This window comes from Moschus berezovskii, chromosome 16, assembly GCF_049115385.1.
Source record: "Moschus berezovskii isolate FMDL1 chromosome 16, NW_MosBer_1.0, whole genome shotgun sequence".
Taxonomy (NCBI): domain Eukaryota; kingdom Metazoa; phylum Chordata; class Mammalia; order Artiodactyla; family Moschidae; genus Moschus; species Moschus berezovskii.
In genome coordinates this window covers 52,286,077-52,357,308 of record NC_142475.1, presented here as the reverse complement: position 1 = coordinate 52,357,308, position 71,232 = coordinate 52,286,077, and the positions used below count along the sequence as shown (strand labels likewise).

The 71,232-nt window shown below is 42.9% G+C and overlaps 3 protein-coding genes across 8 annotated transcripts in view; 1 reads left to right on the top strand and 2 right to left on the bottom strand.

Moving 5' to 3' along the window:
- TBC1D31 (TBC1 domain family member 31) overlaps window positions 1-20,796 on the bottom strand; it is a 70,667-nt gene extending 49,871 nt beyond the window's left edge. For 2 of the 5 annotated variants that reach the window (XM_055431910.2, XM_088844812.1), the window contains exons 1-4: window positions 20,553-20,794; window positions 14,414-14,560; window positions 9,267-9,382; window positions 5,657-5,835 (exon numbers count right to left, since the gene is read on the bottom strand). In XM_055431910.2, the coding sequence (XP_055287885.1) occupies window positions 5,657-5,835; window positions 9,267-9,382; window positions 14,414-14,560; window positions 20,553-20,629 (519 nt within the window). In that variant the 5' untranslated portion in view covers window positions 20,630-20,794. Of the gene's footprint in view, window positions 1-5,656; window positions 5,836-9,266; window positions 9,383-14,413; window positions 14,561-20,552 lie in introns of all 5 variants that reach the window. The other 3 variants (XR_016039352.1, XM_088844813.1, XM_055431911.2) reach the window with 3 other exon arrangements.
- A 17,353-nt stretch (window positions 20,797-38,149) lies between these two features.
- Window positions 38,150-44,073, bottom strand: LOC148775252 (uncharacterized). The gene is made up of 2 exons (XM_088844811.1): window positions 43,731-44,073; window positions 38,150-43,382 (listed from the first exon to the last, which is right to left on the bottom strand). The coding sequence occupies exons 1-2, from the start codon at window positions 44,071-44,073 to the stop codon at window positions 43,291-43,293; spliced, it is 435 nt and encodes a 144-aa protein (XP_088700937.1). The 3' UTR covers window positions 38,150-43,290.
- An 89-nt stretch (window positions 44,074-44,162) lies between these two features.
- On the top strand, window positions 44,163-70,969 carry DERL1 (derlin 1). 2 transcript variants are annotated; one of them, XM_055431752.2, is made up of 8 exons: window positions 44,163-44,315; window positions 54,767-54,878; window positions 60,013-60,077; window positions 61,114-61,140; window positions 61,710-61,805; window positions 63,294-63,346; window positions 64,774-64,884; window positions 68,682-70,969. In XM_055431752.2, the coding sequence occupies exons 1-8, from the start codon at window positions 44,163-44,165 to the stop codon at window positions 68,818-68,820; spliced, it is 756 nt and encodes a 251-aa protein (XP_055287727.1). In that variant the 3' UTR covers window positions 68,821-70,969. The 2 variants fall into 2 exon arrangements, with proteins under 2 accessions (XP_055287727.1, XP_088700936.1); XM_088844810.1 differs by lacking the exon at window positions 44,163-44,315 and adding an exon at window positions 44,506-44,637.
- Window positions 70,970-71,232: the final 263 nt, after the last annotated feature.

Below are 71,232 nucleotides of genomic sequence, written 5' to 3'. Positions count from 1 at the left end.
GTGCCCATTTGTATACAGAGACTAAGCTTAGTGAGACACTATTAAGTGTTCTCTGATGCCATCATCACAAAACCTTGTCTGATACATACTGAACTACAGTAATCAGAAATCTCAGGATTTATTCCAAAATCACTAGCTAAAAGAGCTAAATGTCCTACCTCCTAGTATCAACAAAAGAATGAAAATTTTCTAATTTGAAGAAATGTAATTGGTTCACCTGAGAGCATTATGGAGCCACTTCAGAGTAAACCAAGCTTCAACTCAGAACTGCACCTCTTTCATAAGCTACGTGACACTGGGCAAGTTACTTAATATTTCTGAAGTGCAATTTCCCCAACTGTAAAATGTGGATAATTATATCTACCTTTCAGGATTATTTAAGCTTAAAAATAACAAAGTGTTAAGTACATAATAAGGACTCAACAATTGCTATCTATTACTGCTGCTGTTTAGTTGTTGTGTTGGACTCTGCGACCCTATGGACCATAGCCTACCAGGCTCCTCTGTCCACTCTTGGACAAGAATACTGGAGTGGATTGCCATTTCCTCCTCCAGGGGATCTTCCTGACCCAGGGATTGAACCCAAGTCTCCCTGCGTCTCCTGCATTGCAGGTGGATTCATTACCACTGAGCCACCTGTGGTGTTACTATCTATTACTATCAAGGTTAAAGCGTCTGCATCCAATGTGGGAGACCCGGGGTCAGGAAGATCCCCTGGAGAAGGAAATGGTAACCCACTACAGTATTCTTGCCTGGAGAATCCCATGGATGGAGAAGCCTGGTAGGCTACAGTCCACGGGGTCGCAAAGAGTCAGACACGACTGAGCAACTTCACTTTCACTATCAATTACAGCTACTGCTAGGTACAAAAATCAGTGGAAAATGGATGGAGTGGTAAATTCTTTAAAAACATTTTGAAGTCAAACTATCGACTGATAGTTTCTAATCCGAAACCTTTAGGGAAGATGTGAACCAGAATTCAGAACTACTTATGATCTGACAAAGGGATCAAACCTGGGTCTCCTGCATTGCAAGCAGATTCTTTACCATCTGAACCACCAGGGAAGCCCAATACAATGCATACTCTATAATATTATGTAGAACTCTCAGTGACTTGGAGCAACATCCCATACTCAAATATATTAATATTTCAGCCTCATGTCAACTTAGTTTAGATTTTGCTGCCATATGAATTCCAATCAGATTCTGCCACCAAATGAGTTATTAAAAAACACCTGGATTTTTGAGTTGCTAATAAGGGATTATGCATTTATTTAATATAGTTCAAAAGAAAAAGAATACAGTTAGCTTATAGCTTTTTAAAAGATACCTAATTGCACTGAAGTCATCCTATAAAGCTGGATAATAGATAACAAAAATAACAGCAATATAGAAACAGCAGCAGCTGCAGCTAACTTGTGAAGTGAAGTCGCTCAGTCGTGTCCAACTCTTTGCGACCCCATGGACTGTAGCCCAACAGTCTCCTACATCCATGGGATTCTCCAGGCAAGAATACTGGAGTGGGTTGCCATTTCCTTCTCCAGGGTATCTTCCTGACTCAGGGATCGAACCCAGGTCTCCCACATTGCAGGCAGACGCTTTAACCTCTGAGCCACCAGGGAAGCCCAAGCACTTAATATGCACAAGCTTCGTGCTAAGCGCTTTGCACAGATTATCATATTCAATTCTGAAACCAACCCTGACGTAAGCACTATTACTATTTCCATCTTACACACAAGGTGAACAGCTTGCCAAAAATGTTTAATGTGAATCTACTCAAGACTTTAGACTTAAATTCAAGTTTACAAGAAATCAGTAGCATCAGCTGCTACTTTGCAATAAAGGTTCGTTAGACAAAGCTATGGTTTTTCCAGTACTCATCTATGGATGTGAGAGTTGGACCATAAAGAAATCTAAGCACCAAAGAATTGATGTTTTTGAATCATGGTGTTGGAGAAGACCCTCGAGAGTCCCTCGGATGGCAAGGAGATCAAACCAATCAATCCTAAAGGAAATCAGCCCTGAATATTCATTGGAAGGACTGATGATGAAGTTGAAACTCCAATACTTTGGCCACCTGATGTGAAGAACTGACTCATTTGAAAAGACCCTGATGCTGGGAAAGATTCAACGCAGGAGAAGAAGGGGATGACAGAGGATGAGATGGCTGGATGGCATCACCAACTTGATGGACGTGAGTTTGAGCAAGCTCCAGGAGGAGCTGGTAATGGACAGTGAAGCCTGGTGTGCTGCAGTCCATGGGGTCACAAAGAGTCAGACACAACTGAGTGACTGAACTGAACGTACAAGATATCAGGTGAGAAAACAAGTTAAATGATGCAATGAGGAGATAGTAACACAAATCCAGAATGTGTGGCATTTTCCAACACAACTAACTGGCCTGGTTTCTTAAAAAAAAAAAAAATAATGTTATAGGAATAAAAGAGAAAAGGTGGGAGACCATTTTAGATTAAAAGAGACATCATAAATGAAACCCATATCATCATGTGTTACCATGTGTCATCAACGGGAAAAAAAAAAATCACAAAAAAGACAAATATCATCACTTAAATGTAGAATCTAAAAAAAAATGGTACAAATGAACTTAGTTATAAAACAGAAGTAGAGTCACAGATGTAGAAAACAAACTTATGGTTCAGTTCACTTTGGTTCAGTTGCTCAGTTGTGTTGGACTCTGCGACCCCATGGACTGCAGAATACCAGGCTTCCCTGTCCATTACCAACTCCCAGAGTTTACTCAAACTCATGTCCATTGAGTCAGTGATGCCATCCAACCATCTCATCCTCTGCTGTCCCTTTCTCCTCCCGCCTTCAATCTTTCTCAGCATCAGGGTCTTTTCCAATGAGTCAGTTCTTCGCATCAGGTGGCCAAAGTAGTGGAGTTTCAGCTTCAGCATCAGTCCTTCCAATGAATATTCAGGACTGATTTCCTTTAGGATGGACTGCTTGGATCTCCTTGCAGTCGAAGGGACTCTCCCGAGTCTTCTCCAGCACCACAGTTCAAAAGCATCAATTTTTCAGCGCTCAGCTTTACCAGGGGATAAAAGGGAGGAGGGATAAACTGAGAGACTGAAACTGACATATATACACTGCTGCAGGTAAAACAGGTATCTAGTAAGAATCTACCGTATAGCACAGGGAGCTCTATTCAATACTCTAATGGCTTATATGGCAAAAGAATCTATCAAGGGATTTCTTTGCTGTCCCAGTGGTTAAGAATCTGCCTTGCAACATGGGACGAAGGTTCAATCCCTAGTCAAGGAACTAAAATCCCGCATGCCTCGGGGAAACTAAGCCCGCACACGATTACTGAGCCCATGTGCCACAAACTAGAGTCCGTGTGCCACAGTGAAGATTCTGTGTACCTCAACTAAGACCTGAGGCAGACAAATAAATAAATAAATGAACATTAAAAAAAAACAATAATCTAAATAAAGAGTGGACATATGTATATGTATAACTAATTGACTTTACTATACATCTGAAAGTGACACAACACTGTAAATCAAATATACCCCAATAAAAATTTAAAAATAAAAAACTGCAGTAAAAATATGTTTAATACAAACTTGATAGGAAATAAAGTTTTGCTTTAAGTTTAGTTTACAATTACTGTTTCCAACAGAGTAAGCCAGGAGTGACAACCATCTGACTCATCTCCAGTTCTTATATGCCCCAGGAGAGAGAATGATGTTTACGTTTTAAAATTATGTCATTTCAGATACACACATATCCTCAGGGTTGCTCTTTGCCAGCAAAGCCAAAACTGTTTACTATCTAGTCTTCTGAGGAAAAGTTTGCTGGTAACTTATAGACTATGATATTCTATTATTTTAGAACAATATGAAAGTGAAGTCACTCAGTCGTATCCAACTCCTTGTGATCCCATGGACTGTAGCCCACCAGGCTCCTCCGTCCATGGGACTTCCCAGGCAAGAATACTGGAGTGGGTTGTCATTTCCTTCTCCAGGAGATCTTCCTAACCCAGGGATTGAACTTGGGTCTCCTGCATTGTAGGCAGACACTTTAACCTCTGAGCCACCAGGGAAGTCCAACAGAACAATATACTTACATGTATATTGCATATTGTATTTACATTTACTACATATAATTTTATTTTATCACTAAGATTTGGAATCCTATTTTTTTAAACTAAAATGTCTGAACAACCAAGCCAAGGTTAATTTTGGCAGCTGTTCAGTGTATACTATTCTAGTTTCACGGTAAAAATAACAGATGGTTTTTGTGTCATTGTTTCATGACTGTTTCCATTGGGTTCAACTCTCAGTGTTCTCTTTCTTAGACTTTAAAATAATTTAAGTATTAAAGCAATGGAAGAAAAAAACCTACTAAGGCATTTGACCTAAATACCTGATGAGCAAGCTGGCTATAACTTATATCTTTTTTTAAATGATTAAGAACCCTGGGATTTTTGTGGAGACTATAAAATAAGATTTTGGTTGACATGAACTGCTCGTTGTTCACACTAATAACCAAGAAATTAAAATCAATACTGCATGCATAATATAACCTGAAGTAAAATAAATGGGAGATGCAATCCTGAAAACAGCATTTAGCTAATCAAATAGCATACAAAAACAAACCTTAAAAACAAAAGAAATGGATTTTTAAAAAGTGACACATGTGTCCAATGGAATACTGATGAGCAATACAAAGGTGCAAACTACTGATACATAAAACAGCAAGGATGAATCTCAAAAATATGCTGCTGAACATGATACACACACCATGACTGAAAAGCTCTACTTCTGTGAAATTTTAGAACTGATAAAACTAACCCACGGTAGAAAAACATCAGAGGAGTGCTTATCTGGGAAAGAATATGATGGAACTTTCTGGGATGGTGGTAACAATAGGTTTGTACATTACAAATGTATATGCATTTATCAAAATTTAACAAATGAATGCTTAAGACATGCATTAGAAACAAAGTTTACATCAACAAATACTAAATACAATTAAATGCAGTTAATTAAATGCAGGCTGAAGCACTGATGAGCAAGTAAACTGATGTCTGCAATTTACTTAAAAAAAAAAGTGAGTTAATAAACTAAGGGATAGATGGACAGATCCATAATATAGTTTACTAATATGTAAGTATTGTATGTGCTTCCCAGGTGGCTTACCAGTAAAGCATTCCAATGCAGGAGACACAGGTTAGATCCCCAGACACAGGAAGATCCCCTGAAGAAGGAAATGGCAACCCACTCCAGTATTCCTGCCTGGAGAATCCCATGGACAGAGGAGCCTGGTGGGCTACAATCCATAGGGTCGCAAAGTGTTGGACACAACTTAGCAACTAAAGAGCAACAAAGTACGGTGTGGTACAGAAGGATCTAGCTGGTAGACATACATGTGTTCATTGTGAAATTCTTACAAATCTTCTATACATTTAGACTTTTTCATAATTGGGTTAACAAAACAAAATCAACCAGCTAAGTAAAAACCATCTCCTAACTAAAGCTGAAGTTACATAGGATCAACAATAAAACAGTTTTGCTTGTTGCTGACAAAACTGAGACAAAGGGAAACATTACTTATAACATCTGTATCCGGTTGATCCAGAAACTAGCCTGAGAAGCACTACAGACCAAGATGTGCTCCGTCCACTGACCTTCTGTATTCCCACAGACTGGAGAATATTCAGCTTTCTTTTTCTCTGGAAGGTATCCAAGTCCCAGAGCTGTGCTGTATCAGAGGAGGTGGTAATGGCATATCTCCCTGATCCGTGCACAGAGATCGAAAACACTGATGATTCATGCCCTCTCATCCAGCTAACCAGCTCCTTGGTGACTGAGGGAAAAAGGCAAAGTCATACAGGTCAAACCCGGTATTTCATCCAAGAACAGATTCAACTGATGGCCAGGGATCACATGAAGTCCCTTCAACTCCATTAACATCTAAAAAGAATGGAAGCCTGTGACTGGCTGATGAAGTGCACTGGGGGACCTGGTAGTTACGTGGATTATCAGGGAGGTAGGAGGAGATGAGGCTGAAAAGGGGTTTAAGAACAGTCTTGAACATGACATGACAGAAGTCTGGGCTTTCTCTTGAAATAGTTTTATATGTAAGAATACCATATCTGGGCTGTTTCAGAAAGAGCACTTTGAAGCCATGGTGAATATACTGGAGAGGAGGAAGAGATTACAAAATGACTAGTTAATCTGTTGCTGTAATAATCCAGGCAGGAGATGAGGGGGGGTCTCTGCTAAGCATGTGGCAATGGGGAAAGGAACAAACGCAAGAGCTACAAAGGAAAACAATCAAAGGACTTGGTGATTCAGTGGATCCAGTGGCTCCAGTTTAGTTACGTAAACAGGTGATTCTACTACGTGACATGAATACACGAGGGGGATCAGACTTAGCAGGGTGAGAAGAGATAACAGATTTGATTTTTAAAAACTGATTCTGTGTGTGTCTGCATGTGTGACACATAGGCACAGAAAAAAGTCTGAAAACATCAAAAACTCTCCACGATAATTATCAGTGGGTAGTAAAACTGTAGTGATTTTTATTTTCTCTTTACATTTTTCTGTGTTTCCAAGTTTCCTATGACAGGCATGTTACAGTTTTATGGTCAGATTTGGTTTGTTCCTCCAGAAAGATGCACCTGGGGAGAAGAGCCAGAAAGCCAGATGTAAATCTGGGAAACATTAAGATATAAAGTAGGTCAAACCGAAGACTGAGGAACAGATAAACTTGGGAAGGGAGGACTGGCTTCCAAACACCAGTCTGAAGTCTGGCGTCACTTAACGGGCAATTTTTCACTGGCCTTCAGTGAGAAAAGAAAAATAAGGATAACATGATGAGTTTCCACAAAACTAAATTTGAAATACTACTTTTAAATCTATTATATCCTTCTAAGTTTGTTAAAAACAAACTCCATTTCATGAAGTTATATTGTTTTTCCCAATGTCAATTAGCAAAATTAAAAGTTGACAACCTATGTGGGTTCCTCTATTTTTTCTTTTTAATTGGGACAAATACCCAACTGGAGTGGGTTGCCATTTCCTTCTCCATGGGGAACTTCTCAACCCAGGGATTGAACGTCGGTCTTTTGCCTTCCAGGCAGATTCCTTACCATCTGAGCCACCAGGGAAGCTCCATCCAAGTCTAGGAATCACAAAAGAACCCAGAAAAGAAGTCAGAAAAGTAGACCTAACAGAGGTTAACAGCAGAAAACTAAGACTCCTGAAGTAAGCTCAAGTGTTAAAAGCTATGGAGAAACAAAACAGAAAGTATAAAGAGGATTTATATGATCAGAGGTTACTAAAGACCTTGGAGATAGAAGTCTCAGAAGCCCGGAGTGGGGGTTGCAGGGGGGAAGAGGCAAGAGTCAGAATCCATGCATGGACATGGTGAAGAAGCAGGATTTGGCAGTGAAGAAAGGGAGGTAGTTGGAGGTGGACACAACATCTAAAGAAAGGGCTTAGTTACAAGGGGTTTCGATAAGACAGGAGAGGGTATAAAAGATACAATTAAGATGAGAGGAGAAGAGACTGATGGGATCCAAGGAAAGCAGTCACAGATGAGTTTAAAGAGTGCATCAGAACTTCTGTATCAGCAGCGTTTGTAATACCCAAAATTGAAAACAGTTTCAAATCCACTGAATGGTAACAGGTTAAACACTGATAATCATGGTATAAGGAATTCCCTGGTGGCCCAGGGGTTAAGACTCCATGCTTCCACTGCAGGGGGCACAGGTTCAATTTCCTGATTGGGGAACTAAGATCCCACAGGCCTGCAGGGTGAGGCCAAACAATAATAGTAATTATGGTATTGCAAACATTTCTAGAGTAGAATTATTAAGTATTGATCTTAAACACATAAATTTTTCACAAGGGAAGGAAGTGATTCTACCAAATGACATAGATAGGATGATCATACATGTTAAAATATAAAAAAGGTATATGCAGAGAAAACAGATTGGAAAGATGGGCCCCTGATATAAAAGCACTGAATGTCTCTGGGCATGACTGCCTTTCCTTCCTGCAGGTGCCGTGAGAGGGTGGTAGTGACTGGGAGTAGGGGTCTGCAGCGAGACTGCCAGATTAGAAATCCTGGCTCCGCTGCTTACCAAGCTGTGGAAACCTGATTAATTTATTTCTGTGCCTCAGTTTCCTCATCTGAAAACTGGGCATAATGACAGTAACCATCTCCGTGGGTTACTATGATTATTATAATTAATAATATGTATAAAATCATAGAACAGTACCTGGCAAGGAGTGAACACTATTTAAGTGTTAGCCAACACTATCATTACTATTCTTATTGTTTACAATCTTTCTAAATGTTGTATCTGATACATTAATAACAAGAAAAAACAATGCAGTTGAGATTTTTTTTCTTAATAATAAGTTCAGTTTATAGAACTCTTGAGTTCTCTATTAAAAAATGTAACGTGGGAAAAAATATCAATACACATGTAAAATTTAAAAAGTATTCTTGTACATGTGCAGTAAGGAATTTGGCCTTCAAAGAGAGATATGCATGGCCTTTGTCCAGCAAGCTCTAAACCCTTGGAATTTCCCCAGTGGTGGGAGTGTCTCTGCTATCTGTGGTAGGTCCCTGGACAAAACAGATGGTTTGTGCTACGGAGAGAACCTCAGAGTGGGGACTGGCCACACCATAATGACCAACCATGTGAGTGATTAGAAGGCTGAGGCTTTGGGTCTCATACTATTAGCCCAACCTCCAGAGAGGAGGAGGCTGGAAATGGAGTTCAACCAAGTTGGCAACCAAATGCCGATGTAATGCAGTCCCAATAAAAACTCAAGAGCTTGGTCAATTTCCTGGAGTGGCAGTACTAGGTGAAGATGCCCACATGTGGATGCTAGGAAGGTAATGTGTCCCTGGGGATGATGGAAGCACCTCTTTTGGGAGCCTTCCAGAACCCACCCTATGTGTCTCTTCCTTTGGCTGGTTTTAATTTATATCCTTTTGCTATGTTATTTTTAAAAAACTGTAATCATAAGCATAGTGAATTCTGTGAGTCATTCCACTGAATTCTCAAACCTGGGGCTAGCTATGGGGAACCCTGAATTTGCAGCCTGTTATCTGATGTAAGGATGGCCCTGGGACCCCCGAGCTTGTGGCCAGTGTCTGAAGTGAGGGCTGTCTTGTGGGGTCTGCTCCCTCCCTTCAGACTGTATAGACTGGCCAACTCCCTGCAGTATTTCCACCTACATGTCACTCTGCTTCAAAAAATAAATAGGACTTCTTACCTGTATCGAAACATTTAATAGAATAATCAGCTAATGCCACAAGGAATTCAGACTTCCTATGAAGATTAAAGGCCAGAGCTGTGCAAGCTTGCGCTGTTCGCTGAACAAGATTAAACCTAGTAAGAGATTACTGTGTTAGTATCAGAATTTCTTCCAATAATCATAAAACTTCACGTCAGCGGAGTCCTTAGAGAAGAAGAAAATGAAACCCAGGAAAATGAACTCCCATTTTGGCAGAACAAAAGCAGATGACGAAGAGTGCTACCTGCCATGGAAAGGAGTATGGATCTTACTTACACGGGAAGGGAAGCCATCGAGAACTTTTGAGCAGACCAGAATCACGGCCAGGCATGTCTTTTAGGAAGAGGATTCTGGGTGTAAAATGGAAAGGAAGAGTAGAAGAGGTGTCAGAAGTCAAGGGGAGAAAGATCTGGTGATGCATCAAACAGGGGTGAAGAGGGAGGAATTGGGAATCCCTCACATGTGAAGTGGAGACAAAAGATGTCTCGTAAGGTTGTCGTGATGGTTAAATGGAATACATGATGATGAAGTGAAATAATGTATGTTTAAGCGCTTAGCAGAGTACTTGGCACCTAGCTAGAGTTTCATTAACCAAAAAAATGAAGTTTTCAAACTTAGGCAAAAGAGGAACAAGTGTGGCAGTAGGAAATAGTCATTCTGGTTTTAAACATGTAGCATTAAGGACAGGGAGGCCTGGCCATCGGGTCGCAGAGAGTCCGAACGACTGAGCGACTGAACTGAACTGATTAAGGCCTTTGAAAAGCATTTAGAGCTGTGCTGTCCAAAAGAAATGGAATATAGTCCATGTGTGTTACCAAAAATTTTTTAGAAGAAATATTAAAAGTTAAAAACATATAAAATTAATCTTAACATATTAAACTTAATTCGTTGTGTATCTAAAATATTATCATTTCAACATTTAATAAAAAATTATCAGAGATATTGTACATTTTTTTTCTCACAGTGATGTATTTTATACCATCCCATCAGTGCATCACAACTTGGCCAAGCCACCTCTCAAGGGCTGAGGGCAGTTAGTGGCTACCGCATTAGACAGTGCTATCTACAAGCTCCCCAGCGGGTGGGAGAAGCAGGTCTGAGTTAACAAGGCTCTGTGGCAGCTGAAGCCTGAGGCTTGGTGGTAATGAGCTGGTTAAAAAGAATACCGAGAATATGGAAAGAAGCATGCTGGGGACAAATGCCCCAGTAGCAGGACAATAAGGGCAAAGACCTTGGAAAAAGTCAGCAGAGCAAGGGGAAAACCAACCTCAGAGGCAGAAAAGTTAGGAAACAGCTGTACCTTGAAGCAAAGGAAAATTTCATAAAGGATGGAAGACAAGAGTATTTAGTAAGATGAGAACTGAAACGAGAACACTGGATTAAGCAATTAGGAAGATTATGAGTGAGCCCAAGGTAGTAGCCTTTAGGATTAGACAGGCCTAATCTCATGTCTCAAACTACTGCACAATTGCACTCATCTCGCACGCTAGTAAAGTCATGCTCAAAATTCTCCAAGCCAGGCTTCAGCAATATGTGAACTGTGAACTCCCAGATGTTCAAGCAGGTTTTAGAAAAGGCAGAGGAACCAGAGATCAAATTGCCAACATTCGCTGGATTATGGAAAAAGCAAGAGAGTTCCAGAAAAACATATATTTCTGCTTCATTGACTATGCCAAAGCCTTTGACTGTATGGATCACAACAAACTGTGGAAAATTCTGAAAGAGATGGGAATACCAGACCACCTGACCTGCCTCTTGAGAAACCTGTATGCAGGTCAGGAAGCAACAGTCAGAACTGGACATGGAACCACAGACTGGTTCCAAATAGAAAAAGGAGTACATCAAGGTTGTATATTGTCACCCTGCTTATTTAACTTATATGCAGAGTACATCATGAGGAACGCTGGGCTGGAAGAAGCATAAGCTGGAATTAAGACTGCTGGGAGAAATATCAATAACCTCAGATATGCAGGTGACACCACCCTTATGGCAGAAAGTGAAGAGGAACTCAAAAGTCTCTTGATGAAAGTGAAAGAGGAGAGTGAAAAGGTTGGCTTGAAGCTCAACATTCAGAAAACTAAGATCATGGCATCTGGTCCCATCACTTCATGGGAAGTAGATGGGGAAACAGTGGAAACAGTGTCAGACTTTATTTTCTAGGGCTCCAAAATCACTAAGGATGCTGACTGCAGCCATGAAATTAAAAGACGCTTACTCCTTGGAAGCAAAGTTATGACCAACCTAGACAGCATATTAAAAAGCAGAGACATTCCTTTGCCAACAAAGGTCTGTCTAGTCAAGGCTATGGTTTTTCCAGTGGTCATGTATGGATGTGAGAGTCGGACTGTGAAGAAAGCTGATCGCCGAAGAATTGATGCTTTTAAACTGTGGTGCTGGAGAAGACTCTTGAGAGTCCCTTGGGCTGCAAGGAGATCCAACCAGTCTATTCTAAAGGAGATCAATCCTGGGTGTTCGTTGGAAGGACTGATGCTGAGGCTGAAGCTCCAATACTGTGGCCACCTCATGCGAAGAGTTGACTCACTGGAAAAGACTCTGATGCTGGGAGGGACTGGGGGCAGGAGGAGAAGGGGACAACAAAGAATGAGATGGCTGGATGGCATCACCGACTCGATGGACATGAGTTTGAGTGAACTCTGAGAGTTGGTGATGGACAGGGAAGCCTGGCATGCTGTGATTCATGGGGTCGCAAAGAGTTGGACATGACTGAGCGACTGAACTGAACTGATCTCATGTCACAGCTACGCCACATGTACCTCTACTCGGATGTGAGTATTTACAGAGGGAAAAGGAACAGTGGACAGAATAAAAGAGAGGAACATTAAGGGTGCAAAGTCCCATGGGCAGCCATAGAAGATAGAGATTAGCAGTGTTAGAAATGAGGACCATCTAGTTTTACAAACTAGTTTTGCAAACGGTTGGACTTACAGATATATTTGAGGTTGTGGTGGGAAGAAGGAAAGGAAGCTTGAGGGTGTCTATTTTCCCATGAATTAGGAGGCTAGGCAGTCAGAATAAGAGTAGAGTCTGAACACAAGGAACCACAGAAATTGGTTAAGGTTTGGAAAACTCAGAGAAGAATGGAAAGAGTAAAGGACAACAGAGATAAGCAAATGGAGTACCAGCATCACTGATGCAGAAGTTCACTGCTCTATAATGGAGTCAATCACCAATTATTTTTATTTTATTTAGTTTGGGATTTTTATTTTATTTTGTTTAGTGGGAGCAAAGATACAGGTATATTGATTTAAGATTGGTAACTGGCTGCGTAGGTTACGCAAGAGTAATGGTTGGGAGAATTATGACCATTAGGTAAGGAGTGGAAACAATGATTAACATATTTCTACCCAGTCTATCACAGACAGATAAATCACTTATGAGCTCTTCTTTCCCTGAACTATTTGAGAACAGGTTACCGAAATCACGTTTCCTATGAACAAGGAAATTTTCCTATATAATCACAATAAAATCATCAAAATCCAAAAATTACATTATATATTACTACTGTCTAATCCCCAAACCTCAAGTTTTGTCCATTGTTCTAAAAACGTCCTTTACAGCAAAGGGATCATTCCAGATCCAAGCCTTGACTTGTCATGTGTCTAGGCTCCCTCCGTCTGCAACAGTCTTCAGACTGTCTGCATCTTTCATGTCCTTGACCCTTGTGAAGGTCACAAGCCAGTCTTGCTATCCAATGCCCTTAATTTAGCTTTGCCAGCTGGTTCTACTGATTAGACTCAGGTCACCTGTCTTTGGCAGGAATATGACAGAAGTGACACTATGTTCTTACCATTGCACCCTATCAGGTGGCGCACACACTTTGATTTGCCCCACTACTGGTTATTTTAACTTTAGTCCTTTGATAAGGTGGTATTTGCCAGGCTTCTTCACTGTAAAATTACTGCTTTTTTTCCTCTTTAATAAGTATTTTGGGGGGAGATACTCTGTGACTGCAAACATCCATTCTCATTAAACTGTTGACGACAGCATGAATTCACAGATTTCCATTTTATTCAGTGGGTTACGAGCCACCACTATCATTTATTTTGAAACTCACTGTTTCCAATCTGCCCAGAAAGAGCTCCTTCAAGGTGACATTTCTGTCCTTTGGACACATCCTCATCCTTCTTTGACCGAGTCCTTCTTTCTGGCTACAAAGAGTTGCAGGCTTATCTTGTACTTTCCCTGCCTCCATCCTAAAACTGGCTGTTTCTCCAAGGACCCCCAATTCCTTGAAGCAGAATGATATTTACAAAAGAACTGGGCACTGGGTATATTCATTACTACCTGGGTGTTATTGCTTCCAGGCCCTATAAGTGAACAAAGCTAGGAAATTTATGTCCATATAATTCATTCACTTTCTCATACATATACCTGTATTTTTCTGTCTATATATATTTAAAACCAAGGATTCATATAGACAGAACCAAATCCAATCCAGGTCCACAGGGTTTAGTCTAGTTTTCTCCTTTTCCATATTTGCAACTCTGCTTTCCAATAGTCAGGAACCTGGCCCCCACTAGCCTCAGTACACTCATTCAACGAAAGCCCCCGTCTTTTCCATGACTGCCCCCATCCCCACACAGACACTTTCTGACTTTCTGGCTGGGCCAGCACAGTTTTCCCTCCCACCTACCCCCACTGCAGCGATGACTACCTCGATCAATTCCCACCTAATTGCATTCTCACTAAATCGTTTGGTAAAGGAAAAGAAGGAGGAAGAGTGATGATCAAACCTGTGAAGATTCCTAGATCTAGTTCACTCTGACAATAATGCATTACATAAAGGCCACTGTGCTTTTTCTAAACAGGCACCAGACATTAACTGATAAACTAGAAATAATGAAGGTTGAAATTTAAGAAAAAACAAGCTACTAGAGATGCTGTTAAAACGATAACTTTAATTCTCTTAAAAAAAAAACAAACACCCAACCATTTTGTCTTTCTATTCTTTCTCTCTGTATTCCACCAGCACTAATGGCAGAATTTTACAAAGTGTCTGAAATATAGTAAGTACTTAATAAATCTTTCTGAATGAATAATCAATAGTAGGTACTAAAATAGTCAAGAAAGTAATCACTTGGTAAATATCCAAAGTATTTGCTCACCTGTTTCCACACAAGTCAAAAACATAGATATTTCCGTGATGGTCCCCAGCAATTAAACAATCACCTGAGCTATCAAAAGCCACGTTCAAGAATCTTAGAACTTTGGGAAGGTAATCCGAAGTGTTGTGAATGATGTTCACTATAATTCTGCCCAAAAAACAAACAAAACAAAAAATCATTAAACTCTATGTCAAGCATTACTTGTTATTATGAAGACTATGCATTGTGGAGTACACCTCACTAATTTTGAAGTTTTTTGCCTACCCCTTCTTCCTTCTTCTACTGTTCCTCCTCCTTTCCTAGAAGCAGCCATACAGTGACTTCTGAAAACTGCATAGGATGTTATTATCAGAGTTTCTATTGTTCATTTATGCATCAAACACCTAAAAACTCACAAAGCATCGGACACTGCATAAGCCAGGAGGTAAGGGTAGCTGACAGACAGCGGACCCGCCCTTAGGAAGCTTTCAGCATCGTAGTAGAGACAGACACTAAAAAAACAGTTTCCCTGGTGGCTCAGTGGTAATGAATCTGTCTGCCAATGCAGGGAACTGGTTCCATCCCTGGTCCCGAACGATTCCACAGAACAACATGCTGGAGAACAACTAAGCTGGTGCACCAGAGCTATTGAGCCTGTACTCTGGAGTCCAGGAACTGCAACTACTGGGCCTTTCCCCTGCAACCACTGAAGGCTGCGCACCCTCGAGCCCGTGCTCTGCGACAAAAGAAACCTGCACACCACATCTAGAGAGCAGCCCCTGCTCGCCAGAGCTGCAGGAAAGCCTGTGCGGCAACGAAGACCCAGCACAGCCAATAAACACATTACTTTAAAAAAATTATTTAAAAAGATAAACACACACAGGAGCAGATTTATAAGCTGTGATTAAGTGATAGACAACAGGATATGATAAGAAAATGTCTTTTTAACAGAGTAGTTGGATTGTTACAGCAAGCAACAGACATAAACAATGAAGTAATTAAAGTAGTTTTATATAAATCACAAACTACCATATGTAAGAAAAATTCCAATTCAATATCCTAATTTTAAGATACCCTGATGAGATTTTGTTTTTGTGGCTCAGGGTGTTCCAAGTGTACATGAATTTTATTTTCAAGTATATCTGTTGCTGTTCAGTCGTTCAGTCATGTCCGACTTTTTGCAACCCTATGATCTGTAGCACTCCAGGCTTCCCTGTCCTTCATTACCTCCGGGAATTTGCTCAAACTCATGTCTACTGAGTCAGTGATGTCATCCAACCATCTCATCCTCTGTCACCCCCTTCTCCTCCTGCCCACAATCTTTCCCAGCATCAGGGTCTTTTCCAATGAGTCGGCTCTTCGCATCAGGTGGCCAAAGTATTGCAGCTTTAGCTTCAATCTAAAAATATGATTATATCTGTCTAAAGGTATTATTTTTTGAGAGGAAGATCAAGCACCATATATCTGCTGAAAAGAAAACTTATAAAACTGCAGAACCAATTAACTCCTTAAAATAATACATGTGTGTATGTCCGGGTCATGAAGACCCCACTCTCTCCTGCATGCATGCATGTTAAGACGCTTCAGTCACATCTGACTTTTCAAGACTCCATGGACTGTAGCCTGCCAGGCTCTTCTGTCCATGGGGCTCTCTAGACAAGAACACTGAAGTGTGTTGCTGTGCCCTCCTCCAGGGGATCTTCCCAACCCAGGGACTGAACTCGCGTCTCTTATGTCTTCTGCATTGGCAGCCAGGTTCTTTACCAGTAGTGCCACCTGGGAAGCCCACTCTCTCCTGCAACAAGTTTTCAAATCATGAAATTTCTTAATTGACTTTTAATGAATTTGAATTTTTTTTTCCCACTGTTGTCCTTAGCCCACTGCTTTCATCCTGTGCTAGTTTCTCCCTGCATGATCTCATTCATTCTCAAGTTACTAACTCCTCTTTCAGTTGGAGAAAAAAAGAACCCTCACTCAAATTATCCTCACTGGCGGAGTTTTGATTTGAGGCTGCACACAGACTGCGATGGGAACTCTATCAGGTAGTGAATCCGCTGCATGAATGCGCTTGAAGCTGCTGTAAGTCCTTCCATCTTTTTCTCGGGCCATAGGCTCACTTTGTGTCTCTCTGTTTGTAACCTTTTCACCAGTGTCCACCCCATTCTTCTCTTTCTATTGCTCAACATCCTCTATTTAACCATTGTTTTCATCTCCTTGTCACCTGAGCTTCAAATGGCTTCAGCTTGTCATATCCCAATTTCCTACAATCTTCCAGCTTGAACTTCCAGTATTAACTGGCCTGGAGAACTATAAAGGTGGCATAGAAATAAAAGAAACCATTCTTAAGTAATCTTTTAAAACTTTGAACAGAGTTACAGATTTTACAAACTGGTATATATAATTTAACCAGAACCAAAAGAAAATTAGTATTGTGTGAATTCTGAGGCACTTTCGACATGTTGTAGGAATAATGTGGACTTTCTTGAGTTTTACACATTCATAAGTGAATGGTCTGTGTCTCGTGCCTTTGTTGGCTTTCTGTGAGCTGTAGTTTCTGGGAAGTGAGCAGCTCTCATTCCTGTAACTCTTGTAATTCAGTCATTCGTGTGCCTCCTTCATGAGGATTCAGTACGGCTGTGGGGCTGTTATCCCTCTGATAGGAACTCTAAGTCTGCTTAAAGCACCAAAGGTCTGTTACTTATTTTTATTTTATATCGTACTATATTTCATTTACAGTGTTGTTTGTTTCAGGTATATAGCAAAGTGACACAGTCATATATATATATATATATATATGAATTAACAAAAGCAGTTCCCGTCTTTTGATGGGGTGCTCATAACATAAATGGCATTATTTTGAGAGAGGGATAACTTAGGTATGGCATTGGGTTTTTTTTCTTTTTGCAGCCTGAGGCAGTTGTAAAATAACTTAATGTAGCTTTTTACAACTGTGTATTCTATAGTATTTTTTCATTTGGTGAAATTTTAACTGTTAATGTTTTTGGCATTGTGCTTTGTACCATTTATTAAAGAAAAATTTAAAAAAAAAAGATAAACTGGGATAATTAGAATCCCTCCCTAAGGATTTTGAGCTAAGAACTAGAGACTCCAGGCCAGTTGAATTTTAATATTAGAAACAATTGCCTCATTATCACTTCATTTAAAAACCACCAAATTAAGTATATCAAATATTTTGTTTAAAAAAATAAGGCTTCTGAGATTCATTGGATGAAACAGTAAAATTATTTCTATCTAGTTCCTGACAAAGATTCTTGGCTTGACCAAACTTTAGTCAGGCTTCTGAACCTTCTCCTAGGCTCATCTGTACATTCCCTTGAAAAATCTAATTTTAGCAAGCATGCTCAATTTAATCAGAAAGCCCTACCTTGAATACCATCATTCTTGACATCTGATGGGGTTCCTCACTCTCCATCACCTCCCAACAGCTGTCTGATCTTCAGCAAGACTCCTGTGAGGCAGATTTACCTCAGATGTTTTCTCTTGGTAATTTCCATCCTCTGACCCCTACCTTGATCTCTCTGTCTGTAACTTCCCTCTTGCCCAGGCTGTATTCTGAACTGAGCCCAGAACACATCAATTCCAGTTCTACACTGAGGTCTTGCTTCCTCTCTTGCAATAATAGTCCTGAATAATGTCTCTTTTCACCACTTTAACTACTGTCCAGCTCTGGTTTTTCTCTGACATTCCCGAAGGGGAGTGGGGAGAATAAATGTATTGAGACAGTAAGTAACAACATCAAGATATTCCCTGGCAATTAAACTTAGACCAAGCAAAGGAACTTTTTCCTCCAGCCTTTTTTCTATAATGTTTACTATGTGTGTGTGGATTACAAAATTACATGATCATCGTTCAAAATATGGAAAATACAGAAAGACACTAATAATTTTACTATAACTGTACCATCATGACATAATCACATTTAATAGCAAAATTCTGTCCTTCTGACTTTTCATATAAACCACATATACAAGGATTTATTTTAGAACTGTTTTTCAATGGCTCATAATTTGCCTGATGGTGTTCCGCAGTCCTTAAACATAACAACATCAAATATTTACTGAATACCCAGATGCATGAGACACTAATTCCCTAAGACAATCTTGCTGTTAAGTACGATTATCTTCACTCACTGCCTAAGATTAACTTGCCCAAGGTCACAGAGTTGGTGGGCGGACACTTACTTCAATTGCAGTCCCTCTGACTCCAGTTAGCGCTCCCCACCCCCCTGCCCTTCTCAACCTCATAACAACCGGTGTTAATGAACAAAAAGAAACTATGTTTTAGTGGAAGAAACAGATAAGGAGATCTTCACACAAACATGAGTCATTTTCTGAATCTTGTGTATCTAGATATTAACAGTAAGAAACAAAATTATTGTGGGCAGGCATAATTTTTAGAACATTTAGAGAATCTCAGAAGTAGAGGCGGTGTTGGGACTTCCCTGGTGGTCCAGTGGCTGAGAATCCACCTTCTAATGCAGGTGATGTGGGTTCAACCCTTGGAGGGTGAACGATGATTCCACGTGACACAACTAGTACCCAGCACGGCCAAAACAAACAAAAAAAAATTTTTTTAAAGAAGTAGAGGTGGTATTTACATAAACTCCAAATTTGGGAGTGAAAAATCTATATGGAAGAATTCCTGTTCCAGACAAAATGTTAATTCAATGGAGACGATGGGATGGCAACATTGCTGGCGGACTGAGAACAGCCAGAAACCAAATAAGCTAATGGTATCACGTGTTCAGTTCAGTCGCTCAGTCATGTCCAACTCTCTGCGACCCCATGAATCACAGCACGCCAGGCCTCCCTGTGTATCACCAATTCCTGGAGTTCACTCAAACTCATGTCCGCAGTCGCCCTGTGCTTTTGCAGCTGGCACTCAAAGTCTACTGATTTTTTGAGGAGCAACCAAAGAATCAACAGAAAAATTACTAGAACGAGAAACATATGAAATATGAACACAAGTGAGGCAGCAAAGTCAATGGAGTCCTAAGGGATTAAAAGCAGTAAGATTAACATGGCACTAATATGGCACCACTGTGGGACAAAGGCTCCCATCACAGTCACACAAGAGCATCAAACAGGACAGAGTCCGGGGAAAAGAAGGAAAGGAAGAGCTGGGGAGGAAGGGATGAATGGGCAGAGCACAAGGAGTCTCAGAGCAGGGAAAATATTTTGTATGAGACCCTAATGGTGGATGGGTCATTATACATTTGTCCAAACCTACATAATGTAGAACAGGAAGACTGAATCTTAATGTGAACAGTGGAATTCGGTTGGTAACCATGTGTCAACACAGCATGAGCAACTGCAACAAGTGTACTGCTCTGGTGGGGGACATTAATAAAGGTGTGGCTAGGCGTGTGTGGAGGCAGGAGATCCATGGGAAATCTCGGTACCTTCTTCTCAATTTTGCTGCGAACCTAAACCTGTCCTAAAGAAACAAAGTCTATTTAAAAAAAAAGCAGCAGCAACGCTAACCGAAGGCTGACCTACGCTGGATACACAGTAATGCCTAAACTCCGAGAAAACCAGGAGTTTGTTCCGTTCCACAACTGTCCCCCAGCGCTTAGAAGCTTGGCACCGAGTAGGTGCGCATCAAATAGTTGATGACTAGAATGCTTGCATGCCTGACTGCCATTCAAGGATGGATAAAAGATTCAAGGCTGCCATTTGGAAGAGGGAGAAGTGCATTCTTCTCCGGCATCCGTTCCTCCTCCTGAGTTCTTTCCCAGAAGTTATAATTAACAAATAAGTTACTGAGCATCTACCGCGTGCCAGGAATACCACAGGTATTCTGGGCTAATTAAAGCAGGCAGTCCTGGCTCCCATCGGAAGCGCAAATTCCCCAGCATAAATCAGGCCCTCCACGCCGGTCCTAATTGAGGCCCCTAACCCCAGGATAGGGAAAGGGGGTCTCTAAAGATCATCAAACTCCAGCTACCTGCGTTTATCAGAGGTCACCCAACCCGGGGATCACGAGCAGGGTAAGAACCAGAACCTCCGTCCGGTTCCCCGCACCTCCTCCCGAGACCGTCCCCAGCAGACCCGCAAACGCCTGCCCGAAGCCGCGGACCCGCCCCTCTCCAGCCTCCATCCCCTCCCCAGCGCGCGCCTCCTCCCGCCGCGGCCTGTACCCGTCCCGAGTGGCCGGGGATGGCTTGCGGTGCCATATCTTGCCGCTCTCCTTGCTGCCCAGGTCTGTGCTCTGCATGTCGCAGCTCCCGCGCGGTCGCCGCCGGCCCGCACAACGGTCCCGGCGCCTTCCCAGCAAGCGCCGCGCTCCCGGCCCGGGAAACTTCCAGCGCCGGCCGAGGCAGCAGGGATCCCCCGCGTGGATCGTACCAACCGCGCGCAGGACGCCGATATTTCTATTTACAACTAATCGGGCCTTCCCTCCCAAACTCCGCCCAGCCGACCCTCCCCGCTCCGGACGATGGAATCGGCCAACGACCTTCTCCCTTAAGCTCCGCCCCCTTTCGCGGTCCGCCTCCCAAAGCCTTCTGGGAGTCGTAGTTTTCTGCAGGTGTAACGTGGGCGCGTGATATCGCCTTGGGAATTCTGATCTCGGGGCGTCTCGGTGGGTTTTAGACTCCCAAGGGAAGCAAAGAAAATAATTTTCCCCGGTGGCCCCGGATTGTGTTTCACATTGCGTTTAAGGATTAAGAAGTGGTACAGACAACTAATAGAGAAGAAAGGACCCAAATGCATGGAGAGTTAAAGGGTTCCTTTTATAGAGTATTACGGTTCAAAAAGAATCTTGATAGTCTGCTCTTGTTGACCTTTTCACCGTCGTCATGAGTGTTGTTTCAATTTCATAGTCTAGTTCAGTTCAGTTCAATTCAGTCGCTCAGTCGTGTCCGACTCTTTGTGACCCCATGGACCACAGTACACCAGGCCTCCCTGTTCCGGAATCACCAACTCCCGGAGAATAGTCAAACCCATGTCCATTGATTCGGTGATGCCATCCAACCATCTCATCCTGTGTCATCCCCTTCTCCTCCTGCCTTCACTCGTTCCCAGCATCAGGGTCTTTTCAAATGAGTCAGCTTTTCGCATCAGGTGGCAAAAGTATTGGAGTTTCAGCTTCAACATCATTGTCCTTCCAATGAACACTCTGGACTGATCTCCTTTAGGATGGACTGGTTGAATCTCCTTGCAGTCCAAGGGACTCTCAAGCGTCTTCTCCAACACCACAAAAGTATCAAAAGTATCAATTCTGTGGCGCTCAGCTTTCTTTGTAGTCCAACTCTCACATCCATACATGACCACGGGAAAAACCACAGCCTTGACCAGACGGAGGCTCACTATTGTAGTGTCTAATTCACCAGACATGCACCAATAAAGCAGTGTGATCAACAGTAGGTTGTGTTGACACCAGAGAAATTCTTTCCGAAGACTATTTACTTAGAACTTTCATAGTGCTTTTGCTGTTGGTGTTTTGTCGCTAAGTTGTGTCAGGCTCTTTGCGACGCTATGGGCTGGTAGCCCAGCAGGCTTCTCTGTCCATGGAATTCTGCAGGCAAGAATACTGGAGTGGGTTGCCATTCCCTTCTCCAGGGGATCTTCCTGACCCAGGGATTGAACCAGAGTTTTGTGTGTCTCCTGCATTGGCAGGGGAGTTATTTACCTCTAGCGCCCCGTGGGAACTAGGTATCAAACATGCTTCCCTGGTGGCTCAGACGATAAAGAATTGGCCTGCAATGCGGGAACCCTGGGTTCAGCCCCTGGCTTAGGAAGATGCCCTGGAGGAGGGCATGGCAACCCAATCCAGTATTCTTACCTGGAGAATCCCCATGGACAGAGGAGCCTGGCGGGCTACAGTCCATGGGGTCACAAAGAGTCGGACTTGACTGAGCAACTAAGCACAGCAGGTATCACCCTTCTACAGTGCTTGAGGAGTATCAACTCATTTAATTCATTTAATCCTCATGGCGAACCTACAATATTGATAGTACCATTGTCCCCATCTTTAGTGCTTTGTGAGATAGTGTTGGTTTCCTGAGGCTGCGGCTAAGACAATAGAAATTTATTCTCTCACCATTCTGTAAGCCAGCTCTGAATCAAGTGTTGACTGGCTGCTGCCTCCAGAGGTTCTAGGGAAGACTCCGCCCCCCCTTTTTTTTTTCTCTTCCAGCTTCTGGTGGCCGCTGGCTTCCTTGGTTTGAGACCACATCACTTTATTCTCTGCCTTTATTTTCACCACACCTTCTCTTTTCCTCTAATCTCTATCTCAAATCTCCCTTTACTTTTCTCTTATAAGAAAACCTGTCATTGGATTTAGGGCCCACCTGGATAATACAGGATAATCTCAATACCCTTAATTTACTTACACCTGCAAAGACCTTATTTCCAAATCAGGTATCATCCACACATTCTGGGGATTAGACCATGGGTGTGTATTTTGGGAGCCCACTATTCAACCCACTACAGGGAGAAAAATCACTTTTTCAAAATTACATGGCCATGATATTTAAAAAGCTTAAACTCTATCAGAAAAGCAGAACTCTAACAAAAATTTAGCAATGCAGATTTAGAAACTTTTTGTATTGTTATCAAGGGGTGGCCCTGAGAGACCAGACAACTCTTTAATAACCCATCACAGAGAAGATGACTGCATTCCTTATTTTTATTTATTAGCTTTGAGATGGTAATAAACTGTGTATGAATGTTTGGATTATTATCCATGAAATTTAGGATGTTAAGCTTATGGGCGTCTAACTTGATTTATTTTTTTAATTTTTTTTTTTTTTACACTGCACCATGAGTGGGGCAGGTGGGATCTTAGTTCCCAGATCAAACCACTGGATTTCCAGGGAAGTCCCTGTTGGCGCATATGTCAAAACACAGGTTATTCCCACATTTGTGTCTCACATAGAAACATACATTTCATCAGTATCAGAGACAAATCTGCTGAATGACTTCCCTCATGACTCCGCTTTAACCTGCCTGCAGCTCAGCTTGTATGGATTGTCACAGCCTATGTGACCATTCAAGTCAATTTCAGATACGAATAAAGAGGTTTCTCTATTACAGATATTCTGGACACTCACTTTGCACTTACCTTTGGATTTAGTTGGACCTGATCTGAAGGTCAGGCTAATTGAAGGGATGTGCACCCTTCTAGTCATTATAGTCTCCCAATTTTAATAACCCAAGTTGGTAGACCAACTTGAAAGTGAAAGATGCTCAGGCGTGTCTGACTCTTTGCGACCCCACGGACTATATGGTGCATGGAATGCTACAGGCCAGAGTACTGGAGTGGGTAGCCATTCACTTGTCCAGGGGATCTTCCCAACACAGGGTTCAAACCCAGGTCTCCCATATTGCAGGCAGATTCTTTACCAGCTGAGCCACAAGGAAAGCCCAAGAATACTGGAGTGGATAGCCTATCCCATGGGTTATTAAAATAAATAATAAAATGTTTATTAATAAATATGTTTAAAATTTTATTAACATTTTAATATTATTTTTAAAATATTTACTTTATTTATTTATTTTTTTATTGGAGGCTAATTACTTTACAATAATATATTGGTTGGTTTTGCCATACATTGTCATGAATCCGCCCCAGGTGTACATGTGTTCCCCTTCTTGAACCCCCCTCCCACCTCCCTCCTCCCCATATCCTCCCTCCAGGTCATCCCCGTGCACCAGCCCCGAGCATCCTGTATCGTGCGTTGAACCTGGACTGGTGATTCGTTTCACATATGATAATATACATGCTTCAATGTCATTCTCCCAAATCCTCCCACCTTCACCCTCTCCCACAGAGTCCCAAAGACTGTTCTATACACCTATGTCTCTTTTGCTGTCTCGTATACAGGGTTAAGGTTACCATCTTGCTAAATTCCATATATATGTGTTGCTGCTGCTGCTGCTAAGTCACTTCAGTCGTGTCCGACTCTGTGTGACCCCATAGACGGAAGCCCACCAGGCTCCCCCGTCCCTGGGATTCTCCAGGCAAGAACACTGGAGTGGGTTGCCATTTCCTTCTCCAATGTGTGAAAGTGGAAAGTGAAAAGTGAAAGTGAAGTAGCTCAGTCGTGTCCGACCCTTAGCGACCCCACGGACTGCAGCCTACCAGGCTCCTCCATCCATGGGATTTTCTAGGCAATAGTACTGGAGTGGCTTGCCATTGCCTTCTCCGATATATGCGTTAGTATACTGTATTGATGTTTTTCTTTCTGGCTAATATCACTCTGTATAATAGGCTCCAATTTCATCCACCTCATTAGAACTGATTCAAATGCATTCTTTTTGATGGCTGAAAAATACTCCATTGTGTATATGTACCAAAGCTTTCTTATCCATTCGTCTGCAGATGGACATCTAGGTTGCTTCCATGTCCTGGCTATTATAAACAGTGCTGCAATGAACACTGGAGTACATGTATCTCTTTCAATTCTGGTTTCCTTGATGTGTATGCCCAGGAGTGCGATTGCTGGATCATATGGCAGTTCTATTTCCAGTTTTTTGAGGAATCTCCACACTGTTCTCCATAGTGGCTGTACTAGTTTGCATTCCCACCAACAGTGTATAAGAGGGTTCCCTTTTCTCCACGCCCTCTCCAGCATTTATTGCATGTAGACTTTGGGATAGCAGCCATTCTGACTGGTGTGAAATGGTATCTCATTGTGGTTTTGAATTGCATTTCTCTGATTATGAGGGATGTTGAGCATTTTTTCATGTGTTTGTTAGCCATCTTTATGTCTTCTTTTGAGAAATGACTGTTTAGTTCTTTGGCCCATTTTTTGATTGGGTCGTTTATTTTTCTGGAATTGAGCTGCAGGAGCTGTTTGTATATTTTGGAGATTAATTCTTTGTCAGTTGTTTCATTTGCTATCATTTTCTCCTATTCTGAAGGCTGTCTTTTCACCTTGCTTATAGTTTCCTTTGCTGTGCAGAAGCTTTTGATTTTAATTAGGTCCCATTCATTTATTTTTGCTTTTATTTCCAGTATTCTGGGAGGTGGGTCTTGGAGGATCCTGCTGTGATTTATGTCGGAGAGTGTTTTGCCTGTGTTCTCCTCTTGGAGTTTTATAGTTTCTGGTCTTACATTTAGTTCTCTAATCCATTTTGAGTTTATTTTGGTGTATGGTGTTAGGAAGTGTTCTAGTTTCATTCTTTTACAAGTGGCTGACCAGTTTTCCCAGCACCACTTGTTAAAGAGACTGTCTTTTCTCCATTTTATATTCTTGCCTCCTTTGTCAAAGATAAGGTGCCCATAGGTGCGTGGATTTATCTCTGGGCTTTCTATTTTGTTCCATTGATCTATATTTCTGTCTTTATGCCAGTACCATACTGTCTTGATGACTGTGGCTTTGTAGTAGAGCCTGAAGCCCGGCAGGTTGATTCCCCCAGTTCCATTCTTCTTCCTCAAGATTGCTTTGGCTATTCGAGGTTTTTTGTATTTCCATACAAATTGTGAGATTATTTGTTCTAGCTCTGTGAAAAATATCACTGGTAGCTTGATAGGGATTGCATTGAATGTATAAATTACTTTGGGTAGTATACTCATTTTCACAATATTTATTATTCCAATCCACGAGCACAGTATATTTCTCCATCTATCAGTGTCCTCTTTGATTACATTCACCAGTGTTTTATAGTTTTCTATGTACAAGTCTTTTGTTTCTTTAGGTAGATATATTCCTAAGTATTTAATTCTTTTCATTGCAACAGTGAATGGAATAGTTTCCTTAATTTCTCTATTTTCTCATTATTAGTGTATAGGAATGCAAGGGATTTCTGTGCGTTGATTTTATATCCTGCAACTTTACTGTATTCACTGATTAGCTCTAGTAGTTTTCTGGTAGAGTCTTTAGGGTTTTCTGTGTAGAGGCATGTCATCACCGAACAGTGAAAGTTTTACTTCTTCTTTTCCAATTTGGATTCCTTTTATGTCTTTTTCTGCTCTGATTGCTGTGGCCAAAACTTCCAGAACTATGCTGAATAGTAGTGGTGAGATTGGGCACCCTTGTCTTGTTCCTGACTTTAGGGGAAATGCTTTCAGTTTTTCACCATTGAGGATAATGTTTGCTGTGGGTTTGTCATATATAGCTTTTATTATGTTGAGGTATGTCCCTTCTATTCCTACTTTCTGGAGGGTTTTTATCATAAATGGATGTTGAATTTTGTTGAAGGCTTTCTCTGCATCTATTGAGATAATCATATGATTTTTATGTTTCAGTTTGTTAATGTAGTGTATTACGTTGACTGATGTGCGGATATTGAAGAATCCTTGCGTTCCTGGGATAAAGCCCACTTGGTCATGATGTATGATCTTCTTAATGTGTTGTTGGATTCTGATTGCTAGAATTTTGTTAAGGATTTTTGCATCTATGTTCATCAGTGATATTGGCCTGTAGTTTTCTTTATTTGTGGGATCTTTACCAGGTTTTGGGATTAGGGTGATGGTAACCTCATAGAATGAGTTTGGAAGTTTCCCTTCCTCAGCAGTTTTCTGGAAGAGTTTGAGTAGAATAGGTGTTAGCTATTCTCTTAAATTTTTGGTAGAATTCAGCTGTGAAGCCGTCTGGACCTGGGCTTTAGTTTGCTGGAAGATTTCTGACTACAGCCTCTAGTTCCGTGCTTGTGATGGATCTGTTCAGATTTTCTATTTCTTCCTGGTTCTGTTTTGGAAAGGTGTACTTTTCTAGGAATTTGTCCACTTCTTCCAGGTTATTCATTTTATTGCCGTATAATTGCTGATAGTATTCTCTAATAATCCTTTGTATTTCTGTGTTGTCGGTTGTGATCTCTCCATTTTCATTTCTAATTTTATTGATTTGGTTCTTCTCCCTTTGTTTCTTGATGAGTCTGGCTAGTGGTTTGTCAATTTTATTTACCTTCTCAAAGAACCAGCTTTTGCCTTTGTTGATTTTTGCTATGGTCTCTTTTGTTTCTTTTGCATTTATTTCTGCCCTAATTTTTACGATTTCTTTCCTTCTACTAACCCTGGGGTTCTTCATTTCTTCCTCTTCTAGTTTCTTTAGATGTAGAGTTAGGTTATTTAGTTGATTTTTTTCTTGTTTCTTGAGGTGTGCCTGTATTGCTATGAACTTTCCCCTTAACACTGCTTTTACAGTGTCCCAGAGGTTTTGGGTTGTTGTATTTTCATTTTCATTCATTTCTATGCATATTTTGATTTCTCTTTTGATTTCTTCTATGATTTGTTCATTATTCAGCAGCGTGTTGTTCAGCCTCCATATGTTGGCATTTTTAATAGTTTTTCTCCCATAATTGAGATCTACTCTTACTGCATTGTGGTCAGAAAAGATGCTTGGAATGATTTCAATTTTTTTCAATTTACCAAGGCTAGATTTATGGCCCAGGATGTGATCTATCCTGGAAAAGGTTCCATGTGCACTTGAGAAAAAGGTGAAATTCATTGTTTTGGGGTGAAATGTCCTATAGAGATCTATTAGGTCTAACTGGTCTATTGTATCATTTAAAGTTTGTGTTTCCTTGTTAATTTTCTGTTTAGTTGATTTATCCATAAGTGTGAGTGGGGTATTAAAGTCTCCCACTATTATTGCGTTGTTGTTAATTTCCCCTTTCATACTTGTTAGTAATTGTCTTACATATTGTGGTGCTCCTATGTTGGGTGCAAAAATATTTATAATTGTTATATCTTCTTCTTGGATTGATCCTTTGATCATTATGTAGTTTCCTTCTTTGTCTCTTTCACAGCCTTTGTTTTAAAATCTATTTTATCTGATACGAGTATTGCTACTCCTGTTTTCTTTTGGTCTCTATTTGCATGAAATATCTTTTTCCAGCCCTTCACTTTCAGTCTGTATGTGTCCCTCGTTTTGAGATGGGTTTCTTGTAGACAACATATATGGGGGTCTTGTTTTTGTATCCATTCAGCCAGGCTTTGTTTTTTGGTTGGGGCATTTAACCCATTTACGTTTAAGGTGATTACTGATAAGTAAGAAAGCTGATCGCCGAAGAATCGATGCTTTTGAACTGTGGTGTTGGAGAAGACTCTTGAGAGTCCCTTATACTGCAAGGAGATCCAACCAGTCCATTCTAAGGGAGATCAATCCTGGATGTTCATTGGAGGGACTGATGCTAAAGCTGAAACTCCAATACTTTGGCCACCTCATGAGACGAGTTGACTCACTGGAAAAGACTCTGATGCTGGGAAAGGTTGGGGGCGGGAGGAGAAGGGGACGACGGAGAATGAGATGGCTGGATGGCATCACCAACTCTGTGGACATGAGTTTGAGTGTACTCCGGGAGTTGGTGATGGACAGGGAGGCCTGGCATGCTGTGATTCATGGGGTCGCGGAGAGTCGGACACGACTGAGCGACTGAACTGAACTGAACTGAACTGATGATCCCGTTGCCATTTTCTTTATTGTTTTGGGTTCGAATTTATATACTCTATCTGTGTTTCCTGTCTAGAGAAGATCCTTTAATATTTGTTGGAGAGCTGGTTTGGTGATGCTGAATTCTCTCAGCTTTTGCTTGTCTGTAAAGCTCTGATTTCTCCTTCATATTTGAATGAGATCCTTGCTGGGTATAGTAATCTGGGCTGTAGGTTACTTTCTTTCATCACTTTAAGTATGTCTTGCCATTCCCTCCTGGCCTGAAGAGTTTCTGTTGAAAGATCAGCTGTTATCCTTATGGGAATCCCCTTGTTGTTTTTCCCTTGCTGCTTTTAATATTTGTTCTTTGTGTTTGATCTTTGTTAATTTGATTAATATATGCCTTGGAGTATTTCGCCTTGGGTTTATCCTGTTGGGGACTCTCTGGGTTTCTTGGACTTGGGTGATTATTTCCTTCCCCATTTAAGGGAAATTTTCAACTCTTATCTCCTCAAGTATTCTCTCATGGTCTTTCTTTTTGTCTTCTTCTTCTGGGACTCCTATGATTCGAATGTTGGGGCGTTTAACATTGGATAGCCTATCCCTTAGGTTATTAAAATAAATAATAAAAATGTTTATTAATAAATATGTTTAAAATTTTATTAACATTTTAATATTATTTTTTAAATATTTACTTTAAAATAAATATTTATGTACTTGGCTCCATGTGGTGTTAGTTGCAGCACAGGCATTCTTCACTGTGGCATGTGGGATCTAGTTCCCCGACCTGAGCCCCCAGTCTAAGTCACTGAAGCACCAGGGAAGTCCTTCTTGCTCCATCTTGAATCATTACTTAGTCAATAACTGATGCATCCTATACATATATACATTTTCAGCTTTACTCATGTGTAATTGACACTGGATAAACTGCAGATATTTAAAGTGTGTAATTTTATAAATTTTGACATAAATATATTCCCGTGAAACCATCACCATAATCAAGATAATGAATACATCCATCACCTCCAAAATTTTCTTCCTGACTCTTTGCAATCTCTTTTTATTCCTACCCCACCCTATCCACAGGCAACCACTGATCTGCTTTCTGTTTCTTAGGTTAGTTAATCTAGAAATTTATACAAAGGAGTGTTAACTAGGTACTGTTTTTTTTTTTGAGGGGGTGGTCTGGCTTCTTTCATTTAGCAGAATTATTTTGAGAGTCAAAATATGTTGTTGGGTATATCAGTGGTTCATTTGTTATCGCTGAGGAGTATTTGATGGTATTTATAACTGAAGCTCCAATACTTTGGCCACCTCATGCGACGAGTTGACTCACTGGAAAAGACTCTGATGCTGGGAGGGATTGGGGGCGGGAGGAGAAGGGGACGACAGAGAATGAGATGGATGGATAGCATCACCAACTCGATGGACATGAGTTTGAGTGAACTCCAGGAGCTGGTGATGGACAGGGAGGCCTGGTGTGCTGTGATTCACGGGGTCGCAAAGAGTCGGACATGACTGAGAGACTGAAATGAACTGAACTGAACTGATACACCACAATTAAGGGTATATTCACCTATTGAGGAACATTACCAAGAAAGATGTTATGAACATTCTTGTGCAAGTCTTTGTATAAATATATGTTTCCATCTCTGGCGAGTAAATTCCTAGCTGTGGAATGGCTGGACCATATAGTAAGTGTAGGTTTAACTTTTTAAGAAAGCATCAAGCATTTTCAAAGTAGCTGTCATTTTACATCCCCACCGATACTGAGTAGTGTAGGATATTTTCAGGTACTCTGCATCTATGAGAAGTCTGTGTAATTATAGCCATTCTAGGGTATTATGGTACCTTGTGGTGATTTTAATTTCCATTTCTGGAATGACAAATGACGTTCAGTATCTTCTCGTGATTATTTGCTTCTGCATATATCTGCTCAGATCTTCTGCCTGATTTATAATTGGGCTGTTTATTTTCTTATTATTGAGTTTTGAGGATTCTTTATATGTTCTGGATATAGGCCTTTTATCATATTTAAGTTTCGCAAATATTTTCTCTTGTGTCTTGTTTTTTCATTCTCTTGACAGTGTCTCTGAATGAACAGAAAATATTAATGTGGATGAAGGGTTGACCAGGTCAGTCACTGTGGAAGGGATCCAAACAGCCAACAGTTGGATGACAATGGTACGTTGACACATTGTGTAGGAAAGCTGACATTGCACAGGGAAGAGCTGTTTCATTAGTAAAACAGAGATGTGTGTCATGCTGCTAACTGACACAAAGCCAGGTAATGTTTTCCATTGCCTAGATGACTATTTGGCCCTGTAAGCAAAGGGGTTAGGGGGCCAAAGCCATTACAGGTGAACCGTGACATTGTGCACCTCCCCCCACCCTTTCAACACGAGTCAGGACAGAGAAAGAAAATCAAAGGGATATGCTCCGAGTTGCTTAAATAAATATTCATGCCTAGGGGTACTCATAAAACATACATGAAAGCAATCCAGGGTGGTATTTCATGTGGAATCAAAAGGATTTGGCACCTACAGCTGAAATGGTACAGTATCAAAGCAGAGGGGAAAGTGTGATGTTGATTTTGACAGACAGCAAGATCATTCCCACATACTGTGAGAAACTACTCACAGACAGTAGGGTTTCTAAAAGGCCTTCTCTTGACTAAAGGCAGGAGGGGACCAGAGGGTGCAACTCCCATTTCCATGGCAGAATTGGCAGTGGTTGCAAATTTCCCACCTTTTTTTTTTTAGATTTATTTATTTAATGTTTTGGTTGTGGTGGGTCTTTGTTGCCGCACTTGGGCTTTCTCTAGTTGCAGCAGGCAGGGGCTACTCTCTAATTGCTGTATGTGGGTTTCTCATTGCGGTGGCTTCTCTTATTGCAGAAGAGAAGCTCTAGCCCCCTGGGCTTTAGTAGTTGTGGTCCATGGGCTTAGATACAAATAATCTCAAGAGGGGGACTTCCCTGGCAGTCTAGTGGTTAAGTCTTCGCCTTCCAATGCAGAGGGTATGGACCTGATCCCTGGTCAGGGAGCTAACAGCCCATATGCCTTGTGGCCAAAAACCCAAAACATAAAAAGCAGAAGCAATATTGTAACAAATTCAATGAAGATTTTAAAAATGGTCCACATCAAAAAAAATCTTAAAAAAGTAACCTCAAGACCATAGATAATGGTAAAAAGGAGTATAATAATTAAGAAATGATAAATAACTAATAAAGACCTACTGTATAGCACAGGGAACCTTAATCAATACTCTGTAATGACTTATATGGGAAAAGAATGTAAAAGAGTGGATATATGTATATATATGCATAACTGATTCACATTGCTGTATAACAGAAACTAATACAACAGTGTAAATCAACTATATTCCAATAAAATTTAATTTAAAAAAAGAAATATGTTTTGATTATGTATCATCCTTTTTAAAATGTTATTTATTTCATCCTAAGTTAGTATAATTTAACATTTAATAATTGATTCTGAAAATTCCAGTTCACTCTTGTAAGCTAACATGAGTCTGCTCCAACACTGTAGTGTTTCTTACTTTCATCAACTTATTATTGTTGTTGTTTAGTCACTAAGTCGTGTCCAAGTCTGCAACACCATGAACTACAGCACGCCAGGTTTCCCTGTCCTTCACTATCTCTGAGTTTGCTCAAACTCATGTCCACTGAGTCTGTGATGCCATCCAACCATCTCATCCTCTGTCGCCCCCTTTTCCTCTTGCCCTCAATCTTTCCCAGCATCATTTTCAGTTGACTATGGCTGTGTCATACCCTATCTCAAAACTTATTGGCTTAAAACAAAACTGATTTTCTGTTTTTCACAATCCTGTGAGTTGACTGGGCTCAGCTGAACAGTTGTTCTGCTTCATATGATGTAGCCAAGGTCACTCATGTTTGCATTCAATTGAAGTTGAGTCCTGGAACATCCAGGATGGCTTCTCATCTATCAGTGCTTCTCTCCATGTGGCCTCTGGTCCTTCAGGAATCTAGCCTGAGCTTTGTTCTGGCTCCCAACAAAGGAATGTTCCATTAGGACAAGCTCAAAGGTGTCAGTGTTTAAGAAGCTTCTGTCTGTATCACCATGCCTGCCAATGTCCCATTGGCTGAAGTAGGCCACGTGATCATGTCTAGCCTGTGTAGATGGGAACTACGCTTGGGCAGGAATTCAGAGAGATGTGTTTTGTTGTAGGCTACTAATAAAATGGTTGACCACCGATGACCTCAGAAGATATCAGGGCACATTCGGAGGGAGTGCACACAGGAATAAATCGTCTTTGATGGGCATTGAAGGGTTGTCCTACTACGTCTGTGTGTTTGTGTGTGTGTATAGTTACAAATGAAGGAGGGAGAGTGGAGCAGCACCACATGTAACTCAGTGGTTCTCAACCGGGGTGAGTTTGCTCCCAGAACCCCAGAGGATGTTTGGCCATGTCTACAGACGTTCTTGGTTATCGTTACTGGTGAGACTGTCATTTGCTGCCAGTCATCCTTTGCACAGGGAAGGCTCTCACCAACCAACAACTGGAAACAGCACCAAGTGTCAACAGCACCGAGGTGGAGAATCCCTGTGTGCCACCTCACAGCACGAATGTGGCTTGTTTAGTATGGGCTCTCTCTTCCCAACACGTTTTCCCCTCCTGCTGCTGACAGCATGTACAAGATATAACATTCTCTCAGAGCTCTCCAAATGCACGTTAGCCTACTTGGATTGGCTTCAAATGAACATGACAGATGTAGCCTTTCTGGCTCCAGTGCCTTGCCAGGCAAGCATATGCATGTTTTGTACATCACATCTGCAACTAAAATTCCAAGACTCAAAGAGGACACACCTCCAACTCCCAGCAAAATATCTCACATGACTTTTCCTCCAGGTTTTCCGGCTCTCAGAACCTCTTGATATCTCTCTTTGCTCTCTTCTCCAGGGAAGCTAGTCTGTTCTTTTCCTCACTATGTTAAAGTTACATTTGCCCTCTCTCTGCAAAAGCATACTCACTCATTGGTTCAGTAAATGTCAATGAAGCGCCTACTGCTGGCCAGGGCTGTCCTGGGTGCTGGTGTGGAACAGGAAAGAAGAGAAAGTCAGTCGCTTTTGCATGGAGCTGACATGCTAGCTGGGGAGACAGACAACAACTAAAGAAAGAAATGATGTCATGTTAAGCAATGAAAAATAAAGAAAATTTTAAGCAGGGTAAAGAGATGAGAGCAATGGGGTGGGGTGATACTTTGATTGAGGGGTTTAGGGAAGATACCGCCTGCGGGGTGATGTCTGAGCAGGGGACAGACACTAAGCAGGAGGGAGACACAAAGAAAGGTTTCCTGTAATGTGTTCAGCACCCTGTGTGAGGGCTTTTGCTTTTTATTTATGGCTGTGCTGGGCCTTCACTGTTGCGCAAGGACTTTCTCTAGCTGTGGTGCAAGGGCTTCTCATTGTGGTGGCTTCATTGTCGCAGAGCACAGGCTCTAGGTGCACAGGCTTTGGAGTTGTTGCTCCGCAGTTTGTGGAATCTTCCTGGACCAGGGATCGAACCCATGTCCCCTGCATTGGAAGGCAGATTCTTATCCACTGTGCCACCAGGGAAGGCCCATGTGGGAGCTTTGTATTTGGTTTCCAGGGTTGTCACCAACTATCACAAACTTGGTGACTTTGGGTGCTTGTGTGCTTAGTTGCTCAATCGTGTCCGACTCTTTGCGACCCCATGGACGGTAGCCCGCAAGGCTTCTCTGTCCATGGAATTTTCCAGGCAAGAATACTGGAGTGGGTTGCCATTTCCTCCTCCAGGGAAATCTTCCTGACCCAGGGATTGAAACTGCATCTCCTGTGTCTCCTGATTCTTTACCCGCTGAGCCATCTTAAAACAACCCAAATGTATCTTCTCAAATCTCCAGGAGCCAGAGGTCTGAAATTGAGGTACTGGCAGGGTTGGTTCTTCCAGAGGCTCTAAGAAGAGTCTGTTCCCTGCCCCTCTTATAGCTCCAGGGGTGGCCAGCAAGCCCTGATGTCCCTCGCCTTGCAGATGCATTATTTGAATCTCTGCCCTTGTCGTCACATGACCTTCTCCCCTGTGTGTGTCTGCGTCTGTTTTCTCTTTTTATAAGGACACCAAGTCATTGCTAATCCAGTGGTTTAGCTCACCCTAATCCAGCCTAGTTTCATTTTAACTTGATTACATCTGCAAAGACTCTATTTTCAAATAAGGTCACATTCACAGGGTACTGAGGGTTAGGGCATTACTATATCTTTTGGGGGAGTATAATTCAACTCATATCATGATTGTTTTGGGATTATCACAATGACTGGGGGCACCACTGACATTTAGGTCGGTGGCAAGGATGCTTGGCTATCATCCTGCAGTGTATAAACTGGTCCCACACCCTTTGGAATGTTACCAAGCTATTCCTGTAAATGAAAACTGTATTTGGGATAGTTAAACTAGAACCAAATTCTGTTTTACATATGAACATAAAGGATATTTACAGGGATTTTACATACACTAAATTTTCCTAGAGTGCAACTACCATACTCATTGAGGCAAGATTGTACTTATTTTCTTTTTCTAAAATTGAAATATATTTCACATATAAAACTGTATAAGTTTAAGGTATACATACTTGTTCTAATGTATGTGTGGGTGTATTCTTATTTCCTCTCCTATATTACATGAAAAATCGCATTTTATATATATATATATGTATGTATGCGTGTGTGTTAGTTGCTCAGTCATGTCCGACTCTTTGTGACTCCATGGCCGATAGCCAGCCAGGTTCCTCTGTCCATGGAATTCTCCAGGCAAGAATACTGGAGTGGGTTGCCATTCCCTTCTCCAATATATGTGTATACATACATATACTATTCTGCACTTTCTCTTTTTCACTCATCAAAGTATCCTGGATGTCACTCAATGTGTATTTGTAGAGATCTTCCTCATTCTTTGTTTACAGCTGCATGTTATTCTAATGTGTGAATGTACTATAGTTTACTCAATCTATTTTCTATGTATAGAAATTTGAGTTCTTTCCAATATGCTGCAGTTACAAATAACACAATAAATAACCTTGCATGTAACTTAAAAAAATATATATATATATATTTTGTACCATTACAGGTTTATCTTCAGGTTGAATTACCAAAATTGACATTGTTAGATTAAAGGGTAAATGTATGCTGCTGCTGCTGCTGCTAAGCCGCTTCAGTTGTGTCCGACTCTGTGCAACCCCATGGACTGTAGCCCACCAGGCTCCGCTGTCCCTGGGATTCTCCAGGCAAGAACACTGGAGTGGGTTGCCATTTCCTTCTCCAGGGTAAATGTATATGTTGTTTCTATTGTGATAAATTCCCTCTCTAGGGGTACTGATTTTTGCCAATGTAATAGGTGAGAAATAGTATCTGAGTATGGTTTTAAGATTGCTGGGAGAAATATCAATAACCTCAGATATGCAGATGACACTACCCTTATGGCAGAAAGTGAAGAGGAACTCAAAAGCCTCTTGATGAAAGTGAAAGAGGAGAGTGAAAAGGTTGGCTTGAAGCTCAACATTCAGAAAACAAAGATCATGGCATCTGGTCCCATCACTTCATGGGAAATAGATGGAAAAACAGTGGAAACAGTGTCAGACTTTGTTTTTTTGGGCTCCAAAATCACTGCAGATGCTGATTGCAGCCATGAAATTAAAAGACGCTTGCTCCTTGGAAGGAAAGTTATGACCAACCTTGATAGTATATTGAAAAGCAGAGACATTACTTTGCCGACCAAGGTCCGTCTAGTCAAGGCAATGGTTTTTCCCGTGGTCATGTATGGATGTGAGAGTTGGACTGTGAAGAAAGCTGATCGCCGAAGAATCGATGCTTTTGAACTGTGGTGTTGGAGAAGACTCTTGAGAGTCCCTTATACTGCAAGGAGATCCAACCAGTCCATTCTAAAGGAGATCAATCCTGGATGTTCATTGGAGGGACTGATGCTAAAGCTGAAACTCCAATACTTTGGCCACCTCATGAGACGAGTTGACTCACTGGAAAAGACTCTGATGCTGGGAAAGGTTGGGGGCGGGAGGAGAAGGGGACGACGGAGAATGAGATGGCTGGATGGCATCACCGACTCTGTGGACATGAGTTTGAGTGTACTCCGGGAGTTGGTGATGGACAGGGAGGCCTGGCGTGCTGTGATTCATGGGGTCGCGGAGAGTCGGACACGACTGAGCGACTGAACTGAACTGAACTGATGGTTTTAAGTTGTATTTCTCTTATTATGAGAAAAGGTGAATATCTTTCAATATGATTTCAGTTCAGTTCAGTTCAGTCGCTCAGTCATGTCTGACTCTTTGCGACCCCATGGACTGCAGCATGCCAAGCCTCCCTGTTCATTACCAACTTCCGGAATTTACCCAAACTCATGTCCATTGAGTAGGTGATGCCATCCAACTATCTTATCCTCTGTCGTCCCCTTCTCCTCCTGCCTTCAATCTTTCCCAGAATCAGGGTCTTTTCAAATGAGTCAGTTCTATGCATCAGGTGGCCAAAGTATTGGAGTTTCAGCTTCAACATCAGTCCTTCCAGTGAATACTCAGGACTGATCTTTTTAGGATGGACTGGTTGGCTCTCCTTGTAGTCTAAGGGACTCTCAAAAGTCTTCTCCAACACCACAGTTCAAAAGCATCAATTCTTTGGCACTCAGTTTTCTTTATAGTCCAACTCTTACATCCATACATGACCACTGGAAAAACCATAGCCTTGACAGACATTTGTTGGCAATATGTTTTAGGGTAATATAATTCTTGGTGAAGTATCTGTGTATTTTGTCCACGTTTCTGTTGAGTTTTTGGTCTTTTTTTCCCCTCAGTTTTTACAAGTTCTTTATTTCCTTGGGAATATTAATCTTTTATCAGTGGTATACCTTGAAACTATTTTCTTTCCACTTTATTTATCTTTATTTTTGGCCATGCTGGGTTTTGGTTTCACTGCTGTGTGTGGGCTTCCGTAGCTGTGGCAAGGAGGGCTACCCTTTAGTTGTGGAACGTTGGCTCTAGGGCGCCCCGGCTCAGTGGTTGTGGCGAATGGGCTTAGTTGCCCTGAGGTATGTGGAATCTTCCTGGACCAGGATCAAACCCATGTGCTCTGCATTGGCAGGTGGATTCTTAACTACTGTATCACCGGAGAAATGCTATAATATTTGGAGCCATGTCTTTTGAGTTGTTTTGCAGACACTGAAACCCCCACCAGATGGACGAAGTTAAGTGTATGGTGCCCACAAGCGCATAAGACCCCAGACCTCGTTGGAATCAAAAGCCTGAGGATGGTAACTCCTGATTACCTCAGCACCAACCAGTCAAAAAAATGTCCACAAGCTGACTATGCCCTGCTCCTTGAACACTATAAAACTCCTCACTAACCCCCTCCAGGGTGGGACATATAGTTCTGAGGGCAATTGACCACTGTGACCCCCTTTGCCTGGCTAAGCAATAAAAGCTATTCTTTTTTATTTCACCCAAAACTGTCTCTGAGCTTCTACCCAGCACTAGTGAACAGAGCCTGAGTTTTGGCAACAACAGTGTGAACAGTAATGGAGCTGATGCCCGGAAAACACAACCACAGAGCTTGGTAAACAGCAGGCTCTCAACAAACAAACAACAACCTTGACATAGGTGGCAGGTAATACTATTTCCCCATTTGAAAGAGTCAACTAAGAGGTTAGTGACTTGCCCATGGTCACACAATCAGCAGAGGACAGAAACAGGACTGGAATCCAGGTTGATTCTTCTACACAGTGTAGAAGGCTATTTATTTAGTATATACACACACAAATCAGAATAACAAATAGGAAATGCTTTATATGCTATTTAGTAGTCCCCTTGTCTCCCAGTCCAGTGTGCCAAATTTTAAAAAAATCCCAGGCGTATGACTACAAATACAGGATTGGTTCTGCCAGGTATATCAGAGATGAATTATTATTCTTGCCATAGCTTCTTCATCTACAAGACGGGGCTAACAAAACCCCCCTCCTACTAGTTAACATAAAGATTAATTACATCTTTGCAGTGTGCTTTGGATTCCTTGAATCTAGAAGGCACTTACATGGCAGTCATTCCACTGGGATGGTGTTCCTATATAACTGTTGTGACAGAAAGGTATTTAAGGCATCAGTCCCCTGTCTGTCAGCATCGCTCAACAGCACACTGCGGAGTTTCAGCACTAGGCAGTGTTGTGTTCTCCATTGTTGGCCTCCCTCCAATTAAAGAAAAGTATTTATTTATTTGGCCGTGCTGGGAAGTAGTTGAGGCACACGAGACCTTTCAGCTGCAGCATGAAAACTCATAGTGGCGGCACGTGGGATCTAGTTTCCTGATCAGGGATGAACCCAGGCCCCCTGCATTGGGAGTGAAGAGCCTTAGCCACTGGACAACCAAGGAAGTCTCTCCCTCCAATTTTTAAAGTTTTTTTTCTTTGTTTAAAGAGAAAAAATAGGAAACATAATATATTTTGGATATAGCAGGAGAGACATAGTTCAGGTTATCCTAACCCCTAGACCACCAGGGAACTTCATAAATTTGTGTTTCTAAAGTCTGAAGTTGAATTTCAGAGTGAACACTCTCAATTCTAGAATGTGACCCAGAAATAAATCCTGACAAACACTGGGTGAATGTTGTTTTGTTCTTTTTTCCCCCCTCATGCACCTTACTTACAATTTTATCAGAGAAACCTTATTTAGCCCTGCACTTAAGCTAGATAACCCACTTTCTCTCACTGTACCTTGGATATGATGTGTGCATGTGTGCTAAGTCGCTCCAGTCATGTCCAACTCTTTTGAGACCCTATGGACTACAGCCCACCAGGCTCCTTTGTCCATGGGATTCTCCAGGCAGGAATACTGGAGTGGACTGTCATGCCCTTCTCCAAGGATCTTGCAGACCTAGGGATTGAATTCTAGTCTCTTATGTCTCCCATGTTGGCAGGCATGTTCTTTACTACTAGCGCCACCTGAGTTATGATGGGTCGTGGCTAAAAGAAAACGGGGTGAGATTTGGGAAGGAACCACAGGCAAATTTTCCAAATGTTGTTATTTATACAGCATTCTTACTTTTATTTTATATCAAAGGTATCTTCTCATAAAGTTTGTACCAATGTACTTTCCCAACAGTTTCGTACAGGTAAGCAGTTGCTTCACATATTGGGTTGGCCAAAAAGTTCATTCAGGTTTTTCTGTAAGATGTTCTCAGTTCAGTTCAGTCACTCCTCGTATCCGACTCTTTGCAACCCCATGAATCACAGCACGCCAGGCCTCCCTGTCCATCACCAACTTCCGGAGTTCACTCAAACTCATGTCCATCCAGTTGGTGATGCCATCCATCCATCTCATTCTCTGTCATCCCCTTCTCCTCCCGCCCCCAATCCCTCCCAGCATCAGAGTCTTTTCCAGTGAGTCAACCCATTGCATGAGGTGGCCAAAGTATTGGAGTTTCAGCTTTAGCATAAGTCCTTCCAATGAACACCCAGGACTGATCTCCTTTAGAATGGACTGGTTGGATCTCCTTGCAGTCCAAGGGACTCTCAAGAGTCTTCTCCAACATCACAGTTCAAAAGCATCAATTCTTTGGCGATCAGCTTTCTTCACAATTCAACTCTCACATCCATACATGACCACTGGAAAAACCATAGCCTTGACTAGACGGACCTTTGTTGGCAAAGTAATGTCTCTGCTTTTTAATATGCTATCTAGGTTGGCCATAACTTTCCTTCCAAGGAGTAAGCGTCTTTTAATTTCATGGCTGCAATCAGCATCTGCAGTGATTTTGGAGCCCAAAAAAATAAAGTCTGACACTGTTTCCACTGTTTCTCCATCTATTTCCCATGAAGTGATGTTCTAGAAAAACCCAAACAACTTTTTGGCCAACCCAGTATTTACTGTGTTTGATATCCATTAGGCCTCCAAATACTGTATATGCTTCTTAGACTATGGAATATTTTGTGCCTTTTTGTTACGTAAAAAATGCTTCTGTTAATTAACATCGAGGATGTGGTGCTGAGGAATATTCTCAAAAAGTAACAGATTGATTGAAACTCTGCAGTCTGAAGTTATATCCTGGTGGATGGAACACCCCATTCTTGCTGAAGGAACTGAAGAATATGGGTCATTCTGACACAGGCTCTTAAGTCCAAGCTCAGAGCTTTAGATAAGGAGTTTTCAGGTCCAACATCCTATGTTTATCTTAATATTGAGATTTCCAAGGAAAGAGGACCCGGGATCAGCTTCTCAGCTTAGGCTTAGGTCTGATGTTAACATTTTTATAAACAGCTCCTCTCTGTTCTCAGCCTATCAAAACACTGCTTCATTGAAATTATACCAGAACTCTGCCCTTCCTTAGAATCCAATACTGACCTAGTCTGTTTTGTTTGGCAAGATGCCCGGCTTCCTCTGGAGTGCATTCTCCCCTACCAGCAAATTAAGAAATGTAACCCTCTGGACTACAAGTGTGTTCCTAGTGGTTTCTCTAATGGCTGGCTGCATCAGTCTTAAACTGCAGGTCCTGATATGATCTGGCCAACCAACATGGCTGTTTTCTCGCTCACTGTACATCCCCTGCTGGATAGTGCCCGCTTTACCTACACCTGACTCACATGGCTGGCCGTCCTCCCCTGACCCAGCTAGTGACTGCTCTAATCTTTAGATCCGAACATCTTCCCCAGGATAGCTTATCAAAGGGGCAGTGAACTGGTAACCGATGACCCAACCTGATGCCAATTTCCCCATAACTGGTAACTTCCCCCTTTCCCAAGTAGCGAAAATTGCTACCATATCTTGACCACCGTCTGCCACATATGGTGAGGTGTTGCTCCAGGACCTTGCTTCAGATGTGTAAACTACCTTTGTCCATTAAACACTGATGTCTGCATGGTTGAGTCTGGGCTCTTCCTTTGGTCTTTTTTAAAATTTGTTTCTTTATATATATACATATATTATTGAAGAATAATTGACTTACAATGTTTCAGGTGCACAGCAAGGTGATTCAGTTACACGTATAGACATATGTTATTTTTCAGATTATTTTCCATTATAGGTGATTACAAGATATTGACTATAGTTCCCTGTGCCATACAGTAAACCTTTGTTGCTTGTTGCATATCTTTTTTAAAAAAAATTAGAAGCCTAGCATTCTATTCATACTAAGTTAAACAAGTGGAATAAAAATATCATATTTTTTTTTAGTTAGACAAAAATTCACAAGTTTTCTAAATGACATATTATACATACTATTTATATAAATGTATACAAAAGCTTTTCTACTATGCTTGATAAAGTCTTGAGAAAGATTAACAACAACAAAAAGAGATGGAAAATTGGAAAACATAAACGAAGTGAAATGAGAGCACTAAATATGAAATAGAAAAAGTGAAATGAACTGATAAAAGTAAAAGATCATCATTTCTTTGGTCTTGAAACTGGGCATGTAAGGGACTTCTAGGGTCTGCAGAGTGCAGCCCAGCAATCCTACATCTGAAAACAACCAGAAAACATCTACTTTATATCCTTTGATATATTCCACTAAAAGCATGATGGATTTTCATCTGCTTGTAATTTAAGTCCTACCCAGCAAACTAGATTGAGTCTTGCTCATTTCTGCTTTCAGTTCCTTCAACAATCCAAGCCCGTTGGAGCTGCTGACTGAAGAAAAACTGCATAACCTAAAAGTCACGAGTTAGGTTTTATTTGAGGAATTTACTTCCCAGGTAGTGCGAGTGGTAAAGAACCTGCTTGCCACTGCAGAAGACACAAGAGACACAGATTCAATCCCTGGGTCAGGAAGATCTCCTTGAGAAGGAAATGGCAACCCACTCCAGTATTCTGGCCTGGGAAACCCCATGGACAGAGGAGCCTGGCGGGGCTACAGTCCATGGGCGTCGCAAAAGAGTTGGACACAACTTAGTGACTAAACAGCAACATAGCTCTGAAGAACTGCTCTGAAGAGGCAAGGGAGAAGTCAGGATGTATAGGAGGTTTTGCTGAAACAAAGCACACAGTCAAATATAAAAATATTAGTACTAATCACAAAAACCAGACATCTCAAGTTAATGGTTTAGTGCTTTTCGATTTACGGGAAGATGCAAGAATCTGGCTCATTGAAATTATACCTTAGATATGCATCTTAACGATTTAGAGCCAGTATCCTGTTTATCGGGAGGCCTGGCGTGCTGTGATTCATGCGGTCGCGGAGAGTCGGACACGACTGAGCGACTGAACTGAACTGAACTGAACTGATCCTGTTTATCTCCTGGGTGCCCACTATCTGAGTGCTGCAGTGGTTGATGGCTTGATGGCAGGCAATAGTCACTGTTTACTGGATTGGAAGTCAACATTCTTTGTTTACTGACATGGCAGGGAACATTTGTGTGTGTGTGCAAAGTGGCTATTTTCTCTGCCTGAAAAACTCCTCAGAGTTTTGCTTGAGGGGGCTCAGCTCAAGGGTCACCTCCTGCAAGTTCTCTTTGACCATTTTCATCTAGAGTGGCCATCTTTCAGGAATTCTCCAGTTGTCCAGTGGTTGAGACTCAGTCTTCCATTTCAGTGGGTGCAGGTTCAGTCCTTGGTTGGGAAACTAAGATCGTATATGCTGCAGGGTGCGGCCAAAGATTAATAAAACCTGAAACAAAATATTTTAAAAGTGGCCATCTCTCCCCACACTTCTGCACTCCCACCCTGCCACTCTACCCCCCACTATCCTAATTTATTTTTCTTATTTTTCTTATCACGCGCTTGTAATTATCTTATTCAATTATTTGCTCATTACCTCCCTATCTTGGTTAGTATGTAAGCTCCAGGGGAGAAGGTTACAACAGCTCTGATGATTGCATCACCTCCACGGTCTAGAACCCTATTTGGCACTTAGCAAGCCCTCAACAAACTTTTGTCCAAAGCAATGAACAAATGAGGAGCTACGTGGTACTTTAATTTCCTCCTTCTCCTTTAAATACCCTCCAAGTAGACCCACCTGGATTATAAATCCGCAGGACTCGGTAGAGGGCGTTCAGCCTCGCCATTGGCCGGAATATTTGTCGTTGCTGCTGGCAACCACTGTTCCCCACCAGTCGTGTTCCCGGCCCGGCCCGGCCCCGCCCCTCTCCGCCCCGCCTCCGAGACGCCGAGCTTCCACCCAGTGGTGAAAAACTACGCTTGCCCTTTAAGCGGCGGGGCTTCTGGTCAACTTCGTCGGCGGCCGCCGGAAGGGGAAGTTTCGCCGCCGAACTCTCTCTTGCTGGTCCGAATTCGGTAGCGCCACGTCCGCCGGTCCCCGCCTTCTGCACCGGGGGCTGGGGCGGCTTCCGCCTGGACATTTTCCACTCGCAGAGCAGGCCGCGTCGTGAGGGGGGCCGGGACGGGGAGTCGGGCGGTTGTGCGCATCCCGGCTACCGAAGAGGCGAAGATGTCGGATATCGGGGACTGGTTTAGGAGCATCCCGACCATCACGCGCTATTGGTTCGCCGCCACCGTCGCGGTGCCCTTAGTCGGCAAGCTCGGTCTCATCAGCCCGGCCTATTTCTTCCTCTGGCCCGAAGCCTTCCTCTATCGCTTCCAGGTACTGACCGACGACGGGGCAAGTGGCGCCTACAGACCCCAGGTGGCCCCGCCGCGGCGGAGCGTAGACTGGCCGGTTGCGGACGCGCGGTGCCTGGTGGGATTTGTAGTGCAGAGGCTCCCGCGGTTTAGGGCGGGGTTCTCTGGTCCGGGGGTCGGGTGGACGGACGGGTGGACTGCTGGCCAAGGGGGCCAAGCGTGGGCCTGGATTGCTGGAGACATGGAGGCTCCACGGTTTGGCCCGGTGGGAAGGGACTGATTTCGTCCTTCTGTTAAGATTGTGCTCCCCGCCCTCTGTGCTCCGAGAAGGCGGCAGTGGGAAGGTAAGACTGATAAGTTGTCCGTCTGTGGGACGCCAGTGAGTGGCAGGCTGGGGCCACCTGCAGCACCTGCCCTCCGACCTCGCTCTGCCACCCACGTGGGTGGCATGTGGACGTCGTCTTGCTTAACCACCAGCCGAGTTCTTTTTATGTTAATGGAGTTTCTTCCCAGCAGGAGTGATTTGAAAGTCCGAGGTGCAAAGAGTGAGTCTGTTTATTTGTGTGTCTTCCAGGTCCTTAGTATCTGGCAGGTCGTAGTTGAACTTATGAAGGACCAAGTAAAGAGTAAATTGCTCCAGAAATGGAATCCTTATTTATTTATTATTTTTTTAAGCAGTAAGGAAACAGTCCAGGGTAATATTCGTGGTAAGCGAATGTTAGTTTTCTAGAGGTTTATATTTATTCACCGGATTCTGTGATTTAAATCTTTAATCAGTGCAGGTCGGATACTAAGATCTGACATTAATTTTAACACATTGTTTGGACTGTAGGTAACACTCTCTTGTCTTCTCTCTCTTCACTGGCTATTTCTTAGTTTTCTTTGCTGGTTCCTCATCTTCCTGATCTTTAAATACTGCGGTGTACCCCAGGACCTCTTTCCTGTATTCTCCCTAGCTGTAGGTGATCTCATTTAGTTCATGGCTTTAAATCATTTCTACAAGCTGAAGTTTCTCAAATACAAATATACATACTTTCAGTCCAGACTTGTATGTCCAACCATATACTTGAAATGACCACTTAGATGACTAACAGACATCACAGACTTAATGTGTTCTACACTATACCCTTTCCCTTAGAAGTAAATAGCAACTCCATTATTATAGGAGCTCAAGCTAATATTCATGGAGTCATCTTTGACTTCTCTCACATCCCACAGTCTTTTAGCAAATTCTGTTTACTTTAGACAGATATCCAGAATGCAGTCCCTTTTTGTTCTCTGTTGCAAGCCATTATCATACCAGCCTTGTTAGTTTCAGTCTTTACTCTAGACAGTTATAGAGTGATCCTTTTAAAACATCGATCCATGTCCTGTCAGTCTTCTGCCCAGATCCTTTTAATGTCTTCTCAACTGATTGAGTAAAGTTCAAGTCCTTTGGCCTGCAAGGCTTGCTGCTGCCTCTCTGAGCTCATCTCCCACCACTCTTCACCTTTTACATTAGGCTCCACAGTGGAATCCTTCCTGTTTCTTCAGCACCTAACTCCATCTCTTCTCAGGACCTTTGCACGTGATGTTTCTCTGCTTAGGACAATAAGCACAGTTTACCTCCTTATCTCCTTCAAGTCTGCCCAAATGCTACCTTATTGGCATTTATGATTGCCCTATGAAGGGCCTCTCTTTCACTCTGTCTCCCTTACCCATAATTTTTCTTGCTGCATATTACCCCTTGATGTTTGTTAGCCTGCTTCCCTTCAGAGAATAAAACTCCACGAGCACCACTTGTCTTGTGTACTACTGTCTTTGTTACCTAGATCCGTGTTTGGCAATAAGTAGCAAGTGCTTACTTATTGGTTGAATGCATGAAACCAGTGCTGGGGATGAGGGGTACAACAGTGAACAGGAAGAAAATAAGAGAGAGGCATGTGATGGTGACTTTGCTAGAGTATTCTAGAAAGGCCTCAGAGAGTATATTTGAACTGAAATCTGAAAGATGAGCCAGCTTTGGGAAGATCTGGCTTGCAAGAAGAAGAAATAATAAGTGGAAGGCTTAGAGGCAGGAATTAGAATCAGGAAGAAGGCTGAATGGTTAGTACAGAGTCAGTGGGAAGGATGAGGATTAGTAGGGAGGACAGAGAGATAGCCAGGGGCAAGTACAATAAAGCAAAGATGGAAACTAGGCTGGGGCTCGAGCGTATATGGTTTTGTGGTTGAACTTTAATTTGAAGGCACTAGAAAGGCAGAGCCTTTTGAGCAAAGGACTGAAATATTCTCTTGGCTACTCTTTGCGGGGTGAGGGGAGGCCCTAGTGGCTCAACAGTAAAGAATCTGCCTGCAATGTAGGGTTCGATCCCTGCATCAGGAAGATTGCCTGGAGAAGGAAGTGGCATCTCACTCCAGTATTCTTGCCAGGAAAATCCCATGGACAAAGGAGCCTGGCAGGCTACAGTCCCTGGGGTCACAAGAGAGTCGGACACAACTTAGCGAGTAAACAGCTCTGTGGGATGGACTTGGTGTTGTGAATGGGGGCAAGGGAGGGCTAGGTAACGGGACCAGAGAGATAAGTCAAGTTAGAATGCAAGAAAGATGGTGATTTGGATCAGGGTGTCTCAGAGATAGAAGTGGATAGGTTTGGGAGTTGCAGTGGGCAAGATTGCAGCCTAATGGATGCAAAGGGTATGAATGGGTGATGAAGCAGACCTCGAAGAGGTCACTGTTTTCACGGGAGCAACTGAGTGGCTGGTGGAGCTCTTTTCTGAGATCGGGAATGTTTAGGGAGGCCGAGTTTGAGGGGTGGAGGAGGGTATGATAAAGAGTTATATTTTGGCCATAGTAAGTCTAAAGATCCTGTAGTCATCCAGGTGAAGTTCAGTAAGGCAGTTGGGTATTAGAGTATGATCTGAGTGTGCAGCCAGAATTGCATATTCTTTTCTATTTGTTTCGGTGAAATGTTTGTTGCCTGGGTGAATGCTGTGCACTTTGTGCCCAGTGGCATGTTAGGTAATGTGCAGGGGTCATAAATGATTGTAAATCGTAAATGGTCATAAATGAGAAGGGCCTGGTCAAAACCGGCTCTTCGGCTCTCCTTGCAAAACCTTGGTTACTTCTGTAGTCAGCTTCGTAAAAGCAAATCTTTCTGATAGACTGTGCCAAGTCGCTTCAGTTGTGTCCGACTCTGCAACCCCATGGACTGTAGCCCACCAGGCTCCTCTCCTGCGTTGGTAGGTGGGTTCTTTACCACTAACGCCATCTGGGAAGCCCTCTAATAGATTCCAGGTGTATAATGTTAAAAACGGTGAACTGATCAGAAAGGTCATCTTTGCATAGTTTTCCCACCTTCCTTGGGTTATTTCTTGTGGACTTGTTATCCTGAGGAGGGGGAGCAGCTATTGGCAGGAGGCAGGACCGTGCGCTGACTGCCCAGGTGTGGAGAGACCAGTATCTTTCCTTTCTTTCTGCTGCTCTGACTCCTGCTCTTTCTGAACAAGTTTAGCTTTCAGACCCACCTGGAGGAGCTCATTTCAGCTGAAGCAGTTGAAGGAAAAACCACATCTGAGAGACTGATGGATGGGGGCAAACAGTGTGTGATGTGCTTCCTACAAGAGGCTCATTTTTTCTTTAAAAGCTGCATCTTTGAACCACTTGGGGATGGTCGATTTAAAATTGTGAATTCATGTTGGAAGTGAGAAAGGTTACTTTTCCCCCTTATCCGTGGGTTTCCTGTGAGACGCTTGGTGGTTTGGAACTCTGACATTTGTAATGCTGGTTCCTTAGTTTGGGTGGATGGAAAGGCATAGGTGTGTGTGAATGCTAGTTCCTTAGTTTGGGTGGATGGAAAGGCGTAGGTGTGTATTGAGGCTGATTGTGCTGTCATCCATGGTTCTTCATCCTTCACATCTCACACCTATCAGCCAGCCAGTCCACAGGGATGAAATGGCTCCATCTTGGTCCCTGATTTACTGGAAGAGAGATGGCAATTTGCTGCTGCCCTTGTGGTTTCGGAAATGTCTTTCAGGGCTCCCCGCATGGGGATGTTTCATTTCTTTGGGCAAAATAACATCACCGCCTTCCATCTGTGTTGGCTTCTTCATAGTTTACCTCTTTGAGCCCCCACAGTCATCCTGAGGTCAGTGTTATCCCAGTTGATAGACAGCTGCCGTTTCAGTTTCTATTCTGGTGAGTTCCAGATAGTTCTCTCAACTCCTTTGCATAATATCTACCAAAATACACAGTGAAGTATTTAACAAAACATTTTTGAGCGTGATTTCTTTCTAACCAGGCATAGCAAATTATTGTTCCTTTTCTGTGAGAGTAGAAAGACCGTGGATTTCAAGCAGTTGAGTCATGGTCCCCAGGCCTCGCTCAGCCCCTTTGCTCGTGGCATGCCCCCAGGAAAGCTGTTTGTCCTTTTTGAGTATCAGTTTCTTCACTGAAAGTGTGTTAGTCTCTCAGTCATGTCTGACTCTTTGTGACCCCCATGGATTATATAGCCCACCAGGATCCCGGAATCCTGGTGGCAAGGGAATTGCCAGAATATCCTTGCCAGGATTCCCCAGGCAAGAATACTGGAGTGGATTGCCATTTCCTTTTCCAGGGGATCTTCCCGACCCAGGAATCAAACCTGGGTCTCCCACATTGCAGGCAGATTCTTCACTGTCTGAGCCACCAGGGAAGCCCTCTCTTCGCTGAAAGTGGGGATAATTTAATACTGTAAGTTAACTCTGTTGTCACTCCATTGATTATGACATGCTCCTTTAATTTTTGAAAGAGTAGGAAAGTACAAATTACACTAAATGAATGTATTGATTATAAGGCACATCCTAATTTTGGAAACAAAAATGAATATCTTCAAATCAAGGAAAAATGTCATCTACTTCCTGCCTCTCTTATATAAAAACATGGAAAAATGTTTGTGAAGTGCCCAGTAAATAGTCTGGTGGATAATCGATTAAAAAATAGTGCCTATTTTTATTTATTAGCCAATTCCTGCCATTGCTGCCTTCTCTCCTTGAGCAGTAATATTCTAATTTTAATTTGTAATTGAAATGTAACTATGTAACTGCCGAATTCTTTTTAAAAGCATCCTGACTGGAAATGAGAAGATATGAACTGTCAATTTTTCTTAATTTGTTTCCAGGAATAATAAGAGCTGGCACCAGCCAAATCGGTGTTCGGGCCTGGTGCCATATTTGCCAAGCTTTCGCTCACATTATCGCATGTAGCCTGATGACAGCAAGCCTAGCAGATTGACCCCTGAGTGTGCTGGGGAAGAATTATATAATAAGACACATGACTGGAAGGGGAATGAACTTGGTCTGGGGGCTGAGCATAGAAGTAGCTTCAGGGTTTGAATTTAGCACTTTAGTGGCAAGTGTTCTGGTATGTACAGTTTTTAAATCCTTCCTTTGCAGCACTCTCCACGTTACACGGTTCTGCTATGGTCTGTAGCTAAGGTTACCCATTAGCTCATAGCTTCATTTTTAAACTTTCTGTTGAGTTACAGTATACAAGCAGGATATATGTATATATATGGGCTTCCCTGGTGGCTCAGCTGGTAATGAATCTGCCTGTAATGTGGGAGACCTGGATTCGTTCCCTGGGTTGGGAAGATCCCCTGGAGAAGGGAAAGGCTACCCACTCCAGTATTCTGGCCGAGAGAATTCCATGGACTATATAGTCCATGGGTCGCAAAGAGTTGGACATGACTGAGTGACTTTCACTTTCACTTTCATATATATATATGTTAAATAATTGCCGTATAGCTAGCAACCAGAGCAAGACACAGAACATTGCCAGCATCCCCCAAAACCTTCCTGCTGCTCCCTTCTGGTCACTCTCATCTCCAGGGGTAACTACTATCTTGGCTTGTAATACTGTAGATGGTTTTTGCCAATTTTCTTAATTTTTCCATAAATGAAATCACACAAACATTTATTTTTGTGTGTCTAGCCTCTTTTCTGGAGAAGGCAATGGCAAGCCACTCCAGTACTCTTGCCTAGAAAATCCCATGGATGGAGGAGCCTGGTAGGCTGCAGTCCATGGGGTCGCTAAGGGTCGGACATGACTGAGCAACTTCACTTTCACTTTTCACTTTCACACATTGGAGAAGGAAATGGCAATCCACTCCAGTGTTCTTGCCTGGAGAATCCCAGGGACGGGGGAGCCTGGTGGGGTGCCGTCTATGGGGTCACACAGAGTCGGACACGACTGAAGTGACTTAGCAGCAGCAGCAGCCTCTTTTCAGCAGTTTGAGTCACCCACATTGTTGTGCATGGTTATAGATTGCTCATTCTTGTATCGTTCCCTTGTGTGAACACACCACCATTTATTTACCCTTTCTTCTGGTAACAGGTTTTTGGGGGAGTTCTGACTTTGACTCGGATGAATAGTGAACACTTCTTGGTGAACAGAAGCATACGTATATACCTAAGGGAAGAATTGATGACTCTGTACTGCAAGGAGATCCAACCAGTCCATTCTAAAGGAGATCAATCCTGGGTGTTCATTGGAAGGACTGATGCTAAAGCTGAAACTGCAGTACTTTGGCCACCTCATGTGAAGAGTTGACTCACTGGAAAGGACTCTGATGCTGGGAAAGGTTGGGGGCGGGAGAAGAAGGGGACGACGGAGAATGAGATGGCTGGATGGCATCACCGACTCTGTGGACCTGAGTTTGAATGAACTCTGGGAGTTGGTGATGGACAGGGAGGCCTGGCGTGCTGTAATTCATGGGGTCGCAGAGAGTCGGACACAACTGAGCAACTGAACTGAACTGAATAGCTAGTTTAAAGTCCACAGTTGAAATTGAGTGCCTTTCATTTGTTCTTCTTGCCTGTCTAGTATTCCCTCCCCCTGCCCCTGCCCCCTCCCCCCAAAAAAAGGGGAAAGCTGGAGTTTGCTAATACCAGCATTTGGCAGGTGGGTGCTCTTCTTTCTTTCTTACTTGATGACCCATGTAGAATTTTTTTTTTTAACTCCAAATCAACCAGTCCTTACTGTTTCAGAAAATTTTTTGTTTTTGATAGTTAAGAAAAAAAAACTGTCCTAGACTCTGGATGGCATTTGTAATGATTTCAGTAGCACATTGGTACATTGTTTGGGAGATTTTTATTCAGGGATGGTTGAACTACACGCTCATCAGAAGTTGTTGGACGAGTAGCTGACGCTGATGAACAGTGTCTCGTGTTTCTTTGAAGGCCTCTATGCCAGGGAGCACATGGACTTCTCTCCCTCGTTAAGTGAGGAACTCTGGGCATGATACCTCAACTCTAATGAGGGGCCTAGCTTTCCTCATTAAGCTTACCCTTGAGTTATACTTGTTCTCACTGATCTAAGGGACTTGGAAAAGGTGAGTGGTGATGCTTCCTGCCTTGGGGTTTCTGTGGAGTTCAAATAAGATGCTTGCATGTAAATCCCATGCCCTTTGCACTGCCCCTGGCTGCGTCTTAGGTATCAGGGAATCAGTGCAGGCTCTCTAGGGTCGAAAAAGTGCCTTTACCACTCCCAGCCCTGAAAATAAAGCCATTTCCTTATCCTAACTGTCTCCATACCCATTAAAGGAGAGGAGGACATTTAGTTGGGTACGTTGTTCAATGGGGATTTCAGAAATATATTAATTACATTGTGTCCTTCTGAAATGATGAACTATCTCCTGGTGTTTTCATGTTATAATTTTAAAGTAACACAAAGATAATTCCAAGTCCCTTAGATCAGTGAGAACAAGTATAACTCAAGGGTAAGCTTAATGAACTGGGAAAAGAAGTGCAGTATTTTGACAGTTGCTGATTTCCAAAGCACAGGTGCATACAGTGGCTAAAAATAGTGTCGTGTCGTCAGTGTTAATGATGAATGTAGTCAGAAAAACCTGAAGGTTTCTTTTCCAAAATCAGGCCTGGAGTAACGTAGAAGAATGTGGGGGTAGATTAAAATGGGGATTTGTAAAAACCAGGTCAGCACGTGTCTTCTAAAAGATATTGTAATGATAGTACACCCACACTTTTTTTTTTTTTTTTTGGTAAAGCACCTTTCCTTTTGCATCTACTTTCTTAATTGCAAGCTTTGACAAAATCTGAGAGTCAAGGAAGGAGAGAGTCAAAGACAAACGTCACAGGGTAGATGAAGATGCAGGCTCACAGGTCTGGACGTTTCCAGGGCTCCACGGGTTCCTCAGAGCCAAGGCCTCAGCTCCCTTGCTTCTGGTCTTTTACCCCCAGTGTTTTCCTGAAGCAGAGAGTGAATTTGTGGGCTTGCTCTCAGTTCATTTGAGGATTCTACAAGCAGAATAGTAGTACTGAAAATTTTTACCAGTTTTAATTATACCTCATAATAATGACGTCACTTGTGAGAGGCGTTGTAAAAATAGGGGCTTAGTGTCATAAACTCCAGAGTCTGGCTGTCTGGGACAAACTTTTCTTAGCTCTACCAATTATTAGCTATTGCTTAACCTTTTCTCATCCTGTTGCCTCATCTATAAAATCCACCTCTTGAAGTGGGGCATGCACATGAACATAATCGCACATTATTTTATTTTTAAAACCATTGACCAAAATGGATGAAACCAAAGAGGCTATCATTCCTCTTTGACAGTGGAAACTGCGGCTGAAGAGTGATAACATGTAAGCCCTGGCTGAAATCTCTTGTCTTTTCAAATCATTTCCAGGACTGTTTCTGTCTGACTGTTCTGTTTCTGTGATAAAATTGCGAATAAACCTAAATGAATTTTAACCTGTGTTGTTTTACTGGTTTAAGCACAGGGTTGCTGGAAAGTGACTTTTCACGGTATGAAAAGTGCATTTTCCCCCACTGGGAATGAAGCTCAGAGAGTTACAGTCCTGTACTTGGAGAATGTGACCTGCCAGCCATGCCTGGCCAGGCCCCACAACGAATGCCCTCTGTTCCAGCCACACCCAGATTATTAGCCGTATCCATTCCTTTATTGTGCTCTCACAGTTCTTTGGGAGCTTGTACTCATTTTTCTGAGACCAAAGTTCCCTTCCTTGTGCCCACTCTTGCTTCTTCGAACAGGCTCCCCATTATTGAGACCTCCTTGATGTAGGGACCCTGTCTTTCATACTTGTGCAGTAAGACAGCCGTCAAGCCAAAAGCCAGCATTATGTTGGCTTTTCCAAAAGTCTGGGAAGGCTGCCATCCATCTTCAGCTACTACTATTTGATGTTCTGGAGGTGTTACCCAGTAAATTAGACAAGAATGAGATACAAAATGTTATTTACAGACTTCCCTGATAGCTCAGTTGGTAAAAAAATCTGCCTGCAATGCAAGAGAACCCAGTTTGATTCCTGGGTTGGGAAGATGTGCTGGAGAAGGGATAGGCTACCTACTCCAGTGTTCTTGGGCTTTCCTTGTGGCTCAGCTGGTAAAGAATCTGCCTGCCATGCGGGAGAACTGGGTTCAATCCCTGGGTTGAGCAGATCCCCTGGAGAAGGGAAAGGCTATCTGCTCTAGTATTCTGGCCTGGAGAATTCCATGGACTGTTTAGAGTCGCAAAGAGTTGGACATGACTGAGCAACTCACTTCATTTTCACTCAGTTGAGTACTTGGACTACATTGGGAGCTTGGGGTCTTAACCACTGGACCACTAGGGAAGTCCTGATACTGTAATTCAGTTTTAAATTATTTATTTATTTTTGGAATCTTGGACTTCTGGTGGCGCTAGTGGTAAAGAACGTGCCTGCTAATTAATGCAGGAGATGTAAGAGATGCTGGGTTGGGAAGATCTCCTGGAGAAAGGCATGGCACCCCACTCCAGTATTCTTGCCTGGCAGGCTGCAGTCCATGGGGTCGCAAGTGTCGGACACGACTGAAGCTCTTAGCATGCAACATGCATTTGGGATCTTGGTTCCTCCAACCAGGGATTAGATCCATGCCCCCTTCAGTGGAAGCACAGATTCTTAACCACTGGACCACCAGGGAAGTGCCCTGTAATTCATTTGTGAAAGGCATAGCTGTAAGCCTGATCCTAGTAAGGATTAACTATATACTTCTGTTGTATTGTTTTCAACTTGTCTAGAAGTATTTATTGTTTGTTAAATGATGCCATCTTAACCTCATGGGCTTTCCTGGTGGCTCAGAGGGTAAAGCATCTGCCTGCAATGCTGGAGACCTGGTTTCGATCCCCAGGTCGGGAAGATCCCCTGGAGAAGGAAAAGGCAAACCACTCTGGTACTCTTGCCTCGAAAATCCCAAGGGTGGAGAAGCCTGGTAGGCTACAGTCCAGAGGGTTGCAAAGAGTTGGACATGACTGAGCGACTTCACTTTAACTCCATGGACTTGCAGGTTGATGGGACTGTAGCTAATAAAACTTTTCTTCAGTTGCTTTCTTAAGTTATATTGGTGATAGCTCTTATCACTGAGGAGAATGTTTTGCAAGGGTTAATTTTATTTAGTTAAAAGAAGAAAAAAAAAAAAACACCTCAGCTTAGAGAAACTAACAGCTATGTTTTATTTTGATGTGGACAGATTTGGAGGCCAATCACTGCCACCTTTTACTTCCCCGTGGGTCCAGGCACTGGATTTCTGTACTTGGTCAATTTATACTTCTTATATCAGTACTCTACTCGACTTGAAACAGGTATGTCATCCCTGGCTTTTTTACGTGTTGTTTTTGTCTGTTTTGCTAATCTGTGTATTTACATACTGGAGGAATTTTGAGGGCAGTTAGCATTCCACTCCAGTGTTCTTGCCTGGAGAATCGCAGGGACGGGGGAGCCTGGTGGGCTATCGTCTATAGGGTCGCACAGCGTCGGACACGACTGAAGCGACTTAGCAGCAGCAGCATACATAACGAAATGACTCAGGGACTTCCCTGGTGGTCCAGTGGTTAGGATTGAGCGCTTTCACTGCCAGGATCCCACGTTCAGTCCCTGGTCAGGGAACTAAGATCCCACAAGCCACACAGTATGGCCACAAAAAAAAAAAAGAAATGGCATAATGATGTAAACATTCAGTAGGTAGTAACTGTGCCAGAATTCTACAAGGCACTTAGATTGTTTGATTTTTAATCCCCACAGGAGCATCGTGGGGTGTCAGCAGCAGCGTCACCATTTTATAGGTGACAAAGATACAATGGCAGAAGTTTCCACATTTTGTTCATGTCCTGTGTGGCTGGGTGGTGTACCTCTCACTTATCGCGACATCTCCCTCATTTCTGTCACATGGCAGTCCCTGTTTTTTAAGGCACAGTTGGGCTGAAGTGTATACATCTCCTAAATTGGTGTCGAAAAACACTGTTGCAAGTAAAAACCTAGACTTAGTCTCTGTAAGTGAAACACTCAACTCTTTCTTTTAAAATTAATTTATGTATTTTAATTGGAGGCTAATTACTTTACAGTATTGTAGTGGTTTTTGCCGTACATTGATATGAATCAGTCATGGGGAAACACTCAACTTTTAAAAAATATACAGCTGCTGCTGCTGCGTCACTTCAGTCGTGTCCGACTCTGTGTGACCCCATGACAGAAGCCCACCAGGGTCCCCCGTCCCTGGGATTCTCCAGGCAAGAACACTGGAGTGGGTTGCCATTTCCTTCTCCAATGTGTGAAAGTGAAAAGTGAAAGTGAATTCGCTCAGTCGTGTCCGACCCTTAGCGACCCCACGGACTGCAGCCTACCAGGCTCCTCCATCCATGGGATTTTCTAGGCAAGAGTACTGGAGTGGCTTGCCATTGCCTTCTCCGAAATATGGATTTATTTATTTTTTGCCATACTGAGTGGCATGTGGGCTTTTAGTCTCCGAACCAGGGATTGAACCCAGGTCCCCTGCATTGGAAGTGAGGAGTCTTAACCACTGGACTGCCTGGGAAGTCCTTAGAGGCATTTAAAAAAAATTTTATTTTGGCTGTGTTGGGTCTGAGCCGCGAAATATGGGCTCTCTAGCTGGGGCATGTGGGCTTAGTTGCCCCACAGCATGTAAGATCTTAGTTTCCTGACCAGGAATCGAACCCATGTCCCTTGAATTGGAAGGCAGATTCTCAACCACTGGACCATGAGGGAAGTCCCCTGAGAGGCATTTTTAAAAACAACTTTATTGATCTATAATTCATATACCATACAGTTCCACCCATTTAAGGTGTATAACTCAATGGATATTCACAGAGCTATGCAGTCATTGCTATAATCCATTTTAGAACATTTCATCACTGTAGCCATTCCCCATTTCTATTCAGTCTCATTTCCCCTGACCCTGCTGCAGCCCTCAGGCAACCACTAACCTATGTTCTACCTCTTTAGGTTTGCCTCTTAGAGAATTTCTTATAAATGGAATCATATAATCTACAGTCTTTTGTGTGACTGGCTTCTTTCACATATCATGGTGTTTTCAAGGTTCTTCCATGTAGTATCTATGATTAGCACGTCATTCCTTTTTATTAATTTTTAAAAATTATTAAAATATTTATCTGGCTATACTGGGTCTTGGATGCAGCATTCGAGATCTTTACTTGTGCCATGTGGGATCTAGTTCTCCAACCAGGGATGGAACTGGAGCTCCCTCCATAGGGAGCGCAGAGTCTTATTGGGAGTCCAGTCTTCTCTAGACCACGAGGGAAGTCCCTCTCATTTCTTATTGCCAAGTGAAGATGCTGTTGTATGGATTTACCACATTTCCTTGTTTCATTCATAACTTGATGGACATTTGACTTGTTTTCTCCTTTGCTGTTATGAATAATGCTATACAAGCATTCATGTAGAGAGGAGCTTTTGAGGTCTTTCAATTTAACGCTCTTAATTCACAGACAAGAAAACAGTGGTCTGGAAAGGTGGTGACATGCCCCACAGGTCACAAAGCTGTTTGAGAAACACAGCTAGGACTGGAACCCAGTTTACTGACCCCCGTCTGCCTTCCACCATACAGTTTCAAGCTACCATTGCGACCAAATGTTTGCCACCTGCATTTTTTCCCGCTTGGCTATTTTAAGTATCTAGCAGTGTTGGCTGGTTTATAAGGATTCTGATGTGAAACTCGAAGACTGCAATTTGAAGACCAGTTAATTTGTAAATTTCCAGTTGCAAGCTTGCCAAATAATACAGTACTGTAGTTTATGTAATTACAGTATTTTAAATATTCAATCTAAAGATTCCTTAGAAATCACAAAGCCAAAACCACAGCAAAAGAAGCACAGCTGTTACTAGAATTTAGAGATTTTGTGAAGAGTTTCAGCTCTGGTACATCATCCTGATCCCCTCCCATTAAGCATCCTTAAAGCTGTGGCTGGGGTGTGCCTTTGAGGTGGGGTGGGGGGTGGATAAGGAAAAGAGAAGCGACTTTTGCCTGAAATCTAGTTTCTTTTAGGTAGATTTTCTTTCTGCCTTTCTGATACTTGTTAGGTTGTTATTGTTACTTCATTTTTGTCTATTTATTGGCTGCGGTGAGTCCTTGTAGCTGCGCTTGGGCTTTCTCTAGTTGCAGCGAGCAGGGTCAACTTGGCTGTGCTGCGTGGACTTCTCATTGTGGTGGCTTCTCGTTGCAGTCCACGGGCCTAGAGCGTGTGGGCTCAGTAGTGTGGCACATGCCGTAGTTACCCCATGGCACGTGGGATCTTCCCAGACCAGGGATCTAACCAGTGTCTTCTGCCGTGGCAGGCAGATTCCTTACTATTGGATCATAAGGGAAGCCTGAATTTATTTTTTAATTAAAAAATTTTAGGTTTTAAAGGCTGGTTTCCATTTATAGTTATTACAAAATATTGACTATATATCCCATGTTGTACGATACACCATCGAGCCTGTTTTACACCTAGTAGTTTGTACCTTCTGCTCCTCAACTCCATATTGGCCCCCACAACTAGTAACCACCAGTTTGTCCTCTACATCTGTGAGTCTGATTCTCTTCTGTCATATTCACTAGTTTCTTGTATTTTTTTAGCTTGTTAGGATTATTCTTAAGAAGCGGACTCTGTGTCATGTCATTGTGATGGGGTGTAGCGGGGAGGGGAAGTGGCTGAGATAGAGGGACCGTGCCCTCATTCGAGTCTTTTCTCTGCCCCTCTCCTAATCTGCCAGCGGGAGGCGTGAGGACTGAGCTTAGAAGGGAAAGCGGGGCCGATGTCCATTCTTCGGCCCAGTAATGAGACAGGGCCCAGTAATGAGACAGAGCCCAGTAGGTGGTGTAGCAGAAAGAACACTTAACTAGTAGTTAGCCTTCACTCTGCTTCTAAAAGCCACGTGGCTTCGGTCAGGTAGCTTTACTTCCTCGTCTGTAAAAAGGGGGTGTAGGTCTTCTCCTTCTCCCTCACTTGGGGGAGGAGAAGGAAGGATCAAGGCTGCGGAAAGGTGTGGCTTCCCGCTGCTCTTCCCACCATCATTGTCCTTTGCTAGAGTGTGAGCTCCTGGAAAATGGAGACTGGATCGTCTCAGTATATATATATATATATATATATATATATATATATATATATATATATATACACACACACATATATGTGTGTGTGTGTGTAGGTAGTGTGTGTGTAGGTAGCGTGTGTGTGTGTGTAGGTAGCGCGTGTGTGTGTGTGTGCTGGAATGAGAGGTAGCGTGTGTGTGTGTGTGTGTGTAGGTAGCGTGTGTGTGTGTGTGTGTGCTGGACTGAGAGGTAGCGTGTGTGTGTGTGTGTGTGTGTAGGTAGCGTGTGTGTGTGTAGGTAGCGTGTGTGTGTGTGTGTGTGTAGGTAGTGTGTGTGTGTGTGTGTCCGGACCGAGAGGTAGCGTGTGTGTGTGTGTGTGTGTGTGTAGGTAGCGTGTGTGTGTGTGTGTGTCCGGACCGAGAGGTAGCGTGTGTGTGTGTGTGTGTGTGTGTGTGTAGGTAGCGTGTGTGTGTGTGTGTGTGTCCGGACCGAGAGGTAGCGTAGCGTGTGTGTGTGTGTGTGTGCTGGACTGAGAGGTAGCGTGTGTGTGTGTGTGTGTGTGTAGGTAGCGTGTGTGTGTGTAGGTAGCGTGTGTGTGTGTGTGTGTAGGTAGTGTGTGTGTGTGTGTGTGTCCGGACCGAGAGGTAGCGTGTGTGTGTGTGTTTGTGTGTAGGTAGCGTGTGTGTGTGTGTGTGTCTGGACCGAGAGGTAGCGTGTGTGTGTGTGTGTGTGTCCGGACCGAGAGGTAGCGTAGCGTGTGTGTGTGTGTGTGTGTGTGTGTAGGTAGTGTGTGTGTGTGTGTAGGTAGTGTGTGTGTAGGTAGCGTGTGTGTGTGTAGGTAGCGTGTGTGTGTGTGTGTGTGTCCGGACCGAGAGGTAGCGTGTGTGTGTGTGTACAGCCTCGTCGTGGGGAGGAGTCACAACGGTAGGCAGTATGTGCGTGATTCCTGCCGACAGAGCTTACGGGCAAATGGGTGAAGAAGAGATGAACCAGGCAATCACAAGTGTGCCTCCATCTCGTGATGAGTCAGAGAAGGAAAGGCCAGCTAGCAGGCTGTGAGGGGCTTCAGGGCGTGGGGTCTCAGTAGCTGTGACCTGACTGTCCCTTTGGATCTCTCCTGGCTCCTGCTAGTCGAGCAGAGCATGTAACAGACTGGAATTCAATCAAGAGGGCACAGATTAGCCTTGATACCCAGATGACTTTACTTCAGGGTTTTACTGTAGACATGGTTTTAGGTTATAAAAAAATATTATTTTGTTTCCGAGGAGTGATTTAAAAATATTCTCATGTTTTTGCTTCCTCTATAGTTTTTTGAAGTATTTCTCAACATTGAAGTTTCTTTGTTCTGAAATTCTGAACCATGACATTTGTCTTATTTTTGTTTCTAGGCGCTTTTGATGGGAGGCCAGCGGACTATTTGTTCATGCTCCTCTTCAACTGGATTTGCATCGTGGTATCCTTTCATCTGTTACTTGGGGCCAGAAATAACCAGTTCTGTGTTTTTTTTTTCAGGTTTGGGGAAGTAGGCAGTAATCTGTAGAGCATTTCCAGTGGTAGCTGTTTGCGTCTTTCTTTACTGTAGTTAATGATTGAGAATCATAAAGTGCTTTTCAGTAGCAGCTGTAAATCACGTAGCCCCAGAGTGATGCCTGCTCTTGCTGTTGTCTTTGTGGGGTTTTTCCACATTTGGTGGACTTTATTACCGTTCCCTCTTCTTGTTTCCTGTTCTCTGTATTCTCGGGTGTGACAGCTTGTTGACTGCAGCACAAAGAGAGTCCGTGTCACGGGGCAGCTTTTGAAAGCTGTGGTCCCTATCAGAAAACTAATTTACAGCCAGCATCCTTTCCTGACTTTAGCGCCATCTGGTAATTCAGTCCCTCTATGAGGACCCAACTCTGAGAACCTGGCAGGCCTCTCTGCTTGCTGTATGTCAGCCGCGGTTGTCTGCAGCCTTGAGGCTTGCGGACCTTCCCAGGTGGTGAGTGCGGCAGAAGGGGTGAGCTTGTCAGCTCCAGCCCTGTGCAGAGTTGGTGAGCTCAGAATGGCTCTGGGGCTCAGCCTCCACTGAAACCTGGCCAAGAGCCCGAAAAGTGTAGCACTTTGCACGCCCTTTCCCCTCCTCTCAGGGAAGATAAAAAGCTTGTTTTGGACTTCACCTGTGCTGGGGAGCCCTGAATGAGAGTAAAAGCATTAGCTATTTCAGGGGGCACAGGCCCCTCCATCTCCTAATTGCAGTGGCAGGGCACAGAGGACACAGGCAACCAAACTGAATCATGGGCCAAAGCAGTTAATTTCTACTGCTTCTTCACCATTGGAGAGTCTAATAGCGTGCTCACAGTAACAGTGATTAGACATCTTTGTGTTCTGGGCTGTTTTAAGCAACCTGAACTATAGAGAAGTGTTTTTCCTTCCGGAAACTGGAATGAGATGAACTTTTATTCGGTGTGGAATGCTCTGTTTGTGTCTGATCTTTAACTTGACGAACCAAGATTACTGGCTTAGCAATGGATATGCAGGTAAGTATCCCTTGAAACTGTTTGCCCTTTCGTATGTTTCAGATTTACTGTTAATGGCCTTCGACAGAAGTTTAAACTTCGAAAGAAGTTTAAATTGCATTACATTGCATTAATTATATGGTATTTTGAAGATTCTAATGTGAGTTACCTAAATCATTACTTTCCTTGCTCATTTCTGGCTTCTTTATTATGTGTGAACGTTGAGAATGATGGTTTTCCAGTATTTTCTGTGCATGTACATGGATGTGTATTTTTTTAAAATTGAGAATACACCATAAGTAAAGCTTTTCACACACTTTTTTCAGGTAACAGAACTTGACCCTGGTATTTCTGAATCTATCCCAAATAATGTAATTGTATTTTATTAGAGGGTTTTAAAGCATGCGTTGCGTGTTTAAGTAAAAGGGCCAATTTATAATTGTGGTGAGTTGAATTTCTTTTCTGCATTTTGAATGCATTTTGAATAGCCATGTGAGAATTTATTTGGAGGAGAGAGGTTAAAAAAAAAAGAGATTCACGCTCAGCCTCCTTCTAGCCTTATCTTTACATGTTCGCTTCTTTTGTTGCAGTTGCTGATGATTCCTCTGATCATGTCAGTACTTTATGTCTGGGCCCAGCTGAATCGAGACATGATTGTGTCATTTTGGTTTGGAACACGATTTAAGGTACTCTGACCTAGTTGGAAAAATTGCCTTTTCATCCATCTCTGCAGAGATCTCGCTCGTTAGCCCAGAGGTGTGCTTTCTGACATGTCCGGCAGAGGTCACTGCAGAGCAGTAAACCATCAGCAGGCCCCTTCTCCCTCCTTAGCTCCCCTGGGTTTCTTTAGTCAACCCCGCCTCCTTTGCTGACCTCACTCCCTCTGGACCTCAGGCCCCTCAGGCGTGTGTCCTGAGTGATCTCCTGGTTGTGAGTGTGGTAGAAGGAGGGAAGGAAGGATAAGATGGAGCCCTCCCTTTAAAAATCTCTTCTTATCATTCCCCTGTTAGGTATTTTACACTTAAGCTGAGACAGATTGGTTTTTTGCCCCCCCAGCACTTCCCTTTGTACCTTCTCTCACAATTTTCCACCTGTAACATCATTTTGATTTTCTTCCTCGTGTAAATCTGCCCATTCTTAATCTGAGTTGGGGCTGAACATATTTCTTCCTCTCCTGCCTGGAATTGGTCTTGCCTTTGGGCTTCTGAAATATTTTGTGTTCTTCTTACAGTCCTTACCACAATTCTGCCTGTAAGTTAGATGTGTAACCCTTTCTTTCCCAATTTGTGATATTCTTGTAACTCCCTTAGCTCTTAAGTATGATGTCTTGACTCTGTTAAGGGGTGTTAACCTCAAGTAAATAGGCCTCCAGATCTATCTCCAGCCAAGACGAGTTTACTGCGGACCGGTAGAGAGCTTTGCTTGCCATAGCAAGCCACATCCCAGTCCCTGTAGCCGGTGGTAGGAGAGTGCTTTTATAGAGAGAGGAAAAGGAAGTCAGGAGGGCTGTGATAAACAAAGCTTTCCATTGGCTGAGTCCTTATAAGGAAAGAAGTCTGTCTTCTTCCTGTTGGGCTCAGCTGTTGAAACAGGACGTGGGAGCTCCCCCTTCTGGTCTCCCAACTCTACTTAATTGAGATTTCTGTTTATAAATTCTTCACAGGGGCTCAAATGTTGAATGCCTCTGGAGAGCTATCTTGTTTGGGAGAGTATTAGTTCAAGATACTGATGTATAATTTGATAAGGATTCAAAGTATCCGTGAAATATGTAAAAGGAGAACCTAAAACAATGAGCTGTTTTATAGTTGATTGGTAACAATTTGCTGGCTTGGAGCCTTCCTGTGAATCTATTATGGACCATTTTTTTATTAGCATCCACAGGCCATTCATCTACTTTCTAAAGCTGTTTGTTATAATTCAGCAGGTCCTGTATTGCATCTGAAAACTATGAACAAAGTACTGTCTCTCCAGTTGCTAACACATGAATAAGTATAATTTTAGATGGGAAGTTTCAAGTATACTAGGAGTGATGCTAGATTGAGCTAAGGAATTTTTGCAGTGACTTTCCAAAGGATGTATAAGAACCCTTGTCAGGACGACCTTACCCAGTTCAGCCCCCTGGCAACTGTGTCCTCCGCAGGTGTATATTCACGTTTCTGCATATTCTCTCCTAGGCTTGTTATTTGCCTTGGGTTATCCTTGGATTCAACTATATCATTGGAGGCTCGTAAGTGATGGTAGATTTATTCAATTTCAAACTAACCCTTGGAAGACTTCCATTATTAATCTTTCTTCCCTAATCTCTATAACACTTTGAAGATTCTCAGCACTGATGGTGCTTTTGAAACAATTTCATTTGGATGTAATTGATTAAAATCGCAGGGCTTTAAGCACATTTAACACTGAATGGTTTTTTGTTGCTGTTAGTTTGTTGTCACAGGATAGCTTCCATATATGTGTTTTTGAATAAATATTTATTTCTGGATTCACTGTCCAGATTGAGCAAGTATAGACCTAATTTTATCCGAGCTGTCTCCTCTGTGCATAAAATTCATGTTTTTATTTTTAAAGCATTTCCAGAACGCCTTGGAAACTGCTCGCCAGTCACAAGAATGCACAGATTCTCAGATGGGAAGTTTTGTCAGTGGTTTGATAGTACGAAAGTTTGGGCCAAACAGGGTCAGATTTCTAATCTGGAATTAGACCTGAGGCTTAGGAAAACCTTGAAAGGATCCATTCAGAATTTCGGAAGGAAGATTTCAAGATGCAGCTCTTCTAAGAACTCCCATTTCTTACACTTCAAAATATGTTTAATGTTTTAAAACAGATTTTGGTAGTACTAGTTCTTAACCTGATGACGTCTTTGCTCTATGGGGTTCTAACTTCTGCTGCATATCCCTAGGCAGAAGGGAATGAATTGGGTAAACAGGCTCTGTTTAGAGCAGAGCAAGTCCTGGGCTTTGGTCTGGGAGCAGTTGTAGACATTGATCGGTCCCTAACAGGAATGATGTTGCAGGCGGACAGACAGTAAGAGTGGATCTGTAAAACCTTGAAGTGGCCTATATGTCAGCCATGGGGAAACTGAAGAAGGGCCATGTTTATTTTAGGTTTACAAGGTGAAGGTCAGCTTTCCAGAGGGATCTCTGTGGTGTCTTACAGTCCAGGACACAAGAGGCGAGGGAGATGTGATCTGTGGCTCCAGGAACAGAAGGAGTGGACATTTTTCATCCTTCCTTGCTCTTGTGACTCTCTCTTGCCAGCCTTCAAATATACCCCTGTTTTGCAAATACGGTGTTTGTGACTGAAAGCGTTCAGAAGCTTACAACTTCCCCCCACCCTCCACCCCTTCCTGACGCAGGAAAGTAGCAAAAACAATGTTTTGAGAATGGGCTGGGGCTTGAAAGAGATGTCAGAGAGGCAGCTGGCCTTGAGTAGCCCAGACACCATTGGTTCAAGAGGACCAATTTTGTTTCTCATTCAGAATGTGTGCGCCCCTCAGACTGCACAAGGGCTCACTGTTGAGCTGTCACAGACTCCCAGGGACCAGAAATGAGCTGCCACGAGGGATCTCTTCCCTCTGCTATTAGGTAAAACTTGCTGTGGCTCAATTTACTGCTTGAATGTCTTAAAACTCATCTGGCTGTCTGTTTGCAGGGTCATCAACGAGCTAATTGGAAATCTTGTTGGACATCTTTATTTCTTCCTCATGTTCAGATACCCGATGGACTTGGGAGGGAGGAATTTTCTATCCACGCCTCAGTTTTTGTAAGTGTGTCTACCCCCTCTCATTTGACAGTTCCCATGTTCATCTGCCTCCCGATAAAGACTCCATGAGGGGTAGGAGTTCCCTCTTTGTCTGATGGAGAAAGGGTGAGCCAGCCAGGGACTTGCCTTGGTCACTGCAAGCTGAGGCCCGCTCTTTTCCTGGAGCCTCTTGTATCTATAAAACTCCGAAATGGCCTGTAGGTCAGCCATGGGAAAACTCAAGAAGGGCTATGTTTATTTCAGGGTTACAAGGTGAAGGTCAGCTTTCCAGAGTGAGCTCTGTGGTGTCTTAAACAGTCAAGGAAACAAGAGCCTGAATCCAGGCTGCAGGAGAAGATCAGGGAGCTGTGGGCTCTGTCGAGTGCGCGGGACGCACATGTATGGCTCCAGTGTGAGCATCAGGGGGCCAGGGTGACAGAGGTGCCAGTTTTACCCGAGATTTCAGCTGAGGGAGGTGTAAGAGGGTAAGTAGGTTCATTGGTTAGCAGTTTAAAACATTTTATATTCAGTATCACAGACTAGAACGTTTAAAGGACTTTTCAGTGTTACAGTGAGAGACTGGAGGGTTGTGTCCTGCTGCCTGTTCTTGCTGCTTGCAGGGTGTACTTAGTGAGGAGGCTGAGGGCCCAGCTTTGGTTTGGAGGCAGACTTGGGTCAGAGTCCCATTCCCGTCGTCGACCAGTTTAGGTATTGGGAAAGTGACTGAGTAAATTGCCCCCAGCTTCTTTCAAGTCTGTGAGTTGCGGGCGGCCCCGTCACACAGGACGGCCAGAGATGGGGCTCACCCTCGCCAGCACAGTAGTGGGTGCTCAGTAGATGCAAGCTCCCTCAGCCTCACTCCTGAAGTTGGGCGGGGAGGGGGGCGGGATTTGGATACACACTCCCACCCGCTCAGAGATGCTGACACTTATGTGTGTAAGCTGTGTGACCGTCCTGTCAGGGAAGCAAATGGCTGTTGGAGAAGGGGCCAGAAAAATCGCCATCTGGTGTCGCAGCCGGCCTGACAGTCACTCCTGATCTCTGGTCAGGCACATGTGGTGATAGCTTGCACTTAGAAGCTTAAAAATAAAGCAAAAAAAAAACCCCTGTTCACATCTTGCTCATTTTAATGTTCTGCAGTTTACCATTCTTCCAAGGGGTCAATAAGGGCAATAAAACTTGAGTACCTCCCCCTACCCCTCACTTTCATAGGTTAAAGGAAGGTATTTGAAAGTCCTTCATTGTGAAGTATATAGAGAAGTACACTCTTGTGTATGTGTGTCTTTTTCTTCATCTTTTCTTCCCCCTTCATTAAGAACGTGAAAAGAAACTTCTCGTCTGAGTCTTGAGTTGCCTTCAGGCTAAAAAAAAAACCTGATGACCAATCTGCTTTCTAATTATCAAAGGACACAATAATAGCAGGCTTGGATTTTTAATCTAGGTTTATCAAGTCTGATGGCAGATGCAACATTAAAAAAAACCAACAAAACTGGTTGCTTTGGGGGGCAGCCAAGAGTTATTTTACTTTAAATGGCCATATTCTGATTTAATGGCTTGGAGACATTTCTCAGTTGTGGGCAACAACATGTATGAGATTCTAGTGGCAAAACCAACAGCCCACTGGAGCCTGCCTTCCTCATGAGCCTTCCCTGTTGGCGGAAGCCCTTCTGTGAAATTTTGCATAAAGATCAGATGACAAAATGGAGCTCCTTACAGAAGCAGTAACTGCTTTGAAATTATCATAAATCTTTGTTGATTATGTATAATTGGGTATCTTTTTATACTAATTACTTGCATTTAATTTCACTGTCTGTTTAAGTAGTGGCGATGGCTTCCATATTGTCTCAGAGTCAGAAGCAAAGCAAGACAGCCCTGGTGTTGCCTTTTTTAAGTCTTCCAATTTATTATATACTTTGGAGGGATGTTATTTGTGCCAGAACGTTATGAATGTTGGGAAACCAGTGCTTGGAAATACATGTTGATTTAATGATAAAGCTGAATTTGTTTAAAAGGGAAGATGTGAATTATAGAATTCTAAGATGTATCACTGTTTTGCATTCTGCTTAGGAAAGTAGACAGGGACTTTCCTATCTGTCCAGTGGTTAAGAAAATGCACTGCCACTGCAGGCAGCAGGGCTTCGATCCCTGGTTGGGGAACTAAGATCCCACATGCTGAGAGAGATGGCCGGAAAAAAAAGGTAGACAGATCCTCTTCTGTTATTTTTGTTTTTACAAGGGGTTTAATTGTCTTTTTGGAGAGGGAGCGTGCAGCTAACAGGGTTGATATATAAAGATATGAGGACTTTGGTCACTAACTGCTGTCATCTGAATCAAGCACTCAGGTGTAGGATGGGGTATCAGCTCCAGAGTCAGGCTGCCTGGGTTTGAATCCTGCCTGTCACTTCAGAAGAGCTCGACTCAGTTCTGCCTCAGTTTTCCCATCTATAAAATAGGGTAATAATGGTACCTTGTTGTAGGGCAGTTGTGAAGATGAGATGCATTTTTAAACAAGCAGTATCCAGTGTGAGGGAAATGCCTTATGATAAAGTTGAGCTCCTTAGGCTTTCTGCTGTGGGCAAGTCACCCCTCGTGGTTTGTTTTTGGTGCCAAGTGAAAATGAAGTTGCTCAGTCGTGTCCAACTCTTTGAGACCCCATGGACTGTAGCCTACCAGTCTCCTTAATCCATGGAATTTTGCAGGCAAGAGTACTGGAGTGAGTTGCCATTTCCTTCTCCAGGGTATCTTCCCAACCCAGGGATTGAACCTGGGTCTCCCGCATTGCAGGCAGATGCTTTACCATCTGAACCACCAGGGAAGCCCTTGGTGCCATGAGGGGTTTAAAACGGGATATCAGATCACAGTCTCTGTGCTTCAAGCCAAAAATCAAACCATCAGGATCTAATAAGTGGAACAGGTGAAAATAGATGCTCAGTTGACTAGTAATCAAGGAAGGGAAATAGTTGGAAAAACTACTGAGAACATAGAGTCCTGGGTTTACATTTTCTTAGCTGTTCTGTGACTCTGAATTTATTAACTTGTAAGTTGGGAAATCAGCTAACCTTTTTGGGCCCCAGCTTTCCCACCATGAATGGTTGGAGGACACACAATGAATGAACTTGAAAACATGCCTAAACTCCAAGACAGAAAGCGGCCTTCTCCACTGTCCCTTGATGGACACGAAGAACCCAGTTGCATCACGGAGATGCTGTTAGGTGCTGGTTGCGGATTTGTCCTTGGAACTGAGTTTACTTAGGGTCCTTTGAGCAAGGTAGCTCCATATTCATGTAAACCAAATGCTATATAGATGGTTCTTTCTGGTTGCTGGGCTTGTGGGTGTTAATGTTTTTGTTTCCATACTTACTGTTCCCACACAAATTGCTTTTGTTATCAGGAAAAAAAAAATTAGAGTGTGAAGTTAGTGTGAAACCTTTGTTAAAAAAAAAATCATAAAAAGTGAGTGCCTTTTGTGATCAGGGCATGGAGTCCACCAGGACTTTGGACTGAAGCCCACCAGGCTCCTCTGTCCATGGGATTTTCCAGGCAAGAATACTGGAGGGGGTTGCCATTTCCTCCTCCAGGGGATCTTCCCGACCCAGGGATCGAATCTATGGCTCCTGCGTTGCAGGTGAATTCTTTTCCTGCTGAGCCATCAGACAGAGTTAAATAACATTGTCCTCAGCTTCTCCATGGCCACAGATGAACGTAATTCGATGTGACAGATGCCATGGGAACCCCGGGAAGGGAGATAAGGATGGACAACTACATGGAAATGACTTTGTGGTTTTCTCTCATTTTGTGTCTCGTCCACTCTGCTCCAGGTACCGTTGGCTACCCAGCAGGAGAGGAGGGGTGTCGGGGTTTGGCGTGCCCCCAGCTAGCATGAGGCGAGCGGCTGATCAGAATGGCGGAGGTGGTCGACACAACTGGGGCCAGGGCTTTCGGCTCGGGGACCAGTGAAGGAGCGGCCTCTGGTCTGCCCACCAGCCTCTCCTCTCAGATGACGTTTCCTCCCAGCTCAGGGTGACCTTCACCACTGAGTTCTAGCTGATGCTGTTGGATGTGACCCACACTGAATGTAGTCTTTCAGAACAAGACAACAGTTTTTTAAATCCTGGGGAAAAAAAAAAGTGTTCCTCGAGTTTCATGATTCTCATTCAAGTCCTTACTGCTAAGAAGAACAAATTATCAGCTGTGCAAATTTCAGAACTGGCCGTATTACCATTTTTATTACTATTATTTTTGATGTCTTTTCTTCCTTTTCCATCTGAGTGATGGGTTTTGGCAGGTCCGGCTCTGCCGGTAGCAAGCTGGGTGTCTGGCATTGGGTCACCAGACCCCTGTCCACGGGGCTCTTACCTCTTCCTCGCACACACATCTCCTTCCTCCTTTTCCCCTCCCCCAGGTTCCCAACTAGAGCAGTCTGCCCGTAAAATGGTTCTGCCTCTGACCAGCTCTCTTTATTTATTGACCTTTGCCATGGCTTGGCCACAGAGACCTGTTCACGATGTTTCGCAGTGGCAGAGCCGTAACCCTAGGGCAGAAGCCAGAGCAGTGGACGAAGAGCTTCCTTGGCCTTGGGGATTGCCGTGACCTGCTGCCAGTTGTCACTGTTTGCCACCTCATCAGCTATTCTGATTAAAAAAAAAGCACCGCTGAGTCAGTGAGGACTCCAGATCGGTATTAATGAGGCATGAGAGTCATTGCTAGGTGTTTTTTTATCCTAAGTTAAGTGATCAAAACTCTAGTGGAGTTGCACCTTTCATAGGGTCTGGGTTTAACCTGGGGTAGACATCTTGCGTAGGGCGCTGTGTGTACCCAGAGTAGTGGATTTGCATTGTGCTAGAAAATTCCAGCTCACATTAGCCACAGGGAGAAGCTGTCTTGGAAAGGCGCCTGGTCATTGATTCTACTTTGTTCTCATGCTGGGTATGTGTTTATTGAGTAGAGTGGATGGGAGAGCTTTAAACCCTGTTTAAGCTGTCTCTTTTTTGGGGGGGTAAACCAGCCCCCCGTCTTCACCCCCTTGGCCATATGCTTCAGTTAGTTGTGAGGAGGGTGCAGCTCCTTGTATGTCGGTCTTATTTCAGGAGGTGTTATAAGCACATCTAAGTGAATCACATAATTCTGGGTTGTAATGGCTTTAGATTCATCTGTGTTTGAAGGGCTTTTTTATTTTGAGTCATGAAGGTACATCAGACCAACTTCAATACCCACAAGTCTCCCCCGCCACCCAACCACGTGGGCTTTTTCCATCAGAGCTAGGCTTGTCACCAAATAGTTTTTATTTTGAAGGCTATGATGTTTCGCACAGTTTTCTCGTTTTATATTTTTATTCTGAAAGTGAACTGCTAGGAGCAGTGCTGAGTGGCTGCCATGCTCCGCGTCCATTTGCCCAGTGGTTCTGAACAGGAAGCGCTGTGCACTGGTAGGCTGACTTTTTGCCCCTCTCTGAGGCAGTGATGTGTGTCATTCTAGGAAATGGCGATTTGAAAACAGCTCCTTGGTTTTCATGAGGTTTGTTTGCGTGTACCTCTCCATATTTAATTTATATGATAACATAGGAGACGGGGAGAATATGAACCCCAGCTGTCACGTGTTCTGCTGTTGACCTGTGGCCACAATAAAATTTACTTGTGAAATTTTAAAAGCCCTTCTTCCTATTATGTCGCCCTAGCACCCACTAAGCAGGAGTGGAGACTCAGTGTGTGTGTGTGTGTGTGTGTGTGCGCGCGCGTAAGTGTAAGAAGAATCTCATGGTAAGTGAGCTAGTATCCTGCACGCCCTTTCAGCAGCTCAAATGCCCAAGAGCAAGAGTCTTTCTGAAGGTTCCAAGTATTGTTTAGAATTCTTCAAGGCCAAATGTTCACTACGTTCTTCCTTTCAAGCAAATTTAAGAAGCTGATAATCTTATTAATTTTTGTCTGGATTACCTCTCTTGGAATAATTTTTGCTACGCAAGCTATTTGAGATTTGATTTGGCAAGGCAAGACATGACAGTGGATTCTCTTTGTGAAAGGAAAAAGAAATCCTGATTTTGTATAGAGATTCTTTTTTTGTAACTAATCTTTTTATTGGTAAAAACTATAAATTAAAACATACAACCTGATGGTCGTCTGTCGTAAGTTTCCGTATCGCTGCTCTGCTGCCTCTTCTAGATGGGACGTGGTTCATTTATGTAGCCAGTCATCTCTTGGTGTATGTTGCTATGATAACGACACAGCAAACATTTTTGTAGCTACTTTCATTCATGTGCTGGAAAATACCTGTAGGATTCATTCTTGGAAGCAGGGTTTATAGGTTTTCATTATAATGAAGCAGGACGGGGCTTCCCTGGTGACTCATGGTAAAGAGTCTGCCTGCCAGTGTAGA

Excerpts from the sequence above, each read along its gene's own strand:
- LOC148775252 (XM_088844811.1), bottom strand. The coding sequence starts at position 44,073 with ATGTCCAGGCGGAAGCCGCCCCAGCCCCCGGTGCAGAAGGCGGGGACC. Across the intron at positions 43,383-43,730 it reads CCTGCGGATTTATAATCCAG|GTTTTATTAATCTTTGGCCG; the intron begins GTGGGTCTACTT and ends ATTTTGTTTCAG.
- DERL1 (XM_055431752.2), top strand. The coding sequence starts at position 44,163 with ATGTCGGATATCGGGGACTGGTTTAGGAGCATCCCGACCATCACGCGC. Across the intron at positions 60,078-61,113 it reads TCAACTGGATTTGCATCGTG|ATTACTGGCTTAGCAATGGA; the intron begins GTATCCTTTCAT and ends TGACGAACCAAG. Across the intron at positions 64,885-68,681 it reads CTATCCACGCCTCAGTTTTT|GTACCGTTGGCTACCCAGCA; the intron begins GTAAGTGTGTCT and ends ACTCTGCTCCAG.